This window comes from Convolutriloba macropyga, chromosome 14, assembly GCF_964194025.1.
Source record: "Convolutriloba macropyga chromosome 14, txConMacr16.3, whole genome shotgun sequence".
Lineage (NCBI taxonomy): Eukaryota > Metazoa > Xenacoelomorpha > Acoela > Convolutidae > Convolutriloba > Convolutriloba macropyga.
This window is the reverse complement of record NC_134481.1, coordinates 15061271-15133359: the sequence shown is the minus strand read 5'-3', so window position 1 is coordinate 15133359 and position 72089 is coordinate 15061271. Positions and strand designations below refer to the sequence as shown.

Genomic DNA, 72089 nt, shown 5'->3' with positions numbered 1-72089 from the left:
GGAAGGTTGTTGTTTCAAGTATTTCCTGCGCGCGAGCATCCGCTGCGGATCGTGGGTCAACTTGCTTGAACGCGCCGTACGATTCCATATCATACCAAGATTTAACCTGACAAGCTAATTCAAAATCTGGTTCAATATTGGCTTTGAAACACGTGGAGACTAAAACTGAACTTGACGGGAGTGGGCCACTTAAAACCCAACCTATGTGCAAGCGGACAGCGAATGGTGAGCACTTTTCGTCGGCTGAAAAATACTCTAACGGGCGGATGGCATGGTAGACATCCTGTCCAAGTATCATCTCAATTTCTCCATAGCTATATCTTACTGGATCTAGTACTGCCTATTGTGGGTACGTTTCTTGCATGGACTTCACGTCAATGATGTCGAAACCTACGTTTAATGTTTCCCTCACGTAGGGACGTACAGTAAATGCTTCGAAGTCTTGAACTTTGTGAGGTGTCAGAGTCAATTGAATCACCTTTGTGTCTATGAGTTCTTCCGTGTTTTTACCCTTGACGGTCAGTTTTAATGCGGTACCCTGCAAACCGAGTCTAGCTGCGAGACTATCGGACACCCAAGAGTTACTGTAAGCGGTATCGCATAAAACCAACGCCGTAATACTAGTACCAGAAGAATTAGTAAGTTTCAGTTCCGTGACCTGAAGGAGGCCTTTGACATCCGTCACGGAAGACAAAGTGGTTGTTTTGCTTGGTTGCTGTTGACCGGTAGATGGCCTACTAGTACCTGCGTTCGACTTCGATGTATCGATGTTGTTGTTTGTTGAGGGTTTAGCTGGAAAAACCCTTTCAGCTCCATGAAGTAAGGTGTTATGAGAGCTGTTGCAACCATCTTTCCTGCACTTACGGAGACTTGGGCATTGCCTAAACATGTGTTTATCACGCGAACAATAGAAACAGAGCTTTGCCTCAGCCACGACCTTGGCTCTCTGCGTGGGGGTCTTTTCCTTAAAGACACGGCATTCCCACAACCGGTGGCTGCCTTTGCATACAAGGCAACTAGAGATTGACGTTAACGGAGATCTCTGTTGCGGCTTAAGGTTACTCTTGTGTTGCGTATTTGCAGCAAATGCCTTCGAAGCAACTTTTGATCTTTTTACTGAGTTGTTGGTATCCTCAGTCCTTGCTTAGTTGCGGTATTCTTCATTAAATCGTGCGCTTCGACCTTCTCTTTTAACCAATCGTTGAAATCAAGAAGAGTAGGTTTCACCCAATGCTTTTTGACTGTGAAGAGTGACCATGACTCCTTCATGTTGGGTGGTAGCTTCTGTACAGCAGTGTTGAGAAGCGCAGCACTCTTCAAATCTGAATCGTATGAGAGCGATTTAAATACCCCGACAAGACTTGAAATGCACCCCGAGTAGTTAATGATGTTATCGCTATTGTGCATCTTCAATGGTGGGAAGCTGTTGAGTTCATCCAAATGAGCACTTACGACCGCCTGTGGTTGGCCAAATTTACGTTTTAAGGTCCTCAGTGCGTCTTTGTACATTGCGCCGCAGTAGTCGAACTCAGCTATAGCTGTTTTAGCTTTACCTGTTACGAGGGTCTTAAGGTATGTCAATTTTACATCATCAGTTAAGGACTGAGAGTCAATTGCGCTTTCAAATTGACCATACCATTCGTGCCACTGTAGGGGATCCCCATTGTATTGGGATAACTTCCATTCGCTTAGCGGGTCATTCCTCTTGCTAGTTAAGGCGTCAGTGAATGCCTTAATCAAGCTTGCATTTTCAGATACTGGCGCTGGAGGCGTGGGATGCGGTGGGCCACCCCAGCACAATGCTATCGGAGCAGTACGCCCGTATGTTGGATGTATAACCGGCATGACGAAAGGTGGCGCGATGTTAGTAGTTGTACTAAAGGGGTTAACAGGGATGCTACAGTTAGCTGCGTAGTTGTTATTTGGATTATGGTGTGCACTCATTTGCAAGGTGGCATGGCTGGTAGCAGAGTTAGCTGTGCTTGGGCGTAGGTACGGTTGAACGTTTTTGAAGATGGTAGCATTATTTGTCGCCTGGTTTACGTTTGGGGGCTTATCCTGAGGAAAACTCCACAAGTTTTGATCAAGGTTACAGTTCAGGGGAGCTTTTTGTGCTGTAGGACACGGAACCAGGCGGGTTTGAGGCGATTGGACAAAGTTTTGCTGTGGAATGTTTGGGACGGGTAGGTATGTTGATGTGCTCGCTGGGATGGGCAACGGAATCACGGGAGGCTGAGGATTAAATAATTGTTAAGGCGGGATTACGGGAGTTTGGTTCACGAGTTGGTTTTAAGGTGGAGGGACCTTATGCGGGGAATGGGCAATAGGGATTTGTGTTTGGTGTGGAATGTTACTTTGAGGTGGATTCTGTTGTTGCGGATTATGAGGCATCGACATATTTAATTGACAAGGTACACTGGAGCTTTTTTGACCCAAGAACTAATCTACCTGTGAGTTTGTTGAAAAATCAGGTACAAAAATGGAGTTCGTTGGTGCCATAACGGGTGTCGGTGGCCGGGGAGGTTGCATAGGTGGTTGAGGTGGTGGGAGTTCGACATTTTGTACGTCGACTGGTACTTGGTTCACTTGGTTCACCTTACCACTGCCTGAGGGACTATGTGCCCTTTGATCACTGAGTGATTGCTGTAGTTGAGCCTGGAGGTATTCCCGATACAACGCTTCTTGCTGAGCAACAGAAATTGCAACTCCTGGCCGTGTGTACTGAGAAAGCTTTTCAAGATTATTCAAGTTACCGGTAACATTATTTGTGTTTTCTGGAGGATTATTAGGGACAGTATCTTGAACAGGAGGGACAGTGGTTGCTGAACCAGGACGCAAAAAATTTAACTCACTTGCAGCAGTCAACGAATTACCTGGTGGAAACGAATTTACCCAATCCTGAACAAGTCTCTGACTTTCATCTGATCCCCTATCTTTAAACAAATTTAGTTCACTTGAGTGGTGACTAAACAATGAACGGTTATCCATTAATTCAGTCTCCTCTAATTTAGCTGCGGCAACACGCTGGCGGTCGTCTTCCTCTAATTCTTGAAGTGCCATCAGCTCCATTTGTATTTCAAGCTCCTTTTATCTCAGTGCAATTTCTTGTTTTTGTTTAGCGAGGCGCATGGCAGCTTGTTCTTGTTTCTCGGCCTCTTCGCGTTTTAGTTTTGCCATGAGAAAGTCAAGTCTACGCTGGCTAGACATTGATGATGCTGTTCGACGTGAACTTCTCTTAGACTGCCAGTGAGGGTTAACGCCCTCACATACGGTGTCTCCGTGAGCAACTGAGTCAATATAGATTCTAGCCGCAAGCAAGAATTTATCATTGTTATTAGTTACATTATCCAAAAATTGCTCAAGGACAGGATAAATTGAATCTGGGTTATCCGCTTTACTGGCCAAGTCAAATAATTCTTCATTCTTCTGCACCAGTTTACTGAAGACATCCTTCAACTTAGAAACCAAGCGTTCAACTTTAACCCTCCTGTCCTGACGATCTATGGCATCTGTGATGTCCTTATGAATGTTACATAACTCAGATTCTTGATTAGATCTTGCATTAAAAAGCTTTTTCAATTTCTTTTGCTGTTCGGTCATTATATTGAAATGGCTAATTTTTCAATGGCGAGTAACTTTCAACCAAACACGTGGAATGAGGGTTATACTGAACCCAAATGACAACGACTTGATAATCAAGACGTCGAAGAGCAGGAAAGAAGTTACCGAGTAATGAATTACTCGGCGAAAGTGAGTAACAAAGTGGAGAGGACGTCTGACGTGCTTGAAAGCAACGTGAGACTAAACAGGAACACAGGCAACCGGGGAAAAAGTACTGGGTAGACGAAGCACGACGAAACGGGAAACGAAGCGGGTGGGGCGGGAAGGACGGGCGAACGGCGCGCAACGCTACAGGGAACGGAACGGAACTGGCAAAAACGCGGGTAGGAAACGGGCGACGCAACGGACAGGGACGGACACGCGGAACGGGCGACGTACGAAGAAAAGTGGAAACGAGACGGACATAACGGAGGCGTTGAGCGAGTAGCACGCAACGAAACGGAAAGACGGGAAGGAACTGCCGGGAGCCGATTATTCAGCGAGCAGGGACGACGGGAAGTGCTATGCTAGCGGACCACAGCAACAATCTCAGCCAAACAAACTAGCCGTAACTCCAGAATAAACTTAAGTCAAATCCTAGGAAGGAGGAGAGATGCTACTGCAAGAGACAAACTAGCACAAGTCATTATGGTGCTTAACATATGAAAATAACAAACTAAAAAACGGCAAACAGTAGTATACTAAAAGGATGAAAAGAGCAAGAAATTTACTAGCCGTAACTCTAGAATAAACTTAAGTCACACCCTAGCAACATTCAAAACTAAACAACCGATCAGCATAGCAACAATATTAAACAAACTACAGCAAAAATTAAGTAATATGCAGCGCTTTTGTAGTTTATGAAAGCTGGAAAAGTTAAGAAGCAATCTAGCCGTAACTCCAGAATAAATTTAAGTCACACCCTAGAAGGCAAAAAACCAAACCAACTAACAATCATACAGTTACACGCAAACATACAGCAGTAAAAATTAATATACTACAACAGGAAGGCTAGTAAATTAGTAAAGTTGAAAAGTCAAAGGACAATACAGCCGTAACTCGAGAATAAACTTAAGTCACACCCTAGAAAGCTATAAGACCTAAACAATAAACCAGCATACTAGCATACTCAACATACTACAGCAAAAACAACAACATACTTCATCACATATGACATACTACATCGAAAATCGGAAAAGTAGCGAAGAAAACGGAAAGCGAAGTTTTGGGAGAGCGACGTTATTGAAAAAGAAACGGAACAAGGAGAATTGGAAAGTTAAAGGGCGAAAAAGACACGGACGGAACGATACGTAAGAGAGCGACTAATTATAGGGATTCGATCAATTTTTTTCTGTAGGCCGGAGGTTGTTAAAATTTTCACAACCTTTTGTGTTTATTGAGTTTTACTCAATTTACGAATCTCCCGTACTGAATTTTGTTTTTGCACGTGTATTAAGACTTTCCAAGTCTTGGGCAAGTCCGGCAAGTCTTAAATGTGTTATGATTATAGCTTTGAATCAGTACTGATATGTAGACTTAGAATTATACTTGCCCAGTACTGATATTGACTTGGCGTTCGGTACGGGCTTCTTGTTGGAGAAATTGATTTTTGAAAGCCTTGTCAAGAATTTATGCCTTTGTCCATTTTTTTTCTATTTTTGGTCAGTTTTTTTGCAATTTCTTGAAAAGGGAACGGTAATCCACTAAAATGGACGGTTTTAAGCTTGAAAATACGGTTTATTAACATTCGGTATTGATTTTCTTAAGTTTTTAGAATTGCATCAAAATTGACCAAAAATTTTCAAAATTGAACAATTTAGCATAATGTTTTCTCAATTTTTTCTACATCAGAGGTTATTTTTTGATATACGATCCGACTTGATCACATTTTACAAATTTCCGACAATTCGACCAAAAAAATTTCAAAATTGATGTTTTGTCTCAAAATTACATTTCTGGTTGTTAAGGGTGCCGATATGATATCCCAAACGATTTCTTGCTCTACTGGTTCAAATCGACAGATTTATGCAATTGTTACATTCACAATTAATAGATTTTTTTATAAAATGTCAGTGATTTTTTTTCCAAGATTGGTCAATTTATGAATTTTTTGCTAGGCTTTTATGTCACAAACAGCAAAAACACCGCAGTTTGATTAATTCTAGATCGATGTTTCTTAAAACTACAATTGTGTTGGGTTAATGGTGACCGGTTGCCTAAGAAAATCTTTTTTCAATCGAATGTGTAAAATCAGATACGAAGCTGTCTTTAAATGTCCCAGGGGTATGGTATACTTGCCGTCTAAGAATAGGTTCTATTTATAAATTTACTACAAAAATTTGTTCTGTTCTTATAATTTGTTGCCTGAAAGCCAGTTTTTTTTATTCTGAGGTCAACCCTCCAACATCTGTACTGTTCGAACTTCCTTTTTGCCCAGGAAGTTTTGGATCTCGACTGCTTTTCCAAATAATATCCATTGGACGGCACACAAAGTTTTTTTGGTCAAAATTCTTAATTTCTGATCCCTGAGTAAAGTTACTGCTTCTTTTCAACCATGGCTATCTGTTTGACATCAAATTACGATCAAAATTGCTAATTTGAGGGTCTCAAGGAAAAATTGATGATAATAAACGCAGATTGTAGTAATTGTAATAATTATACAAATAGTGTTTTCGCCAGTTTGGATGATTGGTTTCTCACAACAATTAGGTTAACGGAAAGCGTTTGTAAAGCCGGCTCGCGGCTCCAAAATGTAGCCTGATTGGCTAAGAAAAATGACGCATTTTGGTATGACGCATCATGGTCGGCGACGAGAAAAAATTATAGGGATTCGATCCATTTTTTTCTGTAGGCCGGAGGTTGTTAAAATTTTCACAACCTTTTGTGTTTATTGAGTTTTACTCAATTTACGAATCTCCCGTACTGAATTTTGTTTTCGCACGTGTATTAAGACTTTCCAAGTCTTGGGCAAGTCCGGCAAGTCTTAAATGTGTTATGATTATAGCTCTGAATCAGTACTGATATCTAGACTTACTGATATCAAGGAAAAATTGATGATAATAAACGCAGATTGTAGTAATTGTAATAATTATACAAATAGTGTTTTCGCCAGTTTGGATGATTGGTTTATCACAACAATAAGGTTAACGGAAAGCGTTTGTAAAGCCGGTTCGCGGCTCCAAAATGTAGCTGTAAATCTATCAAAACAGTCTACCAAAGCTTCAATTTATTCTTAAAGCTAAGCAACGTACAATCCAACAACGTATAAGCATTGTTAACGTATTAAGGTTATGGCGAACATATCAACAAGTGGTTTTTTAGACGGCAATTTTTGATGCTCTTTTGGCCAGTATTTTGTCTGATGACGAATCAGTTCAATGCCAGTCACCATTTTGTACAAATTAATCCAAAAACACGAAAATTATTGAGCCGAATCATGTCTTATTTGATAGGTCTTATGATTAGATTTACTTGAAATTATGTTATTTGCACTTTTTCCGAGCTTTGTACGTAAATTGGAACAATTTCTATGCGTATTTAAATACTCGATTCTGATTGGCTAAGAAAAATGACGCATTTTGGTATATTTCTCGCTTTACTCAGTAACAACTGATCTATTCTGTCCCCCTCCCAACAACGGATCCATTCTGTCCCCCCTCCCCCCCCCCCCCAGCTTAGTGAGCATAAATCTTTTATGACCCCCAGGCGCACGTGCTATTTTCTTACATAGTAACGTGCTATATAACAACTGATAAGTTGTGTATTGATGTGAGAGAGAGAAGTATTAATCAATGTTTCAATTGGCGGCAAGATTTGTTACAAATCAGTCGGTTTATATAGCATTATGTTCCCGCAATCATAGCTTAATGGATGTGACATTCTCAACTCGAAGTGTAACTTTTAAATCAAAAATCGGAAAGTATCGGAAGTCATTCATGACTTCCTTCACCCCTCCTTTCGGGTTGGGTGTCACCTAAGAGAGCCGCACAAAACCTAGCGTGTTTTGTTTTCCCTAATCCCTTGGTGAGGACATCTGCGATCATGAGGTCAGTTTGCAAGTATTTCAATTCTAGCTCTCCCCTTTCTACAAGCTCCCTTATGAAATGAAGTTTAAGTGCAAAGTGTTTTGATTTTCCATAGTGAGTGGACTGCTTGCTGAGCGCTATGCATGCCTGGTTGTCAACAAAAATCTCAATAGGTTTTTGCACCTCAACGCTTAAGTCCTGAAGCAGATCTCTCAAGTGAATGGCCTCCTTTGTTGCCTCTACTAAGGAATTCATTTCGGCTTCTGCCGTTGATGTTGCAACACATCTTTGAACCTTTGTTGACCAGCTGACAACGGCTGAGGTACTACTAAGTTTGAAACAATATCCTGAAGTGCTTTTCCTATGGTCTAAATTTCCCGCCCAATCAGCATCGGAGAAAGACTCTAAGGTTAACTTGTCTCCCCTCCTAAAAACTAAACTCTTTGACTTAGAACCTTTGAGGTATCTCAAAACTCTTTTTCCGGCTTTCCAGTGCTTTTCTCCTGGGTTCTCAACAAAAGAACTTAAAAAATTTGCAGCAAAAGCAATGTCTGGTCTACTTGAGCAAGCTAAATAATTCAAGCAACCCACTAAATTTCTATAATCAAAACTTTTCATGCGCTCTTGCTCTTCACTCCCCTCCTGAGGGCAGTCTTCTTTTGTAAGTTTTATTTCTGCAAGTGGTGTTTCTACTGATTTGCAATTTTCTAGTCCAAATCTCTCTAACAACTTTTCAATATACTGTTCTTGGTTGATTTCAATTGAATTTTCCTTTTTCACAATTTTCATTCCAAGAAACCAACAAAGATCCCTACAATCACTTATTTTGAACTCCTTAGACAGCTCACTCTCAAACCAAGACGAGAAGTTTTCCTGAAATTCACAGCTTATTATATCATCTACCCACAAACAAACTGCGCCTTGAAGTTGTCTTTCACTTTTCTTTATGAACAAACAATTATCATAAACCGAGGATTCAAAACCTTTAGCTACCAAAAAGTTCCTAAATGTCTGATACCAATTCCTTCCTGACTGCTTAAGACCGTAAAGACTTTTCTTCATTAAACAAATAAGAGGTTTTCCTTTGTTGTCTAATTGTTCAAAACCTTCTGGTTGTTTCATGTAAATTTCTTCAGCTATAGGTGCATTAAGATATGCCGTTTTTATATCCATTTGTCTTATTTTCGACCCTTTTTGAACAGACAAGCTCACAATTAAACGAATTGTTGACAACCTAGTTGTTGGTGAGTATATCTCATGAAAATCCTTCCCTAAGACTTGACTGTAACCTTTGGCCACGAACCTTGCTTTGAATCTACTTATCTCCCCCGTCGGACCATATTTAACTCCAAAATGCCATCTACTACCCACTACTTTTGCTCCATTATCCTCAACTAGATCCCAAACTTTGTTTTCGCTCAGTGAGTTATATTCGTCCTGCATTGCCTTTCTCCAGTTGTCATTCTTGAGCGCCTCTTTTGCGTTTTTAGGTAACAAATTTTGATCAACAATTTCACTTAAAAAAACTATTTCATTCATCTCTTTGTTTACCTCATGTTCTAGATTTATCTGTTCATTCACTCCGAAGTAATAGTTGTTCTCGTCGAACCTTGCATTCCTTGTTTTTTGAACCTTAAGCTTGCCGCGATTGTTTTCTATTCCTATCAGAAAAGATCTACTATCAAGTGCATGACCTAAAAAAATTCCCTTCTTCGCTTTTCTGTCTATTTTGTTTCTGAACTGTTTCTCTATGAAAGAGTAAGCAACACAACCGAACACTTTCATGAAACTAAGATTTGGTTTCTCGCCATACATGGCTTCATGAGGGGTTTTCTTTATTGCCGAATGATAGCAAAAATTTTTCAAATAGAACGCCATGTTGAGCGAATAAGTCCAATACTTTTTCTCTAAAGAAGCCTGATCTCCTAAACATCTAGCAGTTCCTACAGTGACGTCCCAAAGTTTTTCAATTTTACCATTTTCTTGTGGCGTGTACGCCGCAGAATTCTCAAGCCTGATTCCTTTTAGCCGGGCAAACTTTTTAAAGTCGCTAGATATGTACTCTTTTGCACCGTCTGATACTAAAGTTAAAGGTTGGCCTACATCTGCAAAAAATTGTTGAAATTTCTCTAGAGTCTCGTCCCTTGACTTCATAAAGTAAACCCTACAATATCTACTGAAGCTATCAACAAAACCTATCGCGTACTTGTGGCCATCTACAGCCTCGGGGGTAATGGGCCCTAGGATGTCTGTGTGCACAATTTCCAATACTGCTTGTAATCTTGTTGTGCAATCTTTTGCTATTGGTTGTTTCTTAGCTTTATTCAACTCGCAAATCTCACATACATCTACCGCATCGTCGCTGATACGCATTCCTTCAACGTGTTCAACTAGTTTGCTAAGGTCCGTAAAATTGTTATGACCCAATCTTTTGTGCCACATTTTTAAGCTACTGGACATTAGGCATGTTTCCTTGCAAGTTTTATCAATCTCACTAAAGTCCCAAATGAACAAATTTTTCTCCTGCCTAAATGGGTACTCAACTCCGTTTTTGTCAATTATGCTTAGTTCTGGTCCTATCAAAATATCAGCTCCTGCTTCTCTAAGTTTACTAATTGAGACTAGACTGTGTGAGTTTTCAGGTATAAACAAAGCGTTCTCTAAGATAATTTTTCTATTAGCCTGATTACTATCCTTAACTAAAAATGCAACTGTACCTCGGCCACAAATCTCAGACTCTGTTTTGTTTGCGTTCTGTACTTTGCCCGAGAAACTATCATCGATATCGATAAACATTTCCCTGTTGTTTATCATGTGACTTGTTGCCCCCGAATCTAGCACTAGTCCTACTCCCTCATCATCAACTGGGCATAAAAAGAAACTAAAGTAATCTTCATCTTTTGCTAAATTCTGTTTCTCATTTCTAACGCTTCGCCTGGCATGACTCTCAAACTTTTTATTCCTACACTCTGTAGCTTTGTGTCCAAACTTATTGCAATTGTAGCATTGAATTACTTTGCTGGTATTAGGCTGTGGGTTATGAGGCTTATTGTTTGAGCGACAGAATTTTGCAATATGTCCAAACTTGTTACAGTTATGGCACCTCTTCTGCTTTGTTAGGAAGACACTTTCACTTGCGTTTTTCCTATCACCCTCTATTCTGCGCTCAGTGTCGAAGTTGATCAGATCTCGCTTCAACTCATCAAGTGATTTATCCTCACTACCGTACTTAACAAGTGTGACAAAATTATCAAACTCGTTCGGCAGACCTTTCAGTAGAATTGATGTAAAATAATTTTTTCACTCAAACCCTCGTTGACTTGGTTAAGGTTAAATTGTAGTTCCTCTGCTCTTGTTATATATTCGATTAAACTTTCGTCGTCTCTTTTAACAAGGCTAGTGAGTTCGCTTACTAACTTTTGTAATCTAGGTCTCTCAAAGCTACGGAATCTCTTAGTTAACACATCCCATGCTTGAGCCCCATCTCCTTTATATGGCCTAAGATACAGAACTGACTGCTTGTCTAGCGCCGAAACAAGCTCATACCAAATTTGCATTTGTTTTTCTTTAAAAATTTCTCTCCCTTTATCTATAGCTGCGTCTTTTTCGGCTCGTGAAGCATTAGGGCGTGTAGATGGGACATAATCTTCAAATGTACTACTACCATCAAGTACCTTGTACAACTTAAGGACAAAAATGCGAGCTTCAAATTGCTCCGAAAAGTACAAAAAGTCTTCTTCTTTCCAGCTGAATCGGACACGTTCGTTCTTATCACTCATCTCTTGTCTAGCCAGTCTATCAATTCAAAGCAAAAATTAGTCTCTCTAATCAATTTATCAATTCAACACTTTTTTCACTCGTTACTTTCATAGAAAAACCAACTCTTTGGAGAACTAGGATTAAAAGGTCAGCAAACAAAAGGTCCTACATGCACACACTACCCTCTTGTCTATGTCATTACTGGTCACTGAGAAACGGCCAGGCCACGTCCTTACAAGGTTCGACTGTAAAAGGATCCTCTAGGTCGGGTGTTATCCTTAGCGGAACCCAGATTGCAATAACTTCACAGACTCAAGGGCAGTCTCTACATGTATCGCCCCTTATTAGCATGACTATTTCTCCAAAGTTATTATCACTTTTCAATCAAGTTCAACCATATTTGTAGAATGTTTAAGTTTTGCGCTGCTCTACAGGTTTATTACAATGTTTTAAAATCAAAATCTGAACGATGTTCAGCAAATCAACGCTTTTTCAAAAAATGAACGGTGTTCGATTAGGTTGCGCTTTTTCAAAAAAAAAATGTCCGAACGGTATCCGAAAATGCACGCGCGTCACATCCAATAAGCCACCTTTTAGGAAAGTAGCTTTTTACAAATTTAGAACAATTAATGTTTTCAATCTTGGTTTGGCACTTTGCCGGCACTCAAACAGACTCCTTCAAAACTAGGGCCTGGAACTTCACCCTGTTGATCCTTGCTAGCTTCTCTTTTCGGACTCTTTGCTCTCTCTCTTTTGCTCTCTCTTTTTGGCTTTGCTCTCTCTTTTTGCTCTCTTTTTGCTCTCTTTTTGGACTCTCCTTTGCTCTCTCGTTTTGGCTTTCGTCTCTTTGGCACTTTCTGGTCTCTTTAGCAGTGTCTTGTCCCTTTGCTGTTTTGTCTCTGTTTTTGTTTGGCCGCCTTGCAGAAAATTTTTTTTGTGTGCAGCTGTGCGTTTGGCTGGGCACAGTAACCTGATAAGTTGTGTATTGATGTGAGAGAGAGAAGTATTAATCAATGTTTCAATTGGCGGCAAGATTTGTTACAAATCAGTCGGTTTATATAGCATTATGTTCCCGCAATCATAGCTTAATGGATGTGACATTCTCAACTCGAAGTGTAACTTTTAAATCAAAAATCGGAAAGTATCGGAAGTCATTCTTGACTTCCTTCAACAACATATAATTTGTAACTGGGGGTCATAAAAAACACTGGGGGGGGGGGGGGGCGAAACAGAATAGATCCCAATGGACCTTCATAATAGAAACAATAATAGAACAATGGATTTTTGTAATCATTGATGGTTTTCGTTCAACCTGATTATGTAACAGGATCAGAAATGTCTAATTGCATTGCATAGAGATAAATGTTTAATTCTCAAGGGTTAAAAATGTGAGAAAGTGCGCGTACTTCATCAATTTCCCAGTGTGAATCGGTGCAGGAAATTTTTAAATTAAAGCTTTACATCTATCATCTTTTACTTGGCTTTCTTTCAAGGCAACTGTTAGGTCGATATTAGGTATGAAAGCGGAGCAGTTTTTGTATTTTCAATGACTTTGAGTGCTAAGTATAGTGAGAATGTGGTCAAAATAATTAGTAAGAGCTATTGATTGTAATAGTAAAGAACTAACAAAACCAGATGGTTTTTCACTGGTGAAAATTCGAGGAAAAACAACGCATGTTAATTTATATTTTCCCAGATAAGAAGTACTCTTGACATTCACAACAAAAAATATGATGATGAAACTGAAAATAATCACAAAGATGTCTGAATATTAATTGGTTCGAGTGCTTTTTCAAATTGATAAAAGTCCTCATTCAAACTTGATCGACCGTCACTGTATTTACTATCACACATATCCATGTCACTCCCTTCTTCCGAAGCCTCGGGTGAAAGCCGAATGATTTCCCGAGGTGGCCGTGCTACAGGTCCTTTCTCGTGTCTCGATTCCTCGACCTCTTCTTGATCGAGATCAATCAGAACTGCCTCCTTGACTGGAACTTTAGTTCCCAGGTCATAATCGGCGTTTTCACGTTTTGTATGCTCTGTTTTTGGAATTTTGAAGCTTTTGGAGCCATTTGGAGCCTTTGACGTTTTAAAATTGCTAGGGAAAGTTTTAGAATCTTCTAGAATATTCCGGTCGTCAGCACCAACCGCCTTCAATTCTTGACGTTGTCCATTTCTGGAATTTTTCAATATTTTCAATCGAATTTTTCGTTGTTCTTTTCCGTTTTGCTTATTTGTTTTGAACTTGCTCAACTTTTCCCCTTCCATCCAAGTCGTGACCTTTTCTTCAGGGGTCAGTTGTTCAAGGTCAGTTTCGGTTCCATCAAAATCATCATCATCGTCATCAACGCCGTCATTTTCGTCTAATAATCCTTCTTCTTCGTAATAGCTAGTACTAGTTGTAATATTAGAACCATTACTAGAGCCTTCTAACTCGCGACGATAAATTTTATAGAAAAAGACTGACGCGTATAATGAAAAAACTAAAAGTATGGTTGCTTGAAAAAACCAAGCTGCAAAATGTGGCCAGTTTTTAATCATTGCTAAGCAACCGATTGATATTAAATAAGAGAAAGAACCAAAAACTACAGAAATATGTTGCAAAATATAACATCGAATGTCGTTAACTGTTAAAACTCGATATCTGATCAATTTTTCAATTTGTACTGAAATTGCGAATCGGGCTAAAAGGTCACAAATAGCGGCTAAAAAGCACAAAACTGAGCCTAAAATCCAAACTTGAAAGTCGAAGTCAATACTTTCCGTTTCTTCATATGATCGAGAACTGTTTGAATCGGTTGAAAGCAGATTTCGCGATTGGTATGACATCATAGTTTTCTGATGTTCTACAATATTCTGATTGTTAGAAATGTCAGAGTTATCATCGTTCGAAAATGTTTTACACATCGTAAGTAAAAATGTAAACAAAAACGGAACGCATAAACATTTCAATTGTTTTTGTTTATTTTGACGCTGTGAAGTTTTCTGAGTTCTTTTTGATGCATTTTTGTTTGTTTTTGTTTGCGCAGGCTTTTCAGGAAACAAAGCGGACTTCATAAAAAATAATATATAAATGAAAGTTATAACATGAATCAAAATAGCCAGAATTATTATCAATTTTTGCGTCCAATATTGTTTAGCAAAACTAGCGGCTACAAAATCGGCGGAAAGCAAAACAGTTTTGAAAATAAAGTAAACGAAGAAAAATACAGAATCGGATGATTTCGCCGATATTGCGTAATTGTTGCGTAACTGATTACGTAACGAAATTAGGACTTTGATTTCTAGCAGCTGTGCTAACGAGTAACCCAGACAAGCAATCAGCGCGAAAAAAGTTAAAATTATTGATTCGGTATTGGTCATTGTATTTTCTTTATCGATAAGTTAAGCAATGTTAATCGGAAGTTAATCAGCAGATTGCCAAAAAGTATGCCTTCCTATTATTTATACCCAGTATTTATTGACCACGACGAGATAAAAAAAAAGGTTTCGAATTAAAATAATAATTTTTCATGGAATTATGAAATGTCATTTTTTCATGATTGTGGTAGAAAAAGCAGACAACCAAACCCACTGAAGCAAACTAGTAAACACAAAATAAGTTCGTTTTAAGTCTTTATATAAATGCTTATGGATATAATATCGCAATTGGAGAGAATAGAGAACACTTAGAATTTTGGCCTTTGTTCTGTGGTGTTGAAAAGATACCAAACATTGGCGAAATGTGTGACTATCCATCTGTGACTTTACACAGTTTATTTTCCATTACCGAACCAAATCAAACATTGCTTTGTATCTAACTAAACAATGAGTTATAGAAGGAAAATAGAGCTTAGATGTATCTTGGATGATAGCAAAAAAAACTGAAAATGGGAGTTTGTCTACAAAACATAATCAACAAATTTTCAAACCATAACTGTATATGTTTGTTTTTTAAAATCGCAAAGAATTATGGTAACTTCAAGTTTCCAATTAAAGTCCTGCTCTTGAAAAAACGCAGGCCTCTCTTGGAGCTGTTAAACTCTTGTATAATGCTCATTAACTATGAGTTTGAGTTCTTTGCGTATGTACATTCATTTCCGAACATTTTCGGAATTTACTGTAAACGAGCTTGAAAAATGACAGCGTCTACTACTGAAATGTCTATAAAAAGAAATTTATACGCCATAAAACGCATCGAATTTGGCTTTCTGTGAACAAAAACGCCACCGAACAGATGGGCTCTCAAAACAAACAAAAAGACGTCAAATATGCTTGAAAATAATGTTACAGCGCATAAACCAAGCAAATGACGAATTGAACGACGAAAAAGAGCAAAATTGGATTTAAAAGAGCAAAAGCATAGCAAGATAAACTCGTTAGCAAAGACAAGAAATTAACAGAAAAGGTATGAATATACACAATTCATATCATAAAAAAGAGGCGCGTTTTTATGTTTGTACATGAATTTTCAACTAATTCAAGTTTTCTAACAGTTGATAACACGGCAGAAAACGCTTTTAAATTTGATTTCACACTTCGACGGTCAAAATTATTTTGTTTTTTTTTCGATCTAACCTTTAGGTTCTACAGAATTGTAAAGAATGCAACTCGAGTAATATAGCATCTCGTGCTTCGTGCATTATTCAAAACAATATGAAAACTGTCGTTTCACTCCGATGAAAACGATCGAATCACTCCCCGGATCACTTGTTCACATAGGAAATCAGTGCTGAATCATAGTAATCAATTTCTGTCACTCTACTGTGAACAGTACTATGTTCATGCCATTTTTTTGCAAACGCAAATTTTTGCATTAACAAACGTCAACATGGGAACGGCAGAAGATATACTTGCCCGCAATCGAAAGAACAAGTGGTTTAGGACATCTGAAAATGCTACGTTTGTTTACCAAAGCGCCCAAGGACGGATAAAAACGCAAATCAGAATTTCAAAGAGAATCACTGTCTACCTGGTTTCAAATGTGCCTTTTTGTAAATCAATTTTAATGTCCTCACAGACCCAATAAATTTTTTAAACTTTTCATCCAGAGGGTTTGACAAATATCACAAAACTATCATTTAGGAAACCTATCAGGATACATACTATGAAATAAATTTTACCTTGATAGTTCAAAAGGTATTACAAATCAATGGTAACAATATTAATCTAATGAGTCCGAAAAACCTGACGCATCGGTATTCAGAAATTTGATTAAGTGATAGTTGCCCTATGTAACTTCAATAAAAAGGACAATGGAAAGATGGCATGCTTGACAAGAGCCATAAACGCAACAAGAGGAATCAATTACCTTAGATTAGGTACTCCTTAACCTAACAGAGAAAATATACGACAATTTTTCTAATAAAGAAAAGTACCAAAAAATTATCAGATTTTTCCGTTTGACCTGTTATTAAATTCGCAATCGCTTAAATTGAACAAAAGTATCAATGTAAGTACAACCAAGTTCAATTAAATTAGAAGGCATCATAATAATGAAAAAGTTTGAACTGAAAATGAAGGAATAAAGTAAACTCTATGCAGTTATGACTTCGAGAGTTAATAAAGCAATATAATTTTACTGCTAGCCGGGAAGCACCGAGAAGTTTTTGCGGGTTCTCTCCAATTTGTTTTCTTCGCCTGATTCTCTTGGCTAGCCTCGTATCTTCTGTTTTGCTCGTTCTTATTCCATGAATGATAAGATTTTCAAGGTAGTTTTCAAAACATAAAAGGGAGAAAAATCTTTACGTTTGAAAAGACAAGACCTAAGGCGCGTTACAACGACTAAACGAAAAAATAAAAAGGCTTCACGCCTGGTGAGCATTGCACCACTGCGCGAGGTTTGTTTAAACGAAGAGATCCCTGAGCTAAGCTTGACGTATTAATAAAAAAAATGTGTAAGTATGATCGGTGTAAGTATAAATATGTAAGTATAAAAGGAACGGTGTAAGCCGTAATAAAATGAGATAAAATAAAAAAAAAGCAAGAAAACCAAAAGTATTCGCGCCCGTTGGGGGTTAAATCACTGCGCAATTTCGATCAGCTGATCAGGGCATTGAGATACAATTCACTTTGTTAAATGCATAATTGAGAATTAAAATCATAAGTCTGTAAATTTTTGATGAGGTATTTCGGTTTGCTTGACTAGTAGTAGAATGGAAGTTTCTCTTTTTTAGGATACTTAGTTACTGTAACCTCGACGAAAAAATAGTAAAATACTAAGAGAAAAATTAGGTAAACAAGTAATATTCAACAAAGGGAACAAAAGTGCTATGCTAACCTAAACCATAAAACCAAAGAACGAAATCGTGAATAGCAAACAATTATTTCCTTTGCTGAGTATTTGTAAGATGTGATGAAGAAATCAGTTGAGTGAGTATGAAAAATAAGTATCGTTTTGGGTAGAATTTGCTGCAAATCGATTAAACGGACTTCTTAAGTGATTCCTTGTGCATATTACAAACAATGGTAAGTTCCCCTATCTGATAAACACTGTAAAATCTACCTCGCTAATATTTTAGCCCTGATTTTACTAAGTGAACGAGAGACCTTGCTGTAAAATAAAATGAAAACTCAGATTTTGGTTGGCTTTTCATCCAAAAAACTGATCAAAAATAAGAACTGGTTAAATTACATTGGTTGTTTTCGAAATTGATAGTATTTTGTCATCTTTGATATGCGTAGCAAACTGGTGCGAAGAACACTTAGAAGAAAAAGAAAGAAGTGATCGCCTATCTTTGTGAACCGAAAGGTGGCCTTCTAAGTCAGTTATTGCACAACCTTTGTTATATCTACTGCGCCATTTCTTTTGTGCTCAGCAAAGCGTGAAACCTTCTCACTTAAAATCGCTTTAACTGTCCCCTGACTGTGGAGCTGTCCGAACTGTCATGCATCTGTCTACAATAACTGCGTAAAAGTACAAAAAAAGATCCGCAGAAATTTCTATGCTGTCATTTGTATTACCAATTGTGTTTAGTGACATTCAAACAATGGCCCAATTATTCGCAAATTACGTACACAGAGTTCACTTGACATTCCTGCTATCTGACAATGAGGTTTTGTTCTATTGAGTTTTATAATCTAGGATTTCATCAAGCTAGCGGCCGGCTAAACAGAGGAGGACAACGGAATGAGATAGATTAACAGTCATCTCTTGCCCCAGAATTATTGATCAAAATGCGGGCCAAATACTTGAAGCTTGGAATCTTGTCTGCAGAAAAAAAATTATTTTTAGAATGAGAACACAAAGGAAGGTGACAATGTTTGGCTCCGAACTGTGAGCAACAGTTAATTTCTTGAAGATTTGCTAATTACTTGTTAACGCAGCGAACCGCTCTGACATTGTGCTCTGAAATCATATTTCGGCGAATTGTTTATCAGGCTGAAGAAGTCAAGAAAACCCTTGTGCAAGAAAAACAAACAAATAAGTAGTTTTCAACAGAGTTTGAGTCGAGCCGTATTTGGAGGTACACCACTCTTTGGCTTCATCGCTCCTCACAGAAGTGCTGATGTTTGGTTTTCCGATCTTGAAGTTCATCAATTTCATCTGCACTTTTTGGCGAGATTTCCCAATCACCTCAAGTTGCACTTGCTGTTTATTCCCATTTTGTCTTTTTTTTCAGTTCGACTTCTGACATTTGCAGGAGAACAATAATTGCTCTTGAGTTCGAGGAAGCACTTGGACTTCATCCTCGTTTTATCTCATTATTCATCTTTTTGTCACTTTTTGTCAACGTTTTTGCTTGTAGAGTTTTTCTTTTTTGACTTTTAGCACGACAGGTGATGCAATGTACTATAGCAATTGTTCTTCGGACATTGTCTTTTTTCCGGATTAGTTCAAATATTGATTGAATTTTATTATTTTTCGTTCGTTTTTTGTGATTTTTTAATATTATGCTGTGGATAAACCTACTTAGGTATATTAGCATCTTCCTGTAATTTTTTCGATACTTTACCAGCGGGGTTTCGTTACAAATTCTTTATTCAGTGTTTTGGGTTATCTGTAGGTTCAAAAAAAATTTCTTTAAATTGGTCAATCCAGCATACAGTTGCGTACAGGAAAAGAAGTTGAATCTATGATTTAGATAGGAACAGCAATCTCTCCTGCTCAATGTCGTAGACATAGCCACCAGGATTGATAGATTCTTTTGATCGCTCTTCCCCCTAAAATTGTTGCAATCTTCGTTCACTTTCAGATGAGGGGTGAGAGTTAAGCCAGAAAGGTTATGTGACTCTTCTTTTCCCTCAATGAAAAGATCTCAGCCGAATTTCTACTTGACGGGTTTTTTTATAATTTGTGATTTTGTTTTACCAAAATTTGTTTTTATTCTTAATTTTTCACACCATTTGATCAATTTGTCCAATGAGTAATGAAATTTCTCTTGTGTTAATTTGCAGGAGCGCGACCTGGATTAGAAAACAACATCATCCGCTCGATGAAAAACTTGGGATTGAAAATTAGGTATTCCGCTGACATGAACCAAGAAGATTAATGGTGCAATGAAATTGCCCTGAACTACTCCAGTTATTGTTCAAATTGTTCTTATTTTGAATCATTGAATGTCACTTTGATACTTCAGTGAGAAGGAAAACTATTGAACAATTTGATCACAGGTTTTTTGACCGCTATCTTTTGCAGTTTGTTTAGAAGTCATAATCTCCACACCGCATCAAAGCTTTTTTAAAATCTAAGCAGAACAATCCTGCAATTTTGAGGCCATTGATACATTTTTTTACAGTGCTGAGTTCATTTGAGAAGGTTATCAATTGTACATTGGTTTCTTCTGGACAAACTTTGAGTTTTGCAGAAGACAACTCTAATTTCACATTTACAGTGCGTGAGGACAATGTCTTTAACATCAGTTTTGCATATTCTTAGAAGGCATTTAGTGAGGTTGATTGGTTGGTGGTTTTCTGCCTCTTTCTTGTTTTTTATCGGCTTTGATAACATTTTGTCTTGTGACTCCTACAATGCATTTGGAACACAGGAAATATTAATATTAATATAAGCTCTGAGTCAAAACGGCAGCTTTTTGAAATTTGTAGATCATTTTGTCCGGCCCTGGACTTGACTGACCAATTTTGTTTCGACTTTCATCATATTGGTATAATTGTATTACATAATGGTTATTTATGCCATTTCCACCTCTTTTAAAAACCAACTTAGTCCTTTTTTATCTTCTCGAAATGCTCATTTAATTCTTCGATTTCTGATTGTTGGTCTTTCATCGTGTCTCCTGGTATTATTTTGAACATTTTTCATTTTTTGTTTTCTGTTTTTGCTTTTAGTTGTTTCCAGCAAACATCAGACCTTGCTTGTTTTTACTTGAATTTGTTAAATCACCACAAAGAGCTTTACCTGCTCCCCAAGAACCTTTTTCCCTTTTTTGGCCACATTCATCAATTTCTGTTTAAAGTTAATAAACTGTTTTATGCTAGTATGAATTTTTCACTGAAAGAAGTTTTTTCCCTTTTTCAAAGTTCTGTACTATTTTCTGGGGGTCCTTTTAAGTTGTCGTTCTTTTTGCTTTCTTTGGCAGACCAGATCAATAGTTTCTTGTTCAAAGGGAGACTTTTCTGTTGTAATTTTTCGTTTTCTCTTCTCAAAATCTGTTTGAATTTTACTTTTTGTTTGTTAAGATATGCTTTCAAATCAAATCTTTTCTCAACGGTTACATTCAAAGTTGTGATGTTCAAACTCTGGTCACTATCAAAATCATCCGAAAAAAGAAGAAAGTCAAAAAATTATGAAAACAGCTAAATTGGTGAAGTATAGATCAAGCGTGATTCGGCAGTCTCTCTGATTTGATTTATATGTGAGTAAACCATGCTTTGGAAGCTTCAATTTACCAGTTTCAATTAGGTTTAGTATCATTCAACACTTTCATTGTTATATACGCAGAGTTTAACTCTTGATGAGGAACATTAAAAACTGAGCAGATAAAATCAAATCAGTTTTAATTTCAAATCAGTTATAAAAATTTCTAAAAGCTTCAAATCATGTCTTGGCGAGTTTTATAAATTTATAATCAATAGATGATCTAATATGATTATTTCAGAGCAAGTGTTCAGTTTTTCGAGATTTTTTTGTTCATTTAACCATGTATTTTCCTTTTAAACCACGTAATTTGCTTTCTCGCGTTTCAGAAACTAAGAATTAGTCATAGGTTATATGTTCTTTCCGCCTGCTCTTGACTTCAAACAGCAACACAATGTCTTTATCGTTTCACTTCAATAAAACAAGAAGTTCTTGTATTTTGTGGCCTAGACATCGGCAGTTCCATTGCATGATTTTAAGTTAATCCATGTTGTCTGATCATGTGGCTCTTGGATGAAATTTGTTGCATTGCTGCTTCTTTGAATATTTTATTAGCTTTATTGATATGGTCGTGTACTTTTTGTCCCTCTAAACCGTGTACTTTTTGTTGACCTCAATAGACGTAAGATGGTTAAGTGCACCAAAAACTGACAAAAAAAATTGCTATCAAAAATAAAGTTTTTTTGTATAAAATCTGTTTTTAAAATCTGCTATTTAATATCTGATGTTTTCTAAAACCTATCCTGGATACCTGCAGCGTGCCAAAGGTAAATTATCGAATTTTGTAGTCAAGAGGGTTAAAATAAGTGCAAGAAGTTGGAAAATACCAAAATTGAACTTTTTATCAAGAGTCTTTACGCTATGTGAAGCCCCGCTTTATTTTAGATAGTACCTTTGAATGTCTCAAAAAGTTGAACTAGAAGTTGGCACAACGTCAAATCTGGCGTTCAACTTTTGTTCGACAATAGAAAAAGTTTGGTTCTATCTAAAAAAGAAAACGTTTAAAAACTAACCACTCAATAATTTCTTCTCAAGCAGGCAGATCTTAAAATTTTTTAAAAAAATTATATTTGCGATATCGTGAAAGGACCATTGAACAAAGAACTTGACAGTTTTAGGCTGGCCATATAGTTAAGATAAATTTGTCGGGAGGATGTAATCAGCAAACAACGTGGAATTTTCGATATAAAAAATTACACCAAATTTCAGTGAGCTTCGATTCTTGATTTGTCAGATTTGCCTATTTTTGTTGATTAAATTCAATAAATATTTAGGCTAAAATATGTACGACTAAAATTGTGCTCTTTAAATTTATATATACTTATATATACCCGATTTCGTGTTAAAATCCACTATGTTTGGTTTTAATTAAGAGTCTTCGCATCGATTAATTTCACTAAAATAAATTATAGTGTTCTTAATAGTCTGAAAGATTCATTAACCTAACTCAACTAGTAAAAACCAGTTCGCCTATGAACGATTGAGACAAAATTGTCTGCCATCAAAACTGAAATTAGGAGTCCTATGTTAAACTTGAGCCTCAGAAAACAAAAACATATTTTGATGATTGGTGAATTTTTGGGCAGCTGTCACTGGGTTTAAATGAACTTCTCATTGTCACAGTGGAATATAATATACAAAGAAACTACTTATGATATCATGGCTTTGTCGGGTTCTGTAGTACGGCCCTCGGTAATTGTCAATAGGACCAATCCCGACTGAGCTGATCAAAGTTCACGTTGTACATAATCAATTTATTTCATTGTATTTGGTGCAGTAAAACTATTATACAATGAACTTATTTAATGTAGTACTTAATTTTGAAGGCCGTATCCTAAAGTCATTTTAACTTCAGTATCTACCCCTTTTCGTTCACATATTTTGTCTGTTACCCAAATTCCCGCCCTGGGAATTATATGTTCACATTTAGTTATGACTTTCTGAATCGCTAACTATTATAACTTCCATTCTATTCATTTTGCACTTCGAGTATAGTTGCTCAATTTAACTTTTTTCTTGTCAACCGTATTTACTATCTGAGTAATCTAGACAAGTGTCAGATAGGCGATTTGCTAAGCAAATTCAAATACAAAACTGTGTTAAGTGCACTCGCCGCACAAGTACACTCAACGTAGATTCAAATAGCGATTCGCATCCCAAGGTCAAGTACACAATATTGATTGTGTACGACATGGCGCAGTCAGCAACGCAAAAACGAACCCAATTTGGCAAAGAGCTTTTCTGGGAAAAACCGAGTGCGGACCCCCAGCACCCGGTTTTTCCCAGAGAATTGTCCGAGAATTGCGAGCTTGGAAGTCAAGAAGATACACTAATCAGAGATCTTTTTAATGCAAATATGCAAGATCCTGAAATTCAAAAAATGTTACTTCGCGAAACTCTCGAACCACCCCAAGTTTTACTTCTGGCCATAAACAAGGAACTAGGACAACGGAATCAGATACAGATTTCGAACACACAACCCGCAGCGCATGTCAATGCCATAAGTCCACAACGGCCTTTTCGCCATTCAAATCAACGACCAAGTACCCTTAATTCTACTTGACAGCCAAATCAACTATGCCGTAATTGTGGCTTGACCTGGTCAGCAAATCACAGGGACAAATGTATTGCAAAAGGCAAGACGTGAAATAATTGTGGTTTACAGAACCATTTTTCACGAGTATGCCGTAAGCCAAAGTCTTCACCCAGTAAGCCCACTCGTTCAAATGTTAACTCAGTTGAGGAGAATACAACTGAGCAGTCGGTCAATGAAGTCCAAAATTTGAATTACAACCTACAATGTGAATCCGACTATGATAGTTCAGATGATAATATGGCAGCTAGCATTGCAAGTAACAGAATTCAAATCGAAACGAAAAATACAACTCTACAGATCGGAAAAACTAAAGTCGGACTACTTATTGACTCCGGTAGCGTGTGTAGCCTTTTGAACAAATCTCTCGCTATGGAAGTAGTCAACAATTCTACCCTTGCAAGATGGTTGACAACAACACCTGCTCAAGAACTCAAGACTATTGCTAATGAACCAATACCTGTCATTGGAATGATGCAAGCACCAATAGAAAGCAATGGGTGGCGGATCGAATTCGCTGAATTTGTGGTTGTTAAAGACGGCCTGAAACCACTGATTGGCAGAGACTTATTTGAAGTCTTGGGTATTGCAATCACTCAAACTCTTTGTTCGGATGAAGGTAGTATGGTCAACACTATCACAAATCAATGCCCATACAAAACACGCATAGAAAATCAATTTCCTCAAAACACGCATAGAAAATCAAAAAACACGCATAGAAAACCTCACGCATTAGCAGATCAAAATTTCACATTGGAAAATCTAAATTTCACAAAAAATTTTCAACCCAATTATCATAAGGATAGAAGAGTACCCATTAATTTACAAGAACGAGTTAACAGTGAAATTAAAAAACTTCTCAAAGAAGGTCACACAGAAAAACTTAATAATTGTTCTGATCAATATTTAATATCTCCTATAGTAATTACAGTTAAAAGAGACCAAACAATAAAATTAGCCTTGGATTCTAAAAATCTTAACAAATCAAGACATAAAAATAAATACCAAATGCCGAATATTGAAACACTTATGGACTCCAAATCACAAATAACAACAGATTACAAAACAAAACCAGCGGAAAAAATTTACTTCTCTACAATAGACATCAAGTATGCGTAGAGCCAACTGAATCTTCACCCTGAAACAGCCAAACATTGTAATTTTAATATCGTTAGTGGTGATATGACAGGCACATACCGATTTAAAACAGGGTTTTATGGACTTAGAGACATGCCAGCCGAGTTTCAGAAGGCGATGGATTAAATATTAATTGGTCTTAAAAACACATTTTGTTTTTTGGACGAGATATTAATTGTACGTAAAGGTTCTTATGAAGATCATTTTAATCTTGTTGTAAATTGCCTTAAAAAATTGGACGCGGATAACCTTCGAATCAACCTTCCTAAATGTCGTATCGCGAAGCAAGAAGTTTCATGGTTAGGATTTAACATTATCTAATCAGGGACATTGCCCCTAGAAACTAAACTTCGGCAATCCTTTCATTGCAACCACCTAACACACTTAAAAGTTACGTTCATTCCTTGGTTCGGTTCACTTCATTAGTAAATTCATTCCAAATTTGGCTCAACTTTGCCATCCTCTAAGACCCCTTCTTCGAAAATTGACAAAAAACATCTGGACTGACGAACACACTATACATTTTAATGCTATAAAAACACGAATTGGGAATCACACAGAAAACGTTCATTATAATCCGAAACTCGAAACACGTATAAAATGTGATGCTTCTCGCACCGGCATTGGAGCAGCATTAGAACAATTGACAGTTGATGGTTGGAAACCGACTTCTTTTGCATCTAGGTTTTTAAATAATAATGAAGAACGTCATAGCTTAAATGAAATTGAACTTCTTGGAGTAGTTTGGTCCATAGAATAATTTAAAAATTACAATTACGGCAAAGAATTTTCTATTATAACTGATCACCGAGCCCTCCTTTCAATTTCAAAATAACACAGACCAGACAAAAGCTACAACAGTCGTTTATCACGCTGGGTTGATCGACTTTTACCCTTTCAATTTAAAATAGAACATTTGCCAGGCGCAAAGATGGGACTTGTTGATTATATATCCCGCAAACCTTCTCAGCCGGTAAAAAGTATTTCTACATATGACGAAGAATTGTCAGTCGCGACTTTATCACGTATACACACTGATGCAATATTACTTAATCAAGAGAAACATATTTCCGCAGTTAACCTCAATAAATTTTATCACGATAATGAATCTGATTTCCAAAAGTCTAGTACATAACATACAAAACAAGTATTGAATATAAATCTCGCTAAACCTAAATTATCAACAGAAGATAATATGTCACCTGCTCCGCAAAATTCTAGTTCAAAATTATCTTTGAGACACAATCCTAATTTAAATAATGATTCCTCAACGCGCGTACGTTTAACAGACAATAATTCAGCACTCAAGACGCGAATGTATCATTGAAATCAACCCCTTTCTAACTTTGTTAATTCAGATAGTGAACACGCAATGCGCGTACGCTTAACACAAAATAGTTCAATACTGGCCAAGCAAAAGCCAAATCAAAATTTCAACCACATTAATATTACAAATTTTGATAGCACACTCGCACCTCGAGTACATTTAACTCAAAATCAATTCGCTCTTGCCCCGGAATTTCATACTTCAAAATCAAACACAATCAATCATAATATTTCCGATCGCGATTTTGATCCGCGAGTACGCCTTACTCATAATATACTCACACCTGCCGGGCATAATCCTATTTTCTTTAACCAGCATATATTGCGCATACTTCAAATGCCTTATTTGCAACTCACACTAGTAAACATCAAATTAAATCTGAACTCGCGTCGCATAATACAAATACCATAATTACACCTCTACAAATTGAGCCTCAAATAGCACTAACTCAGATATAAAATACCGGAAAGGCGTCACTCGCCTATCGAAACCGGCATCAATTCACTAAATTGAACCACTCTAACTTGTCAATCACAAATAAGTCTCAATTTTCTTCCTTAATTAGCACTAAAAAGTCAAATAACTTAAATAACTCACGTGCCCAATTGGTAAACAATGAAAACTCGCGTTTAGCCCAAACTCAATCTGAAAATCAGTTGTCTTCCTCCTCTTCAAGTAATTTAATTGAAAATTCAAAAATCTCAACAAAAATGAGCCAACAAGTGTCCGCAATGAAAGGCAAATCAACCTCAACCCGTCTAAACCGAACTTCGCCGCGCGTTTCCTTTACGGAAAATACTAATCCAAACACGCCACGCCAATCCTCATCGCACTCAAATATTGGTACCTCGCTCACTGATAGCCCTCATATTTTTTCTTTTGACAAAGTAGTTGGCACGGTCTTTAACAAAGGATTAATAGCATCCCTAACGAGCAAAGATGCAGTGCTCAAAGAAGTCAGGGACTGCATCATCCGCTCTGACGAGGAACGCTTAAAAGCCTTAAACCCCTTCCTGCACAGCTACTGGAGGGACCTACATGTCAGCAATGGTTGTGTGTGCATGGACGAGAAGGTGGCCATCCCCAACACCCTAAAGTATTCGCTTATCGAAGATCTTCACACAAGCCACCCGGGTAGCTGGGGTATGCGGGAACCGCAACCTCTTGGTCCGAGCAATAGAGTGCAAACCTTGCACTGCTAGCGGTAAAAATTTAAAATCTATAATTCCTGCAAAACAATAATAAGCTCATAATTCATGTATAGTCCCAAATCAAGATATACAAATAGATTTTGCAGGACCTATAAATAATGAGAAAGATCATGAAATTTATATTTTGACATGTATTGATAGGTTTTACAAATATTGTTCTATTGAAATTTTTGATAATGCAAATGGTTCTAATGTCATAAAGCTTTTAGATAATTACATACAGATTCATGGAGTTCCTCGTTCGTTACGAATAGATCAAGCTCGCTGCCTCATAGGAAATCAAGTAAAAAACTTTTGTACGAAAAATATTATCACCATAATACCAGCCCCAGCAAACGATCATCGCGCCATAGGTCTAGTAGAACGATTAATTAGTACAATTAAACAACGTTTGGCATGTATAAAAGAAGCAAATAAAGAATTGAATTCGTTCACAATGAAAACAGCATTAAAAACAGTCATCTACCGGCTCCGCATATGTAAACAAAAAACAAATAAGCTTTCCCCATTGGAATCACATTTTGGGCGAAAAACCAATACCCCGCTTAGCAACATAAGTACAAAACCAAATTCTTCTGATTTAATATATGAGAAAATTTTAAATCGTTATTTAGACGAAGAGACGGTCAAACCAAATGAGTTGTTACCGGAAGAACATTGTGGGAATAGTCGCAGTGACGATGAGATAGAAAAGAACATGTGCAAAGCTACCAAGGATGCTCATTCCAGTGAACGGCTGGTAGGAGATAATGAATCACGTTCCCTGCACACAACAAAGGCACACCGTCCTATTCCCCTCAAGGGAAACACAGTGCAACTCAACATCGCCCGTAAGAAACACCCATCTAGACGATCGAAAAAGAACCTGGACGGGCTGTACGATGTGCTAGCCCCAGGATCCGTGGTCCAAAAGACTTACCAATATACTTCTGTAATTCGTGAACCTGGAAAATTAGAAGTTACGGTCAGGAATAGCGACATCGCCAAATTCGCCACCCGCGATGAGCGAAAATCAAAACTGATGGACTATGTAAATCGCAGAGAGCCACGGGTACACGAAATATCCACGAAGGCCAAAATTAACAGTCAGATCAAAGAATTCACACGAATTCAAAAAGGAGACAGAAAAATGAAAAACCGAAACCGTGACACGGGAAGCGGAGTATCCTCCAAAAAATTAAACATTGCTCGCGTATACCAAACGTGCCGGCAAACTTCGTACCGCCAGAGTCGACATCTCAGCCAGACAACACACCCGAACAACAAAATATTACTTCCGAAGTAATAATTGCACCTCCCCCAACCGGAAAACATACGGAATTGTTAAAACCCTCTACTTCAGCAATGTATCAAGTCCTTCCACGTTCAACTAAAAGGACACAAAAGAGCCCGAAATATTACGAGTACGATAAGGACGATTCGTCTGGGGAATTGACTTATTCATGCCCACCGAATTTTACACAACCGCCCAAGAAACGCTGTGCAGAATGTGTGGCTTCTATACAACCCTCAGTGGTAAAAAACGATTATGGATGCTGCAACTTGAGTGGAGCCACTTGCAAATCCATTCCCCACGCCCGTCATAAGGAAGGTATCACCTACTGACCCCCGCGTTCGGCCAGCAGATCAGAGTCCTCCTAGTGAGCGCATATTTCATGAAGAAGATATGTAATCAAAACTCTGAATGTCCAAAACTCGATATATTATTACTTATGACTAGCTATGATAACCAGTAAATATATTGTTGATAACTATCTAACCGGTGAATAAGTATTAATATATAAATTATTGCTATTAAAATTTCATTTTATGCAATTTTAATCTTCACTAAAAAAGGAGAAATGTTGTACATAACCAATTTATTTCATTTTATTTGGTGCAGTAAATTTATTTTACAATGAACTTATTTCGTGTTGTACTGAAATTTGAAGGCCGTATCTTAGAGTCATTTTAAGTTCAGTATCTACCCCTTTTCGTTCACATATTTTGTCTGTTACCAAAATTCCCGCCCTGGGAATTATATGCTCACATTTAGTTATGACTTTTTGAATCGCTAACTATCATAACATCCATTCTCTTCATTTTGCACTCCGAGTATAGTTGCTCAATTTAACTTATTTCTTGTCAACCGTGTTTACTATCTGAGTAATCTAGACAAGTGTCAGATAAGCGATTTGCTAAGCAAATTCAAATTCAAAACTGTGTTAAGTGCACTCGCCGCACAAGTACACTCAACGAAGATTCAAATAGCGATTCGCATCGCAAGGTCAAGTACACAATATTGATTGTGTACGACAACTCAATTATCTATCAAACTAGACAAACTTTGACCACCCCCGTTTTTATCAAAAATCAGTGTGCCAAAACTTGACAAAAGAACATCAATGACAGGTTTGTCCCAGCACTTTTGCAACCATACTTAAAGTTTTTGCAAGTTCTCTGCAGAAATGTGTTCTAAGAACTAATGTTAAAAACAATTGTCTTGACTATTGGCCAAAGCAACAGCTAATTTATATAGAACGTTCGACACGGTTAACTGGACATAACAGGGTTATGGCAGTAGGTTGGTCGGGCAGAACCAAAAAAGGACCAAAAAATCCAGACCAGCGGCCAGACCGCGCATATTGCTATCGTGATATTGCATCTTTACAGAGGCTATTAAACAAATAAAAAAAGGCATTGAACAAACCAAACATGAAAAAATTTAGCGCCTAACAAAGTCAAGAAACCAAAAATTGGTAATGGCTAGACGGAAAGCGCGATCACAATATGGACTATACGGCCTTCGACTCTGTTTGTCATGCACAATTTGAAGCTGCGAACAGAGGTCTCGACACCACGCAGACCTTATCAAATTTTGGTTTGGGTGGAGAAGATAGAGTTCTGTAAACTCCTAGGTTCCACAGAATGCCATTACCAGGTCAAGTTCTAGGGTAGCATCGAGCCAGGAGTCAAAATGATTTCACCGTTCACTATCATTTAACAAATAGTTTCTCACTCTGCATAATTGAAATCAACATGCTTCTATGATTGTAAATTTTTTTATTCGCTTCACTCACCGCTTTTTATTCGCTGCACTCACCGCAAAATTTTTCATGGAGGGAGCAGCTGCAATCCAGGTTCAGGTCCAGACCCAAATTGATTTATGATCAGACCCTTAAGATCAAGATGCCCGTTAAATACTAATAACGGTTAGTTCGCAGAACACGTACTCGCAGATTCGGTGTATTCATAAATATACAGAGGATGACACCAATCAATGTCCCCCGAATTTCCGATCAAGGCACGTTTGGCACAAGCCATATTTTAATGACTAAAAGTTTGATAGAGCGATATTCATGGTCATAAACAGCTTGAGTGACGCAGCTAAATCTGCAAATCAAAGCTTTCAAAACATTCGCACATGCGTTCTGAGTTATGCAGTTCTCTTCTGTTGAGGAACAAACGACTCTCCGATGACGACGATACGACCCCGAGGCTAACGATTCGCCACCCGAGGAACTGGGAATGGTCACGAAAATAAAAAAACTGAAAACGAAAAACTTTTTATAAAGAATTGTTTGAAAATAGAAAACAAATGGCGCGCGAAGGACTCTTTTTCATGTGATAGATTGATAATACGATGCCTTTGTCTCGTTTTGTGATGTTTTTTTCTTAATAAATGCCCCCCACCCCCCCCCCCCAAAAAAAAGTTGCACAGAGGCCAATTTGGCACGAGCCAAATTTTTTTAACCAACAGCTTCATAGATAATAATAATAATAATAAATTGTTTTCAAGTAAGTTGGCATTGCTGTACAAACTAGGCCGCACAGAACCGCCACTTACTTGATAGGTCATCAAAAGGTCCGATGGTCCTCGTCAAGTGATGCCAGTAGCAGTACTAAGAAACTTTAAAAGACAGATTGTCAGATGCTAAAGATGCTAAGGATTTGAAATGATCGGCTCAATATATTAACGAAACTATTTGTTGGTTATTGCTAATGTAATTGTCTCTAAAACTATACTGATAACGTTTCAATTCTTTTTTACTCAAGATTTGTACTTCTGAAATGAAATTGGGGTTAAATTTTAATATAAAATTTAACAATTTTCTTATTCTTACTCCTAGTCGTTTAGGGCTAAGTCCACTAACCGCGTTTGTACTTTTTAACTGACGGGATGATGTTCTTTTTAACTCAAATGACTCTATTTCCTTCTTTGTTATAAGAAATTTTAGACTATTTATTTCGCATTCTGTTCTAAGTATCTCTGTTAGTTTTTTAAACAGTTCAAATATGTGCAAATCTTTGATCGAATGCATTTTATACTTTTCTCGATTTTGCAGTGTTGATTCCGTTTTTCTCTTTTTAAAAATGATTCTGGCAATTTGTTTTACTTTTGCCTCTAGAAGCTGAAGTGTTGTCTTGCTACTGGTTCCGTAGACTAAAACACCATAATTTAGTATTGGTTGTACGTAAACTTTATATGTTACAAGAAGCTGTGCAGTTGTTAAAATTGATCTCAATTTATAAAACAATCCAGAAAATTTGGACAGTTTCGCACATAATTTGAGGATATGCCGATTAAAATTAAGTGTTTCGTCAATATGTACTCCTAAGTATTTTAAAGACGTTTTTTGACAGATCGCATCATTCTTCAAAATTATCTCTTGTTGAGAAGATTTTCTGATTGCGTTCAAATTCACAAGATGCGTTTTTTCTAAATTGAGTGTCAGTTTGTTTTGCAAAAAAAAGTCGGCCACAGATTCTAATGACTTCTCAAATTTTTCTTTACTTGAATACACATTTTGCTTCAAAACAGCGTCATCAGCAAACAAAATTGCAGTTGAGTCACCGCAGAACTCCTGAATATCATTTATATAAACTAGAAAGAGCAGTGGTCCTAGCACCAAGCCCTGCGGCACTCCTTATTCTATTGGTAAGAATTCCGACCTAAACTCAACCGATTTGACACATTGTTGTCTGTCACTCAGATAAGATTTCAGTAATTTATGTACAGGTCCTCTCATTCCTATGTTTTCAACTTTTTCAAGGAGCAAATTTTGTTCAACTGTATCAAATGCTTTCTTCAGATCTATGAAGACAGCCTTCACTTCTTTAAATCCATTTTCCCAGTCTTCTCTGATTCCCTCGAGGAATTTAACTAATGCATCAGTAGTCCCTCTTTTTTGTCGGAATCCAAATTGATTTTTATTAAGCAAATCGTATTTCTCGAGGAATGCGGTCATTCGATCACAGAGTAATTTTTCTAGTATTTTTTCAATCGTTGGTAATAAACTAATTGGCCTGTAGTTCTGAGCTTCGTGAGCATTCCCGCACTTATGTATAGGAATTACTACTGCTTTTTTCAAACATTTTGGGAAAGTTCCTTTTTCGAAACACTTATTGACTAGAAACGTCCATGTAGGAACTATAGCATACTCTATTTTTTTAAGTATAAAGTTGTTGAGACCGTCACAATCAGTGCTATATTTATTTTTCAATTTTTTAATGACTAGTGATATTTCGGCTTCATTTGCTGAGGTCAACAACATGCTGCTTAAAGTTCTTTTTCGTCTTCCGTTTTTTCCAGGATCAATTAATTTATTCGATAAAATTTTTCAGATAGTTGTGAAGTAGATGTTGAAACCTTCAACCTGTTTCTCTGACAACTTTTCTTGTTCTTTTCGCGTATTTCCACTCAATGTTCTCATTGTATTAAAAAAGCTACTGGAATTCTTTTGTGCGTTTCTGTGCAACATTAACATTTTCTGATAATAGATTCTTTCGTTTTCTTTTATTTTCTTTCTCAGCTTATTCCTGATTTTATTGAACTTCTCCTTGTTTTTATTATTTTTGTGTCTCAAGAACGTCTGGAATAAGCTCTGTTTTTTCGCTGCTAAATTTTTTATACTGTTGTCAATCCAATTTGGTTGCTGAGAAGGTTTTGATTTTTTTCAATGGAATGTAATTGTCAACTTCCTCAATGATAGCCTCTTGAAACTTTTCAAAAGCAAGATCACAGTCCAAAGCAAAAAAGTGCGACATAAGTCTGCCTAATTTGTCTCTTATTTTAAAAACCATTTTTTCTAAAATTAAGTGGTTTTCAAGAGCCGTCCAATCCCTGTAAACTTTGTTTTTCAGTGGTACAGTCTTTTCCACGTAGTCAGAGAACAAGATTTGGACAGTATAGTGATCCGTTACAGCTGACTTGATGATTTCAATTTCTACAGTCTTCGAGCAGTAAACTACGTCAATATTAGTTCTCGACTTTGCGCTTTCTCTAATATACCCAACGTTAGACATATTCCTTAAGTTGTAAGAACTAAAAATGTCTTTTACTTTTGTAAGCTTGATGTTATTGCTACTATGGTCAATGTTAAAATCTCCGCAAACAATGTGTAACTGTTCCGATTCCGGAGTTAGTTCTTCAAAAAACATCTGCAAAGTTTCCGATATTTCATTTATACTTGTATTTGGCTTGATATAGATCACTGTTAATAAAAAACTTTTGCCATTTTTTGTGTTGATTTTCACAGTTAAAATTTGAATACTGGTACAGCCAAACTTTTTAATAATTGTTTGTTGTAAATCCAATCTTACAAAGATCCCAACCCCTCCTCCCTTAGAGGTATTCCGGTTGCTTGTAGCAATCTCCTGGTAGCCATCAAGGTTAATGCACTTTGTGTTAGATTGGTCCTTGAGCCACGTTTCCGTCAAACATAGAGCGAATCTATATGGTTATAACAAGCTTTAGGGACGCTGTTTAATCTCCGATTTAACATTTACACAACAGTTCACTCAGATGTTCTTATGATTTCAACTTTAGGGTCATCTAAGTTTATCTGAACATTATAAAGAGAAAAACAACGAAATCTGTGATGCTAATAATATCCAGTTAAGCCTTCTTGTAGACATTAGCAGATTCCTTGGGGCGTAGTGATTTGATAAAATATGATATAATCAAAATCATATTCATTTTAAAATGTAGCCATCTTTTATTTATTTTCCGATCGATTTTAAATTGATGTCATTGAGACCAACAAGCAAATGTTGGCTTTAGATTACAAGATTTATTGGTTTCATGTACGAAGCTCATAAACAAAGATCAAGTTGACAATTTTACATTTTTTATGCTTCAACACTTCTTTTATGATTTTTTCCTTGTGAAATAAGCTCTAATATTGATAATCAAGAGTCTGTCAGTAGAATGGTTCGACATAAAACGACTTATTAAATTATACAATTTATTAAATTGAATTATTATAAAATTGACTTATTCAGATATTCAAACGAAGCACCAATAAAACCATGACACACTTTTTATTGAACAAAAGTGCTGAAATAATTATGAATGAGCCCAGAACGATGAGCGTGCCGAAAAAATTGAAGTATTTGTCAGTCAGTGAGCCATAAACGATGTATTTATGAGTGAAAAAAAAACGACGAAATAGTGATGAGTGGATCAAAAACGCCAACATAAATATGAGTGGCCTAAAGACAATGGCATAACTATAATTGAGCCAAAAACTATGACAATTTTATGAGCGAACTGAAAGCATTTACTTAGTTACAAGCATGCCGAAAACAATAATGACATATCGAAACGGTCGATAACATGATTTCAAATTTTGAGACCCTGACAACTTGTTTGAAACTTTAATTTTGAGTTGTTAACTATTTTTGCAAAATTTTAGAGCTAATTTAGAAAAATTTTACTTTTTTATAAAAAGCGAGGGACAGAAAAGAGCAGTGAATTATAAAGTGACAATTTTATGCAAAAGAAATCAAAACTTGCTAACAAGTTGTCAAAAACGCCGAGAAACGAGTGCAGTGCAAATCGCAGGAAGTGAACCCAAACTGCTCACAGCCAAAAGTAGTAATGAAAAATTTAGCGAAGACCCATTTCAGTTTGGTTTAAATTTCATTCCCCCAGACATTGTGGTTAGATTTTTAAACATGATGAAAATTGACAGTGTTCCCTCGAGGGAACTGCACGGTTAGAGCTGTTAATCTTTGTTTTCAGGCAAAAGCAAATAGAATTTTAGCCAACGAGAAAGACAAAGTAAGGGAAAAACTGTAAATCAGCTTTAAAGAAATTGAATGTCAATTTTCATTTTTTTCTTTGATCTAAAGAACTATCTGCCAGCTAGTGATTAACGTAGACAGGAATAGAAAACGCAACAAAAACAATTGCTAGAAACTTTATTGCCGGAAAAAAACAATGTGTCAGCATGAATTTTATACTACGAAAAAATCATTTTGTCTAGAAGATGATAAATTTCTTCCCAGTAACAGCTAATGGGTGGCAGAATTTGGCAAAGTTGCGCGGTACAGGAGGTCAATTGAAGTTTTCATACTAATAGTTAGGTTTATTGAGCTGGTTTGGGTATAGTGTGGACCTTTAAATAGTTTGATAGAAAATTTAAGTTCGGAAGGTTCTAGCTATATCTTTACTGGCTGATGGTATTGCAAGCATCAATTATAAATTCAATTAACTGGACTAAAATTTCGTGAAAGCAACCTTCTTGGGAACAAAACCGTACTCTCCCAACTACAAACTGAACAGCCAAACAAATCTTACCGAGTTTTGATAAAGTCTTGATCGCTAGCCAGTCCCTAGCTAGAAGCCTTCTAGCGACAAAAATACGAAACGCTATATCATATTTGAGTTCTGGTTGGACAACTTACAGTTCTATAAACTGCTAAGTGCTACAGAATGCCATGACTAGGTCATGAACTAAGATTGAAAACTCATGGGTCAAAAAGATTTCACTGTTCCATACCATGAATAAATTATGAATCTGCTCTAAGGATATCATTATGCTTCTATAACTCTATATTTTCATAGAGGCTATACTAAACGTTGTTCAGGTTATACAAACCATGAATACTGCAATACAAGCTCAATTCCAGGGTAAAAATACTGTGTCAATACAAAAAAGCATTTCCAAAACCATTAAACATAAAATTTATTAGGGAAGAAGCAATTCCACGTTCGAGATCCTCGTTAAAAAATTGTAACAGTTAGATCGCAGAACTTGACTGAAGCAGCTAAATCTGCGATTCAGTCAATACATTCACATAGGATTCAGGTAGGTTTTAACTTTAATTCATGCTGTGGCCGGTCTAAGTTTTCCAGGCATTATAAAGCGAAAACGGTCACATGTGCAACGGCACACAAAAATCAGCTGATACAATCATAAAGACATTTACGGTTTCCCTTTGACCAAAGACAATTTTACTAAATACGATATAATCAAAGTCATGCTCAATCCAATATATTACATTAGATACATCATCCTTTAGGTATAAGCCAGCAAAGCAACTGGCGGTTTTAAATCAATTTAGCAGGGACCAGTAACCACATGTTGATTTAATATTACAGGATTTACAGGCTGCAAGTAGAATGTTCCTTAAAAAACGGTCAGTTTTATAAATTGGTTTTTTGTTTTGTTTTAAGGCATGAATACTTGTTCATGACATTTTCCTTGTGAATTATGTTTTCAGTACAATGATTCAACATAAAGATTTTCAAACGGAGCACCAAAAAAACGATAATACAATTATGATGAGCAAAATCGATGACAAACATGTGAGTGAACCAAAAAAGATGACGTATTTATGAGTGAGCCAAAATAATGGCACAGCTATGAAACAGTCAGAAGCGATGATATAATTGCGAGTGAGCCGTAAACCATTACCTAAATAGGAGTGAGCCGAATACCTTGAAGTAAAAATCGATGAGGCAAAAATGATAACACATGTGTTTGTGAGCCGACAATCGATGACATAATTTTGTTATGAGCCAAAAAATAATCATATAATTACGAGCGAGCCGAATACGATGGCATAGTCGTGAGCGAATCGAAAACAAAGACATATTTATGAGTGCGCGGAAAACGATGAGACAATTATGGGTCTGCCGAAAATGATGACATAGTCGTGAGTGAGCTGAAAACAATGACATAAATACGAATGGGCTGAAAACATTGATAAAATCGAGAGTGAGCCAAAAAAGAGGACATAGACATGAGTGTAACGGCTGCTCTCCTATCAAAGTCAAGGAAAACTTTACACCGCCCAGTTCGTTTCAGCGGTTTCAAATCTGTCCGGATATTGTGTTTTTGCAGTTAACTTTTGTGAACTGTATTATCCGCTATACTGTAGATTACCGTTGCATTACTTGTTGCTCTATTACGCTTGATAACTAATCGCTCAGCTTTGCTGAATAACAAGCTTGTTTCAAACAATTAAATTTTGTTTGAGGTTTGGTTAATAACTCAAATTATGATTCGAAAATGCAAAACCCCTTATGTGCAGCTCTAGGTAACTGTCCTAGCGACTGGTTAGGGTAAACAATTTCTATCTCGCAATGTTCTAATGTTCTCGGCGACCTTTTCCCGATAATCTAAGTTAACAAATGTAACCAAATTCGCACGTTAATCAAAGTTAACAAATGTAACGAAATTCGCACTTTGTGCTTTTCAGCGCACTCAATTGCTCAATAACGCAATTTGGGAACTATGCTAGGCTTCGTTGAAGCCAGTAAGAGAAACTGACTTTATGCTTTGCGCAAAGTTTCTCTTACTTAGGAACTTCGTTCCTCAGAAAGAAAGTTTTGAGAATATCAAAGTTAATTCTCTTTTCACAAGTCAAAGTAAAGTTAAAACTGTACAATCACTAATATGATCTACAGAAACAAGACACGATAACAAGTAATTTACCGCTCAAGAAAGTGTGCTTCAATACGCACTGTATGTCAGTTTAATCTAACCAAAATTGCAAGTTTCTACTGATTTTTGGTAGTTTTTCAAGCTCCTTTTATGCTGCTAGTCACGTGAATTTACATGTCAAATTCAACTGTTGATTGGTTGTAGATAATAATGTCGACAGAATGTGAACATTTTTCCATAACGTCACTTTTTCAGTGTAAATTTGATGTCATGGGAAATTTGTTAACCATGTAGAAGTTTTGTCGAATATTCTGTATCAATAACAGGTTGATTCGCAATCCAATCGCAAAGAATCTGATGCAATACTGTTAAGTCGTAGTATTGCTTTGCTGGTGGTTGAGGTAGTTCGAGTTTGAGTTATAGTTTGACTTCATGAATGACGATTGTGTACTAATAATAGTTGCTAAATATAAATGTTGAACAAAATGAACAAATCCGTTTGGCTTCGATAGAATGTAGCATTAAATTTCGCTTGTCACACTATTCTAGCTTTAAGGCTTGAAATGACCTTGAAGCGCTATTCAATTTGATTTCTGAGTTGTTAAGCTCAGCCGCAATAATGAGTGAATCGAAAACGAAGACTATTATGAGTGCACGGAAAACGATGAGATAATTATGTATGAGTGAGCCGAAAACAATGAAATCATCGTGAGTGAGCTGAAAACGATGACATAATTACGAGTGAGCTGGAAAAAAATGACATAATCGTGAGTGAGCCAAAAATGACGAAAAAATTATGATTGAGACCAAAACGATGACATAACATAAACTTTTTATGAGTGAGCCGAAAACAATGACATAATTATGAGTGAGCCGAAAGCGATGGCATAATTATGTGTGAGCCGGAAGCGATGACATGTGTCATCGCTTTCGGCTCACTCATAATTATGTCATCGCTTTCGGCTCACTCATAATTATGTCATCGCTTTCGGCTCACTCATAATTGTGAGGGCTCTAAAAAAGGCACCAACAAACAGCGAGCCAAAGCGAAACAATTTGGTCAAGTCAAAGTCTGATCAACGACCTTTATGTTCTTATAAGTGTGATCATATGACGTTTTGGTCCGCAAGGGCCTGATCATGAATAATTTTGAACAACTTGACCAAACTGTTTCGCTTTGGCTCGCTGTTTGTTGGTGCCGTTTTTGGAGCCCTCACAATTATGAGTGAGCCGAAACCGATGACATAATTATCACGACTTGGGTTCAGATCTGGCCATAGCCATTTTGCGACCCGCTCCTTACCCTCGGATGATTAATTTTTACTGATATCTATTCTAGAAACTATTCTAAAAGCTATTTTACGTGTATAGAATTTACGGGTCTTCAATTATTTGCTCAAGACAAACTCGACCAAAAAAGACTTGTTGTAAATAATGTTAATCAAATATTTATATCAGAAATGTATATCAGAAAAAAAACATCATAACTAAATGCTAGAGAAATGTTTGTTTATGAGTTGGTGTCTTACTGCACAAAAGACTCTCTCTCGGCTCAGAATTATTATCCCTCAAAGAGTTGACTAAAGCTGTATGTCCGTTGTTACAAGTGGACGCATCACTATGTTCAGAATTAGTTACAAAATAGTCACTTTGGAAAAATCTTCGCTGTTGTTCAAGATTCTCTATTGCTTCACTGTTTAAGGTAGCTCTATATTCCCAACAACTGAAACGTCTCGGCAACGAGCTAGAAGTCGGGTGACCCATTACATAACTTTGGTTGTTTACGTTATTTCGCATTGATTTGTTACGTAATAAAGTTTGCGTTGTCCATTTCGGCGGCAGTTCGACTTGATTTGATTGGACGTTTAGATTACGTAATTTACCGCTTGGTATTAACGTTGCGGGCGATGTTTTCATAAGAAAGGGGTTCAAATTTGGGTTTTTGAGAGGTCTGAAAGTTGTAGGATAACAAGGCGAATTTAAACTTCTATTTGGAGTGTTTAGTGTCTGTTTTCCGAACGTGATTGGCGTGTTATTGGGTAAAGTGCGAGGTAGCAGAATTTGTTCAGGTGATGCGGGTGAATAAGTAGGGCCTTCCGGTCTATGATTGTTCACAATTGTTGTCTGAGGTTGCAAATGCCAGCACCTAAATAGTCACACAACTTCAGATGAAGCAACTGCTAAACCGCTTTCTATAGCCCATGAAATTTTTGTTTTCATTACTGTGTGTGAACAGACTAATGCTCGTTTTTACACTGCGTATAACGTAACAGTTCCTGTTTTGCAATTTTATTATTGACATGCTCAATTTTCGGATTCTCGTTTTCTCAATTCGTCACATTATGAAAAAATAATTAATACTATGCAGAACTCCAACAGAGAATTGCACCATGCACAGAGAAACTTCAGAATGAAAATACACTTACGATTGACGGTATAGACTTACTTCGGAATTTGCAACTGAGATGTCATGTTTCATGAAGTGTTTGGTGGGGTTTCTAATGAATCATTGCTGAAATACTATGACTGCTAGGTCCGGATACCCTAGTCCAAATCCGACTTTTATCATACAAGATCTTGAACAAACAGTGCTAGACTCAAAATTATATATACATATGCATACCACAGTATTGCATGATGTTGCAAGAAAACCGTCTAAATTTTGCAACAGTCTTGCAAGATAGCCACCTGCTTTCGGCTGAAGTAACAAACCTGTAAGTGACGAACAGTCCGACGAATCCGGGTAGGAATGAGATAGAGAACCAGTAGGTGATGTAGAGAGAGTCTGAGAGGAGGAGGTTATAGACTAGATTCAGACACCACAGAGTCTCAGTCCACACCATCACTATCAGCACAAAGTAGATCGACTCTTTCAGACTAAAAAATAACAATAAATAATAATAACTAATAACAATAATAATTAGATGGAAAGTAGAATTTACATTACGGATAGAAGAATTAGTAGAATTATGTCGGAAAAATTAGGAGAAAGAGCTTGAGATTCACAACGGGCTCGAGGTCCAAAACGGGTCAGAGCGTCAAGAAGCATTAGGCTGGGCCAGGTCAAGACTATGATCTTAATGGACAGCATCATACCCCCTATTTACAACTAATTTTGCCTGTAACTTGAATTGAAGGGTTTCTTGAAATTCGCCTCTTTCGAGGAGTTATCGAGGTTTTAAGTTTCGAAAATTTTTGTTAATTTTGTTAACTTTTTCATTTTTATCATTCAAAGTTTATCACAAAATTTGCTCTAATATGATTACCGTAACGATATTATTGTCATTTTATTGATTATATATATGTTTTTGCATAACTTAACCATTTTTTACCCAAAAACTTTTGGAGGAATCAGCCACTTTAAGTCATTTTTCTACTTATATCGGAAAAACGCTGGCCTAATAATCAAAACGAGGGTTTTCAGTCTTCAGATCTGGAGTTCTTGTGTTGCGAGTTTTTCCTCAAAATCTACAACAATTATAATCAATGTTGCATAAAATATTATTTTTTCACCATTGAGGACTTTATGACCGTTTTTGCTATAATACAGCGGCTCATTTGTCATAACAACTAATTTTTGGTGATTTTTTACTTAATTCATTACTTAATGCCTCTTTTTTTATCTGAATACAATTGTAATGGTAAAGTAAAACAAGAAAATGATCGACAGGATGTTTTCGCACTTCATGGGATAAACTAAGAGAAAGATGTGACATTCAACATCAGAAAAGAGGAAATATTAACAAAGTTGGCAAAATAAATTATGCTTAACACTTCTCCAAGCCTTCCATTCTTAAATGCAAATAATACTGAACACAAATACTATCTAAAATATATCCACTGTATAATTTTGTCTGCAATTGCTTCCACTAGGAAAAAATCTATCGTCTTAAGCAAGCAAAAACAAAAGTGTTTTGGAAAACAAAAAAGGGAAGACATTTTGTTTTCGGTCTGAAATTTTATTTAAACTGAAGAGCTGGAAATATGATACCAATTAGGCCATCTTCTTATTATATACATAAATTTTACCATAATAAGAAACAATGACATTAAAATCGACAAAGTTCAGAAAAATAATATATATTTGACTCTTACTCGAATCAATACAGCGCCGAAAAATGAGAAAGCAGAACACAAAAAATATTGTTAAAACATAGAGCACGCAATTCTTAATAAATTTTTATCTCGCATGAGAGACATTTGACATTTAATTACTAAATTCTTTTTTGTGGAACATAGACGAGTTTTTTCAATATTTATCATTCAAAGTTTTTCACAAAATTTTCTCTAATTTGATCATCGTAACGATATTATTGTCATTTAATTGACTTTATAGGCTTGTTGTGCTAAATGATCAGGCTTTACCGAAAATGTTTTTGCATAACTTAACCATTTTTTACCCAAAAACTTTTGGAGGAATCAGCCATTTTAAGTCATTTTTCTACTTATATCGGAAAAACGCTGGCCTAATAATCAAAACGAGAGTTTTCAGAGCTTCTAGCAAAGCGATCTCGAGTTTTTGTGTTGAGAGTTTTTTTCTCAAAACCTATAACAAATATAATCAAGTTTGTAAAAAGTATTTCTTCAGCATTGTAGACTTTATGACAGTTTTTGCTATAATACAGCTGCTCGTTTGTCATAACAACTAATTTTTGGTGATTTTTTACTTAATTCATTAATTAGTGCCTCTTTTTTATCTGAATACAATTGAAATGGTAAAGTAAAACAAGAAAATGATCGACAGGATGGTTTGGCACTTCATGGGATAAACTAAGCGAAAGATGTGACATTCAACATCAGAAAAGAGGAAAAGTTAACAAAGTTGGCAAAATGATTTATGCTTAACATTTCTGCCCGAGCCTTCCATTCTTAAATGCAAATGCTGGACACAAATATTACCTATAATATATCCACTGTATAATTTTGTCTGCAATTCCTTTCACTAGGAGAAAAATCTAACGTCTTAACCAAGCAAAGACAAAATTGTTTTGGAAAAGTAAATAAAGGGATAATTTTTCGTATTTCGATCTCAAATTTTAATTTAACTGGAGAAGAGCTGAGAAAATGATACCAATTAAGCCATCTAGTTATTCTACACATAATTTTTTCATAGTAAAAATATTGACAATAATTTCGACAAAGATCAGAAAAATAATAAGTATTTGAATCTTAATTGCATCAGTACAGCGACGACAACATGTTAGAGTAGCCAATCAAGAGTTTTTGCGTCTTTGTGGTGTTTCTGTACAAAAGTAATGAAACATTCGTGACAGCAGAACATAAAAAATATTGTTAAAACAAAGAACACGCAATATTTAATGTATTTTATTCCGAAGGAGAGACATTTGACTTTTAATTCTAAGTTCTACTCTCTTGAAAATAGACCAACACCTTTTGCACTTCTTAAATACTGTCTCAACCAATGTTTTTAAATCAAACAGTTGACAGTTGATAGCCACTAGTTTTATTTTTTGATAAAAAACAAGCACTACAGACTGTTTCTCAACTTTTTCAAAGCGTCACGTACAGAAAAACTGCAAACAAGTTTTTCATAAATGAAGAAATCACTGCCTTTTCCTGTTTTACTTCTTTTAGCAGCAATCCTTCAAATTATTTGTACAAAAAACAACTGATCTGTTTCTGCTCGGGATTCATTATATAGAGATTTGTGTAGAGGCTAATGTGTGCACTGTTGGGGAACAGATCATTCACCGAGGACGTTCTTTCAACTACGATGTCTATTTTGAGCAGACATTGAACACAAGACCGTCAACTCCAGGCAGTTTAGACATTAATGACTTAGAAGTTTTGACTCGCAATCACTTCTTGCTTGGCAAAATCTGCTTACCCTATCTCTCATGCGCAAAGGAACTTAGCGATCATCGAAAACTCTTTCGATAACCCCAAGCCTATGCAAATCGCATTAGGGACAGATCTCGCAAAGAGTACTTGACAGCGTCAAATAACCGGCACAAAGAGATCTACAGCGACCGCAACCCTTAAAACCGCGATCTCGTTTGATTGATCGAAGACAACTATAAACGAGCATATTATAGTTTGCGTCGAGTTCGAGTTACGAGACCATCGGTGGATCTGATGGTGTGATTCGATCAGCGACAGTTTAACGTTTACAAAAGACCAGAAGTTAAGCTCGTCCCCGTATTACCAAAAGGAGATGTTCCCATCATGGCGAACAAGGCCGGCAACGCTTCATGACAAACAAATCAATTCATGAAAACAAATCGCTTCATGATAAACAAATCAATTCAAGGTCAAACCAAGCAGTAAAGTTAGAATAGCATGACAAGCGAAATTAAGGTTACGTTCTATCAAAGCTATATTGGCTTGTTCACTTTGTCATCATTTATAACTAGTAAACAATATTAATAAATGAATGCCATACACGAAGTGAAACTCGAGCTCGAAGTACCCGATACCAAAAAATAATTATCGACACGTTTTCTTGAATTACGAAATTTAATCTATTAGTACAACAGTTAGAGCTCAAATGCAGTATGAGATGCCATATTTGGTACCCCAGTTTCAAGGAAATTTGCAATATGCAACCATTTCAGAGATTGCGGGACACCGCAAAGGTATGCTTAACTTCGAACTCAATTTAGTCAAAGCATATCAATTTGATTTTAACTGTTCAAAATTGTGATTTTTGTCTTAATAATTTGACATACAGTGCGTATTGAAGTACACTTTCTTGAGCGGTAAATTACATGTCTTCGTGCCTGAATTCTGTAAAAAATCTTGGTGATTGTACAGTTTTAACTCATATTTGACTTGTGAAAAGAGATTTAACTTTGAGATATTATCAATCTATCCTCCTCAGGAACAAAGTTGCAAAGTAAAAGAAACTTTGCGAAAGGCAACATATTACTTTCCCTTACTGGTTTTAACAAAAAATTAGCGCAATTTCACTGGTTGAGTGTATTGACAAACACAAAGTGCAAAAATTGTTAAATCTGTTAACTTTGATTATCGATAAAAAAGTCTCCGAAAAAATTAAAACATCGGAAATAGAAAAATATTTGCCAGTACAGTTATCTAGAGCTGGAGTCAGGGAATTTTGCAATAACGAATTACAATTTGATTTATTAACAAAAAACCCAACCAATAAATCTGACTGTTTCAATTTGAATTAATTGGTTATTATGAGAGAAACAAATTGTTAAACAGCAAAGCTGAGTAATTAGTTATTATGACTAATTGTGTATCAACTAATGCAACGATAATCTACGGTATAGCGGATAACACACTTCAAAAAAAGTAATTCCAATAACTTAATATCCGGACAGACATGAAAACGCTGAAACGAACTGGGCGGCGTAAAGTTTTCCCTGTCTTTGATAGGATATTAGCCCGTTTCTATTTGGTTTTATCTCTGGAAAACATGAAAAGCTATTTACGTGAGATATAAAGTATATAGCAGCAGATATCCCAGATTCATCCAAAAGATATCGTTATAATTTAATACGTGCGCAACACAAAATTGGTACATGAAGCAAAATATTATTTAAGTTGTCAACTAATTGGGAGTCAACATGTTGACCCTGAAGTCATCAAAATCTATGAGAAATCAAAATGAAGGCCGTTTGCACGTAATTTCAAATATTTGACTAGAATGTTCTGCTGTGTGGAATTATCGAGCTCCGAGAATTATAGAAATTGGAAAATTTTGGATTAAAACAATTAAAATGTTTCGTTGATGTTTTTGTGCAGAAACTACAACGAAATGCAAACCAAAAGCATTTAGCACTGATATTGTGCTTTAAAATCCAATAGGCGCAATTTTTATTGTGCGTTTTGCGATAAAATAATAATAATAAAGAATTTCACAAAACTTGGATTCGCCAAACCTATTAGGTCCCTAAAGTAATTTGAATTTGACTTGACTCAAAGACTGTCTATCCATATGTGTAAGAATAGTACTTATAATTTATCTCAACCAGATGGGAAATACACTGCCTGACTTCTCTTTTAAATTTGGGAGGAGTTGATTACGGACTATAATTGGGAAAATCACGCGCCAGTGACATCAAAACTCTTATTGCTAGTAAACATGTAGAAAAAACTACAAGCGTAACGCTGTCAATTACATTTTTTCTGGTATAAACATATTATCTTTTTAGATTGTGTTTTGGGATGTCCATCTTTCCTTTCCCAAAACTACTCTGCCCAAAGTGTAAGTTTATTTGTCAAAACCTTGTTGAAAATAAAAAATTCCATGAAGTTGGAATAAGATTGGGAATAAATTTCCTGTTCGAAGACAATAATTTTATTCTTTATCAGCAAATGCAGTTACTAAGAGTTTTCCTGTTCAGTTTTTTTTTAATAATCGAATTATTAAAGTAATGATTTTTTTAATTCGTTTTATATGTTTTCTTAATTCTTCGGGATGTTTGTTTACTTCAGATAAAGTGGTAGCTAATTTATGTAGAAAAGTCGGTTAACTACAAATCGTTTAACATTGCTCGTAATTTTTCTGTTCCTATCTTTTCAAATACGAAATTACACATACCTTTATCTCAAGTTTAAATCTGAAAATCCGGAGGGCAACTTTCTTATGTACTAAAAAATTTACAGATGCACAAGTTCGTGGGGTCTGAAATTTTCACAAAAATTTACCAACTTTTTTGCTAGTTCTCCCGACACTTATGGCGGGTTGAAAAACTTGTAATTTTTCATTTCGAAACGTTGATCGAAATATTTTTTGTTTCGGTTGAAATTTGTTAATTTTCTCGTATTGAACTCAAATACAGTGCGTAATGAAGCACACTTTCTTGAGCGGTATATTACTTGTTACCGTGTCTAGTTTCTGCAAATCATCTTAGTGATTGTACAGTTTTAAATTATATTTGACATGTGAAGACAGATTTAACTTCGATATTCTCAATTTTTCCTCTTGAGGAACAAAGTTGCAAAGTAAGAGAAACTTTGTGAAAATCGAAATATTAGTTTCCCATATTGGTTTTAACAAAAATTAGCGTAATTTCACTGGTTGCGTTATTTAGCAATTGATTGTATTGACAAACATAAAGTGCAAAAATTGTTAAATATGTAAACTTTGATTATCGGGAAAAGGTCTTAGAAAAGATTAACCCATCGTAGAAACGTTTTGCCTTTCTAGTAGCTAGGACAGTCATCTGGAGCTGGACAGAGGCAATTTTGCAATTTCGAATTTCAATGAGGGAAACAAATTTTTAAACAGCAAAGCTGAATAATTAGTTAACAGGACTGTTTGAGTATCAACTATCGCAACTGTAATCTACAGTATTGCGGATACTACAGTAGACAAAAGTTAACTGCAAAACGTAATATCCAGACAGATTTGAAAACGCTGAAACAAACTGGGTTGTGTAAAGTTGCCAATGTCTTTGATAGGAGAGCACCCAAAATTTTGGACAGTTCAGTACTAGCGGTAACTCATATTGTTGACTCATTGTTCCGAAAACTGTCAGCAAGAGATATAAAGTATATAGCAGAAGCTAACCTAGATTCATCCAAAAAAAGATGTCGTTATAATATAATACGTGCGCAACTCAAAATTGGTACATGAAGCAAAATATTATATAAGTTGTCACGTAAATGAGCATCAAAATATTTACACTTGAGTCATCAAACTCTATGGGAAATCAATTTGAAGGCCATTTCCAGGTAATTATAAATATTCGGTTAGAATTTTTTGGTGTGTAGAATCATAACCTTCAAGAATTAAAGAAATTGGAAAAATTGGTATGTCAAAATAAAACTTTCCGTTGTTATTTTGTGAAGAAATGACAACAAAATGCAAAGAAACGCATTTGGCACTGATATTGTGTTGTAAAGACAAAAAAGTGCAATAATTTATTGTCCGTTTTGCAAAAAAATAATAATCGAATACAAAATAGTATATCGAATTCTTGCAGCTTGTAACTCTGCAGAAAAATGACAATGGCAACGCTGGCAAGTACATTTTTTTTGCTATAAACATATTACCTTTTTAGATTGTGTTTTGGGATGTCCATCTTTCCTTTCTTAAAACTGTTCTGCCCGTAGTGTAAGTTTACTTGTCAAAATTTTGTTGAAATTAACAAGATCCATGAAGTTGAAATGAGATTGGTAATGAATTTACTGTTTGAGGACAGTAATTTTATTCTTTGTTAGTAAAAAGCATTCTTTAAGAGTTTCTATGTTAAGTTTTTTTAATATTCGAATTATTAAAGCAACTATTATTCATTTGGTTTCATAAAATTTATTAAATATTTGAAGTGTTTGTTTTCAGATAAAGTGATAGCTAAATTACGTAGAAACGGGCCCAATTACACATCTTTTTACCATACTTGTGCGCCTCTCTGTTCGTTTATTTACACATACGAAATTACACATATCTATATCTCATTGAGCGTCAAAATGTGTACACTGGAGTCATCAAAATCTATGAGAAATCAAACTGAAGGCCTTTTCCACGTAATTTTAAATATTTGACTAGAATTTTTTGCTGTGTAGAATTATAACGCTCCGAGAATTATAGAAATTGGAAAAGTTTGGGTTAAAAAAATAAAAATGTTTTGTTGCTGTTTTGTGCAGAAATGACGACGTAACGCAAACAAAAGCTTTTAGCACTGATATTGTGTTTTAAAATCAGATAGGTGCAATCTTTGTTGTCCACTTTGCGATAAAGTATTAATAACAATGAATTTCACGAAAATTGATTTAACGAGGCTTATTAAGTCCCTAAAGTAATTTGAATTTGATTTGACTCAAAGACTGTCTATCCATATGGATATGAATTCAATTTAAAAATTATCTCAGCTAGATGAAATAGCCACTCTCTGACTTCTCTTTTAAATTTGAGAGGAGTTGATTACGGACTATAATAGGGAAAATCAAGCGCCAGTGACATCAAAACTCTTATAGCTCGTAACCATGTAGAAAAAATTACAAGCGTAACGCTGTCAATTACATTTTTTCTTGTATAAACATATTATCTTTCCAAATTGTGTTTTGGGATGTCCATCTTTCCATTCCCAAAACTACTCTGCCCTTAGTGTAATTTTACTTGTCAAAACATTGTTGAAAATAAAAAAAACCATGACGTTGGAATAAGATTGGGAATGAATTTACTGTTCGAAGACAATAATTGTATTCTTTATCAGCAAATTCAGTTACTAAGAGTTTTCATGTTCAGTTTTTTTTAATATTCGAATTACTAGAGTAATGATTTTTTTCGTTTTATATGTTTTCTTAATTCTTCGGGATGTTTGTTTAATTCAGATAAAGTGGTAGCTAATTTATGTAGAAAAGTCGGTTAACTACAAATTGTTTAACATCGCTCGTAATTTTTCTGTTCATATCTTTTCAAATACGAACTTACACATATCTTTATCTCAAGTTTAAAGCTGAAAATCCGGAGGGCAACTTTCTTCTGTTCTAAAAATTTTACAGATGCGCAACTTCGGGGGGTCTGAAATTTTCACAAAAATTCACCAATTTTTTTGCTAGTTCTCCGGACACTTACGTCGGGTTGAAAAACCAGTAAATTTTCATTTCCAAACGTTGATCGAAATATTTTTTGTTTCGGTTGAAATTTGTTAATTTTCTCGTATTGAACTCAAATACATTGCGTAATGAAGCACACTTTCTTGAGCGGTATACTACTTGTTACCGTGTCTAGTTTCTGCAAATCATCTCAGTGATTGTACAGTTTTAACTTATATTTGACTTGTGAAGACAGATTTAATTTCGATATTCTCCATTTTTCCTCTTGAGGAACAAAGTTGCAAAGTAAGAGAAACTTTGTGAAAATCAAAATATTAGTTTCTCTACTGGTTTTAACAAAAATTAGCGTAATTTCACTTGTTGCGTTATTTAGCAATTGAAATTATTGACAAGCATAAAGTGCAAAAATTGTTAAATATGTTAACTTTGATTATCGGGAAAACGTCTTAGAAAATATTAACCCATCGTAAAAACATTTTGCCTTTACTAGTAGCTAGGACAGTCATCTGGAGCTGGACAGAGGCAATGTTGCAATTTTGAATTTCAATGAGAGAAACAAATTGTTGAACAGCAAAGCTGAACAATTATTTGACAAGACTGTTTGAGTATCAACTATCGCAACGGTAGTCTACAGTATTGCCGATTCTACAGTACACAAAAGTTAACTGCAAAACGTAATATCCAGACAGAATTAAAAAAAACGCTGAAACAAACTGGGTGGTGTAAAGTTGCCAATGTCTTTGATAGGAGAGCACCCAAAATTTTGGACAGTTCAGTACTAGCGGCAACTCATATTGTTGTCTCATTGTGCCGAAAACTGTCAGCAAGAGATATAAAGTATATAGCAGAAGCTATCCTAGATTCATCCAAAAGATGTCGTTATAATATAATACGTGCGCAACTCAAAATTGGTACATAAAGCAAAACATTATACAAGTTGTCACGTAAATGAGCATCAAAATATTTACACTTGAGTCACTAAACTCTATGAGAAATCAATTTTAAGGCCATTTCCACGTAATTATTTGATTACAATTTTTTGCTGTGTAGAATTATAACCCTTCAAGAAATAAAAAAGTTGAAAAATATATTTGTAAAATCAAAAAGGTGCAATAATTTATTGTCTGTTTTGCAATAAAATAATAATCGAATACAAAATAGTACATCGTATTTTTGCAGCTTGTAACTCTGTAGAAAAATGACAATGGCAACGCTGGCAATTACATTCTTTTTGCTATAAACATATTATCATTTTAGATTGTGTTTTGGGATGTCCATCTTTTCTTCCCAAAACTGTTCTGCCCGTAGTGTAAGTTTACTATTTGTAATGAATTTACTGTTCGAGGACAATAATTGTATTCTTTATCAGTAAAAAGTTTTCTTGAAGAGTTTCTATGTTCAATTTTTTTTATTATTCGAATTATTAAAGTAACGATTATTTGTTTGGTTTCATATGTTTTCTTAAATTTTTGAAGTTTTTGTTTTCAGATGAAGTGATAGCTAAAATACGTAGAAACGAGCCCCACTACACATCTTTTAACCATACTTGTGCGTCTCTCTGTTCGTTTTTTTTCACATACGAAATTACACATATCTATATCTCATTGAGCGTCAAAATGTTTACACTGGAGTCATCAAAATCTATGAGAAATCAAATTTAAGGCCGATTCCACGTAATTTTAATTATTTGACTAAAATTGTTTGCTGTGTAGAATTATAACGCTCCGAGAACTATAGAAATTGGAAAACTTTGGATTAAAAAAAGTAAAATGTTTCGTTGCTGTTTTGTGCAGAAATGACGACGTAATGCAAACAAAAGCATTTAGCACTGATATTGTGTTTTAAAATCAGATAGGTGCAAATTTTTGTTGTCCACTTTGCGATAAAATAATAATAACAGTGAATTTCACGAAACTTGATTTTACAAAGCTTATTAAGTCCCTAAAGTAATTTGAATTTGATTTGACTCAAAGACTGTCTATCCATATGGGTATGAATTTAATTTAAAAATTATCTCAGCTAGATCATATAGCCATTCTCTGTCTTCTCTTTTAAATTTGAGAGGACTTGTTTACGGACTATAATTGGGAAAATCACGCGCCATTGACATCAAAACTGATATTGCTCGTAACCCTGTAGAAAAAATTACAAGGGTAACGCTGTCAATTACATTTTTTCAGGTATAAACATATTATCTTTTTAGATTGTGTTTTGGTATGTCCATCTTTTTTCCCAAAACTACTCTGCCCAAAGTGTAAGTTTGCTTGTCAAAATTTTGTTGAAATAAAAAATCCATGAAGTTGAAATAAGTTTGGGAATGAATTTACTGTTCGAAGACAATAATTGTATTCTTTATCAGCAAATGCAGTTATTAAGAGTTTTCATGTTCATTTTTTTAAATATTCGAATTATTAAAGTGCTGATTTTTTATTCGGTTGGTTTCTTATGTTTTCTTAATTCTTCGAGCTGTTTGTTTAATTCAGATAAAGTGATAGCTAATTTACGTAGAAATGGCGGTTAACTACAAATCTATTAACATTGCTTGTAAGTTTTCTGTTCGTTTCTTTTCAAATACGAAATTACACATATCTTCATCTCAAGTTTAAAGCTGAAATACTGGAGGGCAATTTTCTTCTGTACTAACATCTTTACAGATGCGCAAGTTCGTGGAGTTTTTGAATTTTTCACATAATTCACCAATTCTCTTGCTAATTCTCCTAAAACTTATGCCAGTTTGAAAAACCTATAAATTTTCATATCCAAACGTTGATTGAAAATTTTTCGTTTCTGTTTATTTTGGAGTCGGAATATTATGCGCAAATGCACAATAGCCTTCTTGTTAGCTTCTCGTATTAATCAGGACATCCAGACCTTATCAATGCCACGAACCTTACAAGTGCCCATAGTTTTATGAAACCAAAAAAGTGATGAAAACTCAACTAACTGTTCTGAAAACGGTCCTCTCGAGTATTGTTGCACCAAAAACGCAAAACAGCTCAACCCAATGAACATGAGCACAAATTGAGGCAGCACGTATGAGAAGAGAAAAATGAACTGTTGTTCCACACTGCAGTATATCCCCCCATACACTCTGGGTTCCCACTGGGGGTAGAACACGTGAACAATTAGGGTTAGGGAGACGACGAATAGGGGGATGCCCCAGGCGACCAATGAATATGCAATCTGTCTGTTCTTGCTGTTGAAGTCCAAGTATCTGAAATAAGATTTTGGTTCGTTGAAGCAAATTTGACAAAAATGTTTGGGCTCGTTACCATTGAATACGATTGCAGATCGTGGAGTGAAAATTCTCCTTGACGTAGATCTATTATAATGTTGCGATCATAAACTTTTCGGAGCGTTTTTAAAAGGTATGGTTTAAAATTAACTATACAGTTTACATATATGAAATTATTATCTCTTATATTTAAAAAAAAACACATTTTAATTTACTTATCAATTGTTTGTCTGTATTTTGACCAGGGAATAAAATAAAAAGAGGTTATTTAGAGAAAAATTTAAACAAATTTAACTCACAACAAGTTCAGACACACGCTTAGCACATTTCAAAAGGTGTCAAAAGAATAACACCAGTTTGAGGGCAAAAATATTGAAAGATTTATAAAATCTAACGTAATTAAAACTTTTACTTTCTTTAGTAAAAAAGCGCTATATTGAACTTTTTGACAGCAGACCTCAATCTCAAAAAAGCTAATGGTTGATTTGCCTTTTAATTTTAAATAGCGGCCCCACAAAAACATCATCAGAAAATCATTTATAGGAGTAGAAAATTTTGAAGAACTTTCGCAACAACTTGGACTCGAACCCTCGTTTAGCAGACATTGTTCTTACCGCACACGCTACCAATGCGTTTTATTGCGGCCTTTACACGATGTAACATCAATTTTCTTAAAAACTTTTTGGGATTTGCTATGTTGCTTGTTTAAGGAGCGCTAAGACTTGTGAAGATAATGAGCTTCTACAAGGTAGCATCGCCTTTTTAAACCAAATCTATCGAAACAAAATTTTCATCGAGTCGACTGCTTAATCTATCAACTCGACAGCTTCATAAATTAACTTTGGAAAGAACTATTTTTGCAGATAAAAAGGTTAGAACATTTTTTTGTGTTGTCAACAAAAACGAGTAAAATAAATAGAAGTTTTTGAGAAACACCGCTGAACAGATTTACATACATATTCATTCTTTACAGTGATTATTAACGATTAAAACAATGAAAGCAGCGATCTCGAGGAATGTTCTTTTGATAAACGGTATCGATTTTACATTGGAAATATTGTATCAGTTTTTCACTTTTCTGTAACATTTTGAAATATTTTAAACATCAAATTATAGAAGAAAATCTCAGACCGGAACACAAAATATTTATAAAACAAAAATGAGTTTTTTTAAATATGGAGCATTGTTTCAGATGTAGTTGCTGATTGCTAAAAGGCGCTTAATTGACGTATCCAGAAAAAATCTTTCCTTGAAAGAATGCTTTCTACAATCAACCATTTTTTAAATTTTCAATTTTGAATTCTGGGCCCATGAGTCAGAGCGCCTAAAATCCGTTTCGTGATTCCAAACTTGAGAACAAATAATTTCAGTTCAAAAATTTTTTCACAAATTTTAGTATTACGTTATTTTGTTCCTGTAAGTAAAGTAGTTGAGGATCATCACTCTTCACGGCTAAGTTGACAACATAACAACTTATGAAAAATAACAAAAAACGAGGCCCACATGCCTTCTCTCACGATTACTGAATAAATATAAAAACATTTTTCCGCTTTCTTGATAAGATATGCTTGAGGTTAGCTGGTTAAAGATTATTATTACTACAGATTAAAAAATTATGAGAAGGAAGAACCGTACATAGTCTGGGAACGTTGGGAAAAATATTGGAAACAGCACATTGAGTTTTCTATTAGTCTCGGTAAAGCAATTTTATGAAGGAAAACAATCCTATCAACAGATTAATCATCATTATGGTGAATATTTTTCAGTTACTTTCTTATCAACTCAGAAATTTTTCATGTATTGAGTTGAGCATTATCGAAATGAGGTCCTTTTTAACAAATTTTACAATAGTTATAGGCAGGAACAAAAAATAGAGGAGGCTCTTTTGTAGAAAAAGATAATCATTTAAAATTTCACAAAAGTTGTGAGACTGCCAATTCTTAATGCTTTGAAAAAAAAACAATGTTTTTGAATGGTTATCTATGGTTCTTGAAGATACAGGAACAGACAATATTCAGCTGATTTTTTTTGTCTTAATGATGCTAAATTGAAAGCCATTAATGATTTATTTAAATTTTACAATTTCTTTTTTTCTTCTGGAGCTGGTTCTAGTTGGTAATTTGTATAAGACATGTAAATAAAGCAAAATTTAAAAAAACATATTCTTTTCAGCACCACGCAAAAACTGTTTTTTTAAATCAACGATTCCATTATTCGACAATATCGGAAATAAATTGTGAGGTACCATCGTTATCAAAAAATTTGAGGTCGTGAAAGATGTTAAAAATTTGCCTTTTTAGAGTAAAATTAGGTGGGTCAATTAAATTTTTGTTGGAGATTCGTCATCTTTGGAATAATGTTAATAATGAAATCCATCGAGTGTATCATTAAGCTGTACAGAAAGTAAGTCTAATGCTTTTTGGAAAGCTATATATTGCTGAGTTTTGTCAGCAAGTTTTGCTATGCAATTCAACTTTTATTGCCAAATTTGCAAAATGGTCAAGTTGGAATTTTCATCACAATTTTGCAAAAAACCAATTTGGCCAAGTTAACTGTTTCAATTAGCGCAGAGTTAGTTTTTCTTTGCGATGAGCTTAAGAAAACCAATCAACGTTGTTCCTAAACAAATTGCAAGTAAATCAGGAAAATATTTAAAATAAACTTTGGATGTCGTTTTACACTATTTGGAATAAAAACCTATCATTCTCCCTATTAAATAAACAGTTATCACGACGAACAAGGTTTTTCGATAAATATTCTGATTAGGACATAAAGTATCAGAGTTTGACTTATTTAAGAAACGCAAACAATTTTATGAAAATTCAATGACTAAAACTTTTCATCGGTGCCATTTTTGGAAGTTTTATAAAATTATTTTTTTCAATGCGAGCAAGCCGCGACTGTTTTGAGCAGGGGCAGAAATATTTGACTGAAAATTCGACCATCAAGAGCTGCACCAAAAAATCTGATCAAAATTTATGGGGAAAAATTATTAGACTAAAGATTCATCATCCAAGATTTTTTTAAAAATTTTTATGCAAATTAATTGGGTTATCGTAGTCATCGTCAAAAATTCTCAGTTTTTTCGCCAAAATTTTCCTTCTTGATACTCATGCAAAGATCATGCAAAGTTATACATATTCTGATGTCTAACTCGAAATTGACAGTCGAAAGAGATTTTCCGCCTCTCAACACAAACAAAAGTTTTCAAAAAAGAATGAAACGTACGCTATGGTACCAAAAAACAACGTACGCTGAAAAGGTTTTTGAAAAGCGCCACAAACATCAAAGACGAAACGTTTCAAAATAAGTTCAAATCATTTGTTTTGTAAAGGACATTACTATTTTTAGCTTTTTAATATCTCTTTTGTATTGTTTCAATAGAAAGTTTTTGACGACAATTGAGTCTAATCTCAACATTTTTTTTCCATTTTTTTTTACAAATAAGTATCTGTTTTGTAATCTTGCTTTCAAATTTCCAAAAAAATCCGATTGGATACAGATTCTAATAATCTTTGATTAACGCAGATAAGCATTATCTTCCTGAAAAACAAGATATTAAAACTCAACTTTTCTGCTTAAATTTTTAAAATGTCCCTGTAAAATAGAACTTTTAGCTTGTTTGAGCTTCTAACAGCCATTGCCCATTTCATTGCATTGTAACCCAAAACATAGTTGATCGCGTGTTTAAACTCAATTTTGTTTTACTTTTGTCAAGAACTCCTGTTCCATTTCTTCGAACAGCTCGCGCAATTCTTTTGTTGAAGATGCCTTGCGCCTGTTAATTTTTCGTTAACTGTTCTGTGCATAATGTGATTTAATAAATCTTGATTTCAAGAGTTACTTCTGTTTTTTAACCATGAAAATTGTGCAAAAGTTGATATAAAATTTTGTTTAAAAATTTCGTTTAAATTGTTGGGGTAAATTTTTCGTGATTATCTGGCCATGATACGGTTTCTTCGTACCAATGCAAAGATCTTACAAGTTGGTACAAATCTCGATGTTTCCACAGCGAAAGCCATGTCAACATCTCGACAGGGTTTACCATCTTTTAGTACGTTTCTTATCAAGATGTATCAAGTTTCGATTCACTGGAAATAGACAAACCTTCTTTTAATAGGCGTCATTTGACCTTCCATTGACCTCCGCGACTCCTTCAGAACAATCGTCAATTCGTAACTCGGAATAGCCACCCAGAAAAACACAACCAACATTGAATAGTGGTCTATCAACGCCGTAACAACACACGAGGTCTCGTGATCCGATTGCAGCAGCCGAACGAATCCATTCGTCATGTTCAACACGACAGCCAATAAGAATTGAAGAATTATTTCGGGTAGAAAGTACCGTTTTGGCCATAAAAGGACCAAAAGCATGGTAAAACATGCAAAAAATATGGACATTAAACCCACGACAAGAACGCAATTTGTTAAAATGGCGAATAAAACCGGATCCATTTCAAATACGAAAAAATTGTAAACACTATAAATTTTTGTAATCTTTTTTGTAATAAAATTTTGTAACAAGTTTTTGTATAAATTTTAGTAATCTCAGTTGATAAAAATAGTCCCGAATTCACACTGATAAACAACAGCGTAAAACTATTAAATAAGCCGTAATTCCTGGTAATAATCCCCGTTCCTTTGAAATAAATACAATGTACCCAAGATATGAGAATTAAATTTCATCAGCATTTTTACAATTTATTTTCTAATTTTAGACTATATTTTAGACAAAAGATTTACTTATTAACCCGAGAAATTAAGCCGAAAATGATTAAAGCAGTAATTTTCAAAGAAAACTGCTAAAATCCGTTCTGTTCAAAGTGAATGAGAAACTATTTGTCCCTTTTCGAAATTCGACTCTTGTTTAAGACTGTCTAAAATTCTTCAACATAATAATATAAGTAACTTTAAGCAGGGTTAATCTTAAATAAAGGGCAGGGAGCTGGGATTTAAGGGGAAAAGCGAAAAGGAAAAGGGAAAGAGCAAAAGATAGACTGGGGTTTAGGGGGGGGGGGGGGGGGGGGGGGGTGAAAGCGCATTTGATCGATGGAGAGAAACAAAGCGAATGAAAAATAAAGTAAAGCTATAAGGGGTTAAATGGGCTAAGTAATGCTTAAAGAGAGACCGTTTAAGTGTCTATGCATGAGTGTTTGTATGCCACGTTCTTTCCCGGGGGGGGGGGGGGGGTGAGAATGGAGGTGTCTTGATCAAATAGACGAAAGGTAATAGGGTAGAACTTCACTTCATTTCAACTGGAACGAAATGGCCTGAAATAAAAACGAAACTGATGAACTGATTATTTTGCAGCCAGAAAAAAAATGATAACTGCGGAGTTATAACTTTGTGATAAAAAAGAAGTTTAGCTTATAATGAGTAAAACCAAAACCGTTATCTGAAACTTCTGGAATCTAGCCGCTAGAGAGCAAGACGTTGCCGATCTTGGAGCCCTCGTTCAAAATGGGGTATGAAAATAACAATCCAGACCAATTTAGCTTATGAGAATGCCCAGGCAGACCGAAATCATCTATAGTCCAGACTTTGGCTCGTTAATGTTATGATTAGAAAACGATCAAAATGGACAACAAGCATATAAACAGTATTTAAAAGAAAAGAATAATAATCCTGTTAAGTAAGATCATCGCCATATTTGGCAAAAAAAATTATTTATGTCTTAGAGAGGTGATAAAGATATTAACCGTAGAGTTAACTTTAACTTTTCCTCCACAATTTGATGCCATAATTGTGTACGTATGACCTATTTTACTCAACTGAACAAAAATCAAAATTAATTCATTTTTGAAGTGATATCTACAAAACTCGGTTAATTTTAGAAAAAGACAGTTACTATCCGAAAGAAGACGTGATTTTACGTAGAGCATGAAATTGGTAACTTTGATATCACGCTTGTTGAATCGGAACTGCTTTGATTTGTCTTTTAGAGAACTCTGTTAAATGAAAAGAGACAAAAGACTAAATGTCTGAGCTAATGATATGCTGAATGAACAAAGTATTTTAGGTTACTAAATGGCACTGTGATGCCATCATTAATTTTAAGTTTCACTTTTTGAAACAGTTTCGGAGATACTTATAATGACTCATATACATACTCAACCTCCCCCCCCCCCTTGCACCGCGCTCCAAGTTAAAATCAGTACTGAACAATAGCATTTCCATTACTCTGGCCAGAGCTATGATCATGTCATATTTTAGACTTTCCATGGTAAAATACAGAACAAAAATGATTTTGGTTCTGAGGGTTCTCTGAATTTAGTCTGAAACATTATAAATTGCAAAAATTGCAGCCCTAAAGCACTCTCACCCATAAGAAAATTACTTCTGAGTTTATCCTGCAAATTATATATTTCAGACAATTGTACGTGTTTATTACAACCGACTGGGTGTGGACACGTGTTTACTACACATATGGCATGGGTTGTATTTAGAAGCGCCTTTTAGTCTTGCTTGGAGCAGCTCGTAATAGCAACCACCCCCACCCCCCACCACGTTTAGTTTAAACCAATGTACCCCCACCCCCCGTTCAATTTAACAATGTAACCCCATCCCTCCCCCATCTCTGCTAAATTCCACAATCCAACAATTCAGCACCCCCTGTTAATATAAAAATATAACAACACCCCCACCCCCATCTCCTCGTGTCGTAGTGGTGAAATAGTGTATCTATCTGCTCATGATCTTTGAGTTTGGTTCTTAAAAGATTTTAATTAAACTAGTTAAATATATAGACTACCCGGACCCTAGTCCCATAGCAATTTTGTATCGTAAGACCAGTACTGTATCTTTTTTCGTTGTGATAAAACTAGACACAAAATTTCATTACAATCTGAAATGAAAAACCATAAATGTTGTAAAATTGGCAGGTTCCAGGCACTCGGCGTGTATTTACTGGTTTTGTTTTGTATTTACTGGTGTTGGTGGATACTTGTTTCTAATATTAATACGTTACCTCCAACCTTTTAAAATTTAACTCATCGTCATCCTCAAAAAGTGCATCGCTCAAAATTTCCTTTTTTTGTAATTTTCAAATTTTTTCGTAATTTTCCTATGAAGATTATGCGAATTGGAACCAAGGATGCTGTCTATTTTCAGATAAAAAAGTGTCTATGCGAACTGACAGCACATAATGGGGTAGCAAGATGATACTTTTAGTATACACTGATACAGTACTGGGCCGATGATATATAATTGGAATACAATGTTTCAGTACGGATTTACTATTGCACTAGGGTTCGGGCAACCTCTTGTGCATTTGTGGGCATAAAAATTTTAAGTCCACCCGGATGAGCTAGCTTAACGCAGTCTCAGTGTTGTGCCGAAAAGACCGTACACCTAACATTGAACAACTTTTCCAACATCACGAGTCAACCAACCATGTTCAGGGTTCCCAAAACCTCAAACTGAACCCTAAATTGGGCTTAAAACTGGAGCTTAAATTGCCTAAAATGAAGAAAACATTGTGATTTTAGGGCTTCAATTGAAAAATGATGTTATCCACTTAAGTTTTGTCTCTGGTCTTTACAGTGGCTTTTTGAGAATGATTTTATTTCGATCACAACCAAACATTTTTTATTACAGACATGGACCTATTTTTGAATTTTATTTTAAACTGCATTGATCGTCTAATTAAGTCAAGCGTAAATAAGCGATGTCTCGACATCTTTTGTCTCAGCTGTCAAAAATAATCAACTGCAAAACTGTCTTCTAAACTCAGATTTGATGAAATCAGTCATTGAATAACAATCAATAACTGTTCATTTTTACTGGTAGCCTCAGCATTACCAATTCAAATTAAAGTTTTATTGTAAAGGTATCGGAAAAATAACAGTTTAAATTTTATTTTATATATTTTTTTTCAGACAACCATCAATTTGTTTCAAAACACATAGAAGCAGAAATTTGTCGAACAAATTTTTTCCCGATAAACCAAATTATTTCGCTGCATCAGAGGACAAGGAATTTTGTCCTTCTAAACTTGGGAAAATTTTTTTGGACGTTTTACAATAAAGCCATTGGTCAAGTTATTTTTTGAAGTTTAAATCTAAAACAAGAATTGCTCCATTACAACTGACAAATAATTGAATATATTGTTATCAGTTGCGATCGGATTCTTATTGAGCGCAAGGGAATTCCTAATCTTTCCAAAAAAGTATTTTGAGAAGACTAAGCAGGATTTAAAATTCGGCATATTATTTGTTCAATCTTTTCATCTGTCATGTTCAAAATTGATTGTTTTGTTTTGATGATACTTGAATACAAATATTCCACTTTATTCAGTCCAGAAGCCGCCACAGATAAGATTTTATAAAAAAAACATATGCTTATATCTCCAGATTTACTCAACGAATCATAGACGCTTCGGATATATTGACTAAAAAGAGGACTATTTAAAAAGAACTTCAGAAACTACAGAAAAAGAACTGTCAAAAACATTTATAATTTGATGAGATGACATATAGATCTAAACGCTGTTAAAATAAGCGCATATTCGTGTGATGAGAGAACCATTTTGAATGCACTTTGGTTTGTTCAGCGATAATTTCAAGTGTACATTGGTTTGGACAATGATCATGCTCTCAACGGGTTTTTCTATTTTTCCTGGAAAATGGACGTCATATACTAAGATAAGTAATACTAGGGAGTTATTTTCAGAATTTGTTGTCTGGATAACAGTTTGACTTTGAGTCTGGACTGAGATATGGAAAAGTCTAACTTACGCTTAATCAGAGTAATCAGAGGTCTATTGGATCTGGACTGTCTGATCAAAAACAGCGAAAATAAACTCCAGTCTGTGCATAAAAAATTGTGACTAGATGCAGTAGTCAGAAATCACTTTGAATTGAACTGTGTGATCAGAGAAGAGACCCTTTCTATCTGGGACCTCAAACTGCATAAAAACTAACAAAAATGAGAACTTATGTAAAATAATGGCAAATTGAACGCTTTCGAACTTCAGCAAATGCATGATATAAGTTGTTAATTGTTTTTTGTTTCGCAACGTTGTTTTGCATATTCGGGTGTTCACTCGCTGAAAATAAAATATCTTCTTAAATTGAGTCAATGTCAAACAACTTAAAAGTTATTGTTACATTACATTATTGTCAGATTAATTTTTTCCCCTGGGTTGTTGGTAAAGATTCCGTTCGAACCTCTCAATTTTTAACCATATAAAAACTGAATTCATGACTGGTTTCTGGCAATAACTTTAGCTTAGTTGGTCAAAATGCTCAGTTTTTCGTTCAAATACTGTTCAATTTTGCGAACAAATAGCTTTATAAGTTGAGTGAGATTGAAAAATAAAAAAGGGTCCCCACTTATTTGGCGAGATTTTAGATCAATAGAGCAGAACTTGCTCACTCTGTTATTGTCACAACGATATTATGTTTTTAGGGTAACTATCGTTGCCATTCGTGTAGCTCCAAACCAGTCAAGATATTTCAACAAAACTGGCTATAATAATTTGAGGTCCCTGAAATGTCCTACATATTTCCGGCAGAACTATAAAACGGTTACAACAAAACTGTTTAAAACTCTCGCTGTCGTAATCAAAAAGTGATTAAAATAAATTTCCTTCCGATAAATCAGTGTAAGGATATAACAAAGCCAATTAGCAGAAGATATAGGTTTTGTTTATAACAAAAACTATGTTATTAATCCATTACCAAATGTAAACATTCTGAGCCAAACAGCAATCTTTTAACAATAATTTTATGCGCCATTTAAAACCTCGCTAATTTTGTATATGGGACTGTTGTATGGATCTGAAAACGAATAACTCTTCTTGACTCTCAGAAATTTGTTATTGACTCTCAGAAAATTAAGCTATTAGTAAACACTAGACCACCCTAGTCAGCACTTTATCTTGATCTCTTAAGATCTTACTATAATCTTGCAAGATTATGCATAATCTTGCAAAAGTTTCGTGCGAAATTCTCCAAGATTCCAGCAAAACCAACATCACCCTGCAAGATCTTACACAAACAACGTCAGCATGTCAACACTTTTATAACCTCATGTCGGAGTGTTATCAGAAGAGAAAGGCAACAAAGCGCCAAAAATAGCCGTTTACTATGTTCCTATCTTAGTCGTAGAGTAGGTTCATTAGAACTTATTACGGACATGTCAGGTGCAAAAGCTACCTGTGTTAAATTCTTTGGTTTCCCTCTTTTTAAGCAGAATGTGCATCCACTCTTACAGTCGAATAATTTTTTCCGATAAAGGAGATTGAAACGATATTAAAAGTGACACAAGAAGTTTTTCAAGTTATTGTTAAAATTTTCGAATATAATTTGAAAGGTCAGTTGAGAAATTTAAATGGCAGCTTTATCCATCTCAAAAAGAGTCCAAATTCTTTATTTTGCAGATGTAACAAAATTGCCGAGGCTTTCTGAGCAGCCTTTCATCGAATAGTTATCCGTAAACTTACCAGTTTTTCAAACATTTTTAATTATTTTGTGTGATCGGAGACCGTTTGTCAACAATCAGTAATAGGTTGAACAGAATTGGTAGAAAAATGAATTTCAAGTTTCGATCAGCACTTCTCCAGTAAAATACACGTCTTGAATTCACAAATCAGTAGTGATCACGTCATGTCTCAAGTCTTGAGACTTGTCAAGTCTAATTAAAGTCTTGGCTAAGACTTGGCAAGTCTTGAGTCAAGTCTTGGCCAAGACTTGACAAGTCTTGCTTATTGATGAGCTAATAAGCAAAGTAGGGTCTTAAGAAGGAATTATTTTAAATAATGCATTTAAAAATTAGCAAAAATTGGTAAAAATTTCTTAACAAAAATTTTGTTAATCTGACCAAGCTATTCCTGAATTCAGCATATACCAACTTAAAATGTCCAATATTAGCCTCGATCCCAAACTGTTTGCATTGGCAGAAAAAAGTGGCCTTGACTGGTATAGTCGGGCGACATCGTAATTGTATTCACTCTCTGTTAAGTGAATTTCGTGGAAATGCTCGCTTGTCTTGTGCTTCTTTTTTCACTTTGGGGAACTTTGTGGGCAAGCCACTGTAAGTGGCGGCTTTCTTCTTTCGTAACGAAACGAAAGCAAACCAATAATAAAAAGTGTGCTCAATACATGACCCTAGACTTGTCAAGTTTTTGGCCAAGACTTGCACAAAACTTGTCAAGTCTTGCCCAAGACTTGCTCAAAACTTGTCAAGTCTTGGTCAAGACTTGACTCAACACTTACCAATACTTAAGACTTGATTTAATACGTGCCAAGTTTAAAAAATGACATGACCAGAGCTCTGACACAGTACTGATCCAAGACTTGCAATTTCACTAAATCAGTACTGATCAAGACTTGATGTTCAGTCCGAGTAAGTAATTGCCATAATTTCACCGCAATTTTAAAGACGGCTTCGAGAGCAGCTTCTTATAATAAATAAATGCGCCTGTTAACAACGAGGACAAGGAATAACTTATTTTAAATTCTTTCTAGAAAATTCTTTTGATGTTCTGATTTTTTCATTAAGTTTTGCTAACTTTATGAATCAAATGAATGTAAATCATGTGGACAAAAATGGTAGTCATATTTCAAATAAAAGTTGATATTTTTTCAATCTTTCAGGGGTATAATGAGCAATATAAAAATAAATTTTTAGTGGCTCCATACTTTAAATTTTTCTTATGTTTTAAATTTAAAGACAATTGATAAAAGAAATGAGGAATTATCTGAAAAATTTGATAAACGGTCGCACGATTTAACACAGAATGTTTACACTCAGCTATATGAAGAGCTAGAGCCAATGGCTCGTATCCCAATCCCATCTAGCCAGTCTGCTAACTGGATTTCCATAAGAATGTGATGAAATTCGGGAATGGTAATGGGGTAGGGGTTATTGCGAAATGTGAGGTTAATAGCCCCGAAAGTGGGATTCGAAATTTTCCACGGAGCAATTGCATCAAATCAACCACTCAAGATAAGCAGCCCGTTTTGGGTTAGCAGCAGAAAGAGCCCACTATAGCCACTACTACTTACAGGGTAAGTCAAAAGAACGGAGATTAATTGAATAATTGATTGGCAAATAGAAAACGAGTCGCCCTTTATATGGAATTTAAGAGCAGCCAGCAATCCCCGCAGGGGAAGAATTTAGGGAGCTAGCTAGCTTGCTAATGGGGCTCCCCCTTTTTCCTGTTTGCGCCCCAATTTTTGAGCGACGGCGCAAAATTCGCGCGGTAATTTTTCCTGGGCTAAGAGGGTAAATTGTAGGAATGTGGCGGTGGTTTTTTGTGCAATTTCAGCTGAAATAGCCGCGGAGGAGATTTAGGGAAAGAGTGTGAACAAACAAAAGTCTTCAGGGCGTGATTGCTCCCTTGAATGGGCGGCGGAATCCATTCATTTTCAATTTCAATCCCCAATTTCCTTTTCTATTCACAACAAGCGACAAAATTCAGAGTGGGTTTTCATTTCATCAATAATTCAAAGCAGAAACAATGTTAAGTTCAATGCTCACACCTAACAGCGCATTTTGATGTAATATATACGCCAAGTTTGCTTTGAGTATCAGGTGGAAATTTTAGTTTCAAATGAAAGATTTAAATGAAATATGTCTTTAATAATTCTCAATATTTTTATATTGTGTTTTTTCTTATTGTTTTCTTTTTATTAGGACAATTTTTTGATTTGTTCACCTGAAACAAAATTTGGCGCGTTGATAGTGATTTCTGCAGTTTAATAAGAGTAGGGACAACCATTTACATCTACGTATACAAAAATCAAGGTGTAAAAATATCAATTATAGAACGATCATATTCTACCCTGGAAGCCGAAGAGGAGGAGGAGGCTTCCGTTTATTTAACTGGAAATGTCTATTAACTAGCGCCACGCGATATCGAAAGAGAAGCTCGCCCTTATTGTAAACCCATCGTGAGCGTTAATTACTAATTGTCTCTGTATTATTAAGGGTAGCCCCGCTGGTATCCATGGAAAATGAAAAACTGAAGTCTGAACAAAATGAGGAAATGCGAAAATTAAAAAATTGGTTGGTCTCTAAAAAATGGTTTTGCTCTATAATTATGACTAAACAGAAATGTAAATGAATTGTTGGCAGGCGATGGTGGGGTTGTATTACTAGAAAATAATTGTCAATTTGTTCAAAGAATTAATATTTAGAAATTTCAGCAAATATTTTTACCCATTAAATGTGAAATGAAGTAGAAATTTGCAATCACTGCCATACTGAGCGTACAATTCATTTTTTCTATCCAATACGGATAGAAGTTATAAATAAAATTAAGAGTCTATAAAAACTGAACAACTTCCACTATCACTGGGGACATTTTTCCAGCAAGGAAAACACGCACGAAGCTAGGGAAGTAAATATTGTTATGATAGTCAAATGTACCACACAAAATAAATATCCAAAGCAATTAAATTAAATATTTGCTGTCAGCGAAAACTTTGGCGGTGTTTGAAATTCAAAACAAGGTCTGTCGTGCTTAGAAGTGTTACGTATAAAAAATCCAACCTCCACACGCTTTAGTCTATTTCATTTTCTTTCAATTTCAAAGTCTAGTCCTATTACAAAAGTTCAAATGCATATTGTATCAAAACCAAAAATATCTGAAAAAGGGACAAAAAATCGGCATAAATTGCGTCAAACCTAAAAAAACTAAAAAAGGGAAAAAAAATCCAGTTCGCAGTTCATGTTCCAACATCACTTGATAAATCTTACACGTTAAGAAAACCAAAAACCTGTCACTGCATCAAAACCCTCAATGTTGCCCTCTGCTAAGTATTCAATCTTAAAAACTCCTGTAAAATAAACAGGTGGGTGAATTAGTTTAAAGTTTGCTGTCAGCGAACTTTATCTGTAAATTAGTTTAAAGTTCCTGCTTGCTTCCGGAATGATAGCAATATTTAAAAAAAACAGGGAGTGAAGCAATTTACAACCTCAAATTGTCTTCTACTGCAGATGTTTTCAAATTCTCCTTTTGTGGCCTTCGAATTTGAGCAAGCAACAATAAGTGATATAAGAAAAGGCAAAATCGTTTTACATAACATTTACGAATTGAAAATTTTTTTTATCCTGCTTAAAAACAAGTGATAAATGTACGATTTTCTGTAACTGTGTGGTAACACTTTTTCTATATTTTTTACAAAACTTTTCAGGAATACATAGTCAATCTGTCTGTGAAGGTGTACTAAAGTAATGTTTATGTTGAATACTTAGCTTAGCTAAGCTAAGTATTCAGATTACATCATTCTAAAAATAGAATGATGCAATTTAGCTGAACCATTCAAATTGCGTAAAATGTCCGTCCGTCCGGCCAAACGGACATTTTACCGTCCAGCCAGCAGGACGGGAATTATCCCGTTCTGAGAACTATATATAGCAAAGAAAGAATCACAACTTTGAGAAATTAAGAATTAATAACTCAGAGAAACTGAGAATTTAATATCTCCAAATTGAGAAAGAAATCTCAAAGTAAAAAGTAATTCGAAGTGAAATTGCTAACACAATCTTCTCAACTATATCGAATCACGAATAGTTAGAGATAATCTTCACGTCAGGACTTTATCCAAAAGGGAATAATAAGTTACTGATAACAACTAAAAGTTAGTAAAGTTTTTACTAACTTTCCCGACCCTCTCCTCTTTTAGTTAACTCTTATAACTTTAACTTTTAACTTTTATAACCTCATTACTTTAGTTGTAAATTTATCTATGTTCAATTTCTATAAAGATTATATAAAACTTATAACTAGATCAATTAGCCAAATTTACTTACCTAGATCAATAAATACTTTTATGAGACTTATCAGGCTTAGAAAGATAGCATATACTAGGAGTACGACCATCGAGTCAGAAGTTTGAACCTTCGCAACCCATACCCTCTAGTATAAACTGGTGCGACCAGTGAGGCTCGTATAAATATTCTATCTTCTAAGTACTTTTAAAAATTAACCAAGTTAATGGCCTCAGGCGGAGGAACTGGAAGTGGCACCGGTACTGGTGGCACTGGTACTGGAACAACCGGTACCGCTACAGTAGTAAGAACACTTACTGATACACCTCTCTCCCATCCGAATATGTCACTTGTTACATTCTCGGGAAATGACCCCAGACAAAACGCAAATGAATTTTGGAGTTCTGTAGAACAAAAAATAAACTTCTCTTTGGGCACAACGTTACCTACAGATGCTGCCGCTTTAGCAAATCACCAAAATAGACGCAAAGCGCTATTTGGATCCTTACTGACAGAAACCGCATTAGAGTGGTTCAATACTATTGACCCCACAAGAACTCTGGATCAAATAAAAGGAGATTTCATAAACCGGTTCACAGATAGTCGTGACCAATTCAAATATCGACTTGAAGTTGAGGGAGCAACCAGACAGGAAGGGGAATTAATTAAAAATTATTTCCACCGAATTAAGCATGCTGTTGATAGAGGATGGCCTGAAAAAATACCAGCAAGATTAACTGATCCTGGCCAAATCGCTACTGAACGAACAATACAGCAGCGACAAAGAGAGCAAAAGTATATTGACTTTGCTATTAGAGGCCTGCAACCCCCATCTTTAAAGCGCAAAGCTCATGAATACAGAATAGAAAATCCGGATAAAACATGGGACGAAATACAAAATCACTTAATAACAAAGGACCTAACATTTACTGTTAGCACTGACGGAACAGTAAAACAAACAAATGATAAAATTAGTAGCCTTGAAGCACAAATTAAAGAGCTTACTAGCCTAATAAGAAATAACGAAGTCAGCGCTATTAACTCAGGTTCCTTTAAAGACCCTAATGGAAAAGGACGACCAAATAATACACGCTTTTGTAACTATTGCCGTAATCATGGACATTCCATTTCTAACTGCTCTAAGCACAGAATTGATGAAGGATTTAAAAAGATGAAGAGAGAACTCACTGAGGAAAAGGAGAAAAAGACATCCTTCAGTACTGACTACAAAAAGCAGACTAACAGTAAACCGTATTTTAATAACCAGAATCGCCCAAATAATACTAACAGTGGATATGACAACCGCAGATACGGAAATAAACACTATAATAATAATAACAACAAATCCTACGAACAGAAATTTCCCCAAAACAACCAATTTAGTCCCCATGAAACTGAAGCTAGGCAATATTATGAACGTGAGAATCAAAATTTTCAACGTTCTTATCCCCCCCAAGCGCATAATAATCAATTCCAAGCATCAAGTAGTAGATATTATGATCAACAACCCCGCTCGTCCCACTCTGTTCACTGGGTAGAGGATCAAAACCAACAAACAGAATATTACGATCAGAATAATTACACCGATGCTATCACAGATTTCTTCCCTTTAAACTTCTAAAGTCTCCGAAAGTTAATACAAATAGTAATCCAAAATCCAGGATTTACCTAAACATGTATTATTTCACCACCGGAGACATAAATAAAAATAGTGGACTTGAAATTGAGTATCTGATTGACCCAGGCTCGACATGTACGATAATAAATTACCCCACATTTCTAGAAATGCAAAAGTTGAACCCTAGCATGAGAATCTTCTCAGCTATCAATATCACAAAATCCTATAATGGATCACAAATTCGTATGTTAGGCCATACTACAGTAACATCATACTTTGACACTGACGGAAAGTATGAAGCAAACTATAAAGTATGGGTTACACAAGAAGGAACGTCTAACCTGATTGGTGTTGATTTCTGCCATATTTTCTTTAAAGCTCTGTATTTCGATATTCCTGCTGTAGAGTTAAAAGAACACACAGGAGTAATCAGTTATGGAACACTGAATAACGAAAAACAGTATCCACAAGTATCAGAGATAGAAGCAATAATCTTGTCTCAGTCACTTTATATACAGGCAAGATCAACCTACTTGTACAAACACCAAAACACTGATTTATGTTACCCCAAAGGCACTTCGTTTCTACCGCACAAAAATACAGTAAAAACAGAACTAGTGTTTATTAACACAGTCTGTACACAAAAAGAGAAAACACTACCTATACTAATAGAAAACCACAAAAATCACCCTATTACACTTAATAAAGGCATTATTGGGTACGCTGTATGTGATCTAGTATTGAGTCGTGATACGCGCAAATTCAACATGCGCGATTGTAGTGAGTTCGCATACTCAATACTAAATAAGTATGAAGAATTGGATAATTGTTTCATGCTTAGTACAGTTGTTAACTCAGTACAAGAGGCTGAGTCGAACGAATCCGATAGTTGCATAAACTATATTAACCACGAAGAACAGTCAATATTCAATAGTAGTATGGCTATTGTGCACACAATTTCTAAGGACTGCGCTATGAGCAAAGGCTTTGCACTCATGTTGTGTAAAAAGTTCCCCGACTTGAGAGAACATTGTAAGTGGCAAGTAGAAGTGAACGATCGTGACGGAAATACAATAAACCAAAATGTATTACAATACATTGCTCCTAGTCTCGGACACCAAATCTTTAGTCTAATAACTAAAGAAAAATACAATAGTAAACCGACTATTGAAAGTATTACAACTGCACTATTCGAACTTCGCAATATACTTCTAATGCAAAACATTAGATGCATAGCTATGCCAAAAATCGCATGTGGATTAGACAAAATGAACTGGTCTGAGATATCTGCCTTGCTATACAATGTATTTAATTCTTCGGGAATTAAAATATATGTTTATGTGAGTAAGGCCGAAATTAATCAAATGCCGTCCTCTACGCAATACACAGATGAAAGCATCGAAGAGATATTTGGAATTGTAGGCGATGAAATTGTAAACAAATGCAAAAATGATGCTGAAATAGCAACTGATTTCTCAAGTGATGCAAAAACCTTATGCAAGCCCAATAATACTGAACAATTCCCCAAGTTCAGAACAACTGAACAAAACCACTTCATTATTCATGAAGTTGTACAAGAAGGACTCGATACACGACCAAAAGATGCAAGTAAAAACTATGCACACTATATCGGGTACCTAAAAAAGTTTGACTTCACGCAGAGTGACTTAACGGACGATGAATTCAGAGCACTTCTAGAAGTTCTTCGAGATGATGAGGATGTATACTCCCATCACAAGTATGATATCGGCCGCACGAAACAGAAATTTCACATACCCCTAAAAAAGGACTGCGAATTTAAAAAGCAACGTCCCAGCAAAATTCCCCTACATTTGCGTGACAAGTTAGAGGCATTAATGGACGAATTAATACAAGCCGGAATAATACGCGAGCTAAATGAGCACGACGATTTAAATAGCTGGTTTGTAAATCCAATTATTATACTGCCTAAGAACGACTATGTAAAGCTTGTAATTGACGCTCGCTACCTAAACTCAATTACAGATACAAGTAACTCAAGTTGGCCACTCGAGCCACTACAAGTTCTAATGACACGAGTAAATGGAGCATATTTTACAAGTAGTGATTTGTCGTGCGCTTATCATCAAGTGCCCCTTACAGAAGAAACTCAGAAATTAACTAGTTTTATTGTAGGTGGACGTCAATATACCTATCAAGTCGGATTTTACGGCTTAAAGCCCCTTCCGAACTTCTTTAGTAAACTTATGCGTTATGCATTTGGACCGCTAATAAAGAAAAAGCAAGCCATCACTTATATTGACGATACACTGCTACAAGCACAAGATAAACCGGAAATGTTCACAGTAATACGTGAATATCATGCACTACTGCGTAAAGCTAACTTAAAGGCTGCGCCGGATAAAACAAAATTCTTCTTACGAAAAGTGAAATTCCTCGGGCATGTAATATCGAAAGGGACACTTAGCCCAATCACTTCGCGCATTGCAGATATACAAAACTTAAAAACGCCAGAATCGAAAACCGATGTCCTCAGCGTATTAGGGGCGATGGGATTTTATGCAAATTATGTTATAAACTATCATATAGACGCAAAACCGCTATATGATTTAGTTAAGAATGAAACGAATTTCGAATGGCTGGATAGCCACCAGCAGGTATTCGATAAATTGAAAGCAAAATTTGCACACGATATTTCCGTCGCTATCCCCAACCCAAAATACCCCTTTCATATACATGCTAACTCTTCCAACTTAGGAACTGGTAGTATACTAATTCAACAGTTCCCCGAAGGGAAAAGAATTGTTTCTGCAAACTCCCGTGTATTCGATAAAGCAGAACAGAAAATGTCCCCACAGCATAGAGAACTGTGCGGAATAATATCAGCATTACAAACGTACGAGTTCTACATTATAGGCTCCCCCTATCCAATATATCTATT

The 72089-nt window shown here is 35.6% G+C and overlaps 2 protein-coding genes across 2 annotated transcripts; both read right to left on the bottom strand.

Annotated features, from left to right (window-relative positions):
• Positions 1-13054: 13054 nt before the first annotated feature.
• On the bottom strand, positions 13055-38207 carry LOC142353717 (uncharacterized). The gene is made up of 2 exons (XM_075406049.1): positions 38158-38207; positions 13055-14071 (listed from the first exon to the last, which is right to left on the bottom strand). Exon 2 carries the CDS (start codon positions 13926-13928, stop codon positions 13137-13139), a length of 792 nt encoding a protein of 263 aa, XP_075262164.1. The 5' UTR covers positions 13929-14071; positions 38158-38207; the 3' UTR covers positions 13055-13136.
• A 1282-nt stretch (positions 38208-39489) lies between these two features.
• Positions 39490-57823, bottom strand: LOC142353500 (uncharacterized). The gene is made up of 4 exons (XM_075405752.1): positions 56939-57823; positions 52541-52810; positions 40819-40983; positions 39490-40252 (listed from the first exon to the last, which is right to left on the bottom strand). Exons 1-4 carry the CDS (start codon positions 57286-57288, stop codon positions 39601-39603), a joined length of 1437 nt encoding a protein of 478 aa, XP_075261867.1. The 5' UTR covers positions 57289-57823; the 3' UTR covers positions 39490-39600.
• Between the last annotated feature and the right edge of the window lie 14266 nt (positions 57824-72089).

Bases quoted from the DNA above. Each gene is read 5' to 3' on its own strand.
- LOC142353717 (XM_075406049.1), bottom strand. From the start codon at position 13,928: ATGATTAAAAACTGGCCACATTTTGCAGCTTGGTTTTTTCAAGCAACC.
- LOC142353500 (XM_075405752.1), bottom strand. From the start codon at position 57,288: ATGGATCCGGTTTTATTCGCCATTTTAACAAATTGCGTTCTTGTCGTG. The intron at 52,811-56,938 runs GTTTGTCTATTT...ATCTTATTTCAG, and splicing joins ATGACGCCTATTAAAAGAAG to ATACTTGGACTTCAACAGCA. The intron at 40,253-40,818 runs GTTTGTTACTTC...GTGACTATTTAG, and splicing joins GGACTGTTCGTCACTTACAG to GTGCTGGCATTTGCAACCTC.